Below are 72,089 nucleotides of genomic sequence, written 5' to 3' on the forward strand. Positions count from 1 at the left end.
ATGCTTACTGGTCCAAGTATCGGTGGTAAAATGCACCCGTTCACACACAGAGTTTCTCAAGGAAGCGGTGATGTTGTGTGCGACACGCTGGTGTAGCGCGGACACACCTTTCTTAGAGAAGTAGTGGCAACTGGGCATCTGGTACTGGGGCACAGAGACAGACATAAGGTCTCTAAAATCCTGTGTGTCCACCAGGCGGAAAGGCAGCATTTCGGTAGCCAAGAGCTTACAGAGGGATAAAGTCAACCTCTTAGCTTTGTCATTGGTCGCAGGAAATGGCCTTTTATTTGTCCACATCTGAGGGACAGAGATCTGGCTGCTGTGTGTAGACGGTGTTGAGTAGGGTGTCCCTGGAAAAATGCAGGTTTGTGAGGAAAGTACAGTCGGAGACATGATGTTGCCTTCATCCAACATTGGTGCTATTGATGTCTGAGAGAGCTGTACACACGCACTTGTTTCCCCTTCCAAACCAACTGACGACCTACCAAGCATACTGCCTGTTGCGGTTACAGTGGTGGAAGTTGTGCGTGGAAAACCAGGTGTGACAGCTGTCCCCACAGTCCTAGAAGATGAAGAGCGCGCAGATGCACTGGAAGGGGCAGGCCGTGGATAGTTCGCTCCGCTAGGCCGCATTACAGCACGGTGAGCTTCCCACTGGGACCTATGATATTTATTCATGTGACGATTCATGGAAGAAGTTGTCAAACTGCTGAGGTTTTGACCTCTACTAACAGAATCACGACAAATTTTACACATCACATAATTTGGGCGATCTTTTTCTATGTCAAAAAAGGACCAGGCTAGGCAAGGCTTAGAGGGCATGCGACCTGCTGAGCCCCCCCGACTAGTGCTCAGAGGCAGAGTGGTGGCTGATGATGCAATTGTAGACGTGCTACCAGTGCTCCGACTCTGTCCTGGAAGGCGCAAGGTAACTTCATCGTCGGTTGCATCCTCCTCCACCTCCTCTGTTGACCTCCTCGAGTGCCTGACTGTGGGTTGACAGTAGGTGGGATCTAGAACTTCCTCATCAATTGTTGTGTTTGCACTCCCCTCCCCCTCAGACCGAGCCTCTTCTTGCCCTGACCGAATATTTAAGTGTTCATCCCAATCTGGTATCTGCGTCTCATCGTCATCAGTATGTTCCTCATTGTCTATAACCACAGGTGTTACAGTTTGTGACAAAGGGTCAACATTATGCTCAGAAACTTGGTCCTCACGGCCTGAATCTGAGTCACAAAGGTTCTGGGCATCACTGCAGACCATTTCCTGGTCTGTACTCACTGTAGCTTGGGAGCAGACCTCTGATTCCCAGGCTATATTGTGACTGAACAGCTCTGCAGACTCAGCCATCTCACTTCCACCATACTGTGCAGGGCTGATGGAGACTTCAGAGCTGGGAGAAAGCAAGTTTGATTGGGATGACAACTCAGAGGACTGGTGTTTTTTGGATGCGGTAGTTGAGGTGGCTGAGAGGGCACTTGTTGGACCACTTGAGATCCATTCAAGCATTTTCCTTTTTTAGCCATCATCTACCTTTGTTCCTGTTGTTCGTGTCCGTAAAAAAGGGAGAACATCGGATTGTCCACGGTAAGTAGTAGACATCTTACTTTTGCTGGTAGATGGTCTATCTTCAGCAGATGTTAATGGAGCTTTGCCACCTTCCCCACGGACAAACCCTTTTTTTCCTTTTCCAACACACCTCTTCCCCTTTCCACCAGCATCTGTCATTTTGCCACTCATGTTGATTGCGACAAGATTGTGCACTTAAAATGTGGTAGTAAAAATTGAGAGGTGGTGTAGATTGCAGCGGTGGTCTAGCTTTATTAACAGCAGAATAATAAAGAATAATTATCCCTGACAATGCAACTACGGCCCTTAAACTGGCAGCATAAATTGCTAGTATAATGGCTAAGTAACAATGAGTTGGAGTGTGCAATGCAGGCAGACGTGCTGCAAATATCTTTGCACTAGTGGGACTATACAGAAGTCCAATAGCCACGTTTAGGATGCCACTAAGTTCACTCAGTGTTTGCTAGTATAATGGCTTAGTAACAATGAGTTGGAGTGTGAAAAGCAGGCAGACGTGCTGCAAATATCTTTGCACTAGTGGGACTATACAGAAGTCCAATAGCCACGTTTAGGATGCCACTAAGTTCACTCAGTGTTTGCTAGTATAATGGCTTAGTAACAATGAGTTGGAGTGTGCAATGCAGGCAGACGTGCTGCAAATATCTTTGCACTAGTGGTACTATACAGAAGTCCAATAGCCACGTTTAGGATGCCACTAAGTTCACTCAGTGTTTGCTAGTATAATGGCTTAGTAACAATGAGTTGGAGTGTGCAATGAGGCAAACGTGCTGCAAATATCTTTGCACTACTGGGGCAATACACAAGTCCAACAGCCACGTTTAGGATGCCACTAAGTTCACTCAGTGTTTGCTAGTATAATGGCTTAGTAACAATGAGTTGGAGTGTGCAATGCAAGCAGACGTGCTGCAAATATCTTTGCACTACTGGGGCAATACAGCAGTCCAACAGCCACGTTTAGGATGCCACTAAGTTCACTCAGTGTTTGCTAGTATAATGGCTTAGTACAATGAGTTGGAGTGTGCAATGCAGGCAGACGTGCTGCAAATATCTTTGCATTAGTGGGACTATACAGAAGTCCAATAGCCACGTTTAGGATGCCACTAAGTTCACTTAGTGTTTGCTAGTATAATGGCTTAGTAACAATGAGTTGGAGTGTGCAATGCAGGCAGACGTGCTGCAAATATCTTTGCACTAGTGGGACTATACAGAAGTCCAATAGCCACGTTTAGGATGCCACTAAGTTCAATCAGTGTTTGCTAGTATAATGGCTTAGTAACAATGAGTTGGAGTGTGCAATGCAGGCAGACGTGCTGCAAATATCTTTGCACTACTGGGGCAATACAGCAGTCCAACAGCCACATTTAGGATGCCACTAAGTTCACTCAGTCTTTGCTAGTATAATGGCTTAGTAACAATGAGTTTTAGTGTGCAATGCAGGCAGACGTGCTGCAAATATCTTTGCACTACTAGGGCAATACAGCAGTCCAACAGCCACGTTTAGGATGCCACTAGGTTCACTCAGTGTTTGCTAGTATAATGGCTTAGTAACAATGAGTTTGAGTGTGCAAAGGGCAGGAGGGTACAGTGGCAGGGTTGTGGGTCTTTGGGTAGAGGAAAGGAAGCCTGCTTTTCTATCCCTCCTAATGGGGAAATGCAGCGAGGAAATCCCTGACCTTAGCTACACAGACGCTGTCATCTTGTGTAGCTGTTAAACTCTGTTTTAAACTCTGTCACCTATGGCTCTGACCCTGCCGGTATGAGCCCTTAAAAGGACTGATAGAAAGTGCTATCCCTAAGCTGTCCAGCGCTGTGTATGGAGCGTATACAGCAGTATCGGCGATAGGAGCTGCGCCAGTGATGTCTGACACCAAGGATGCAGAAGAGATAATGGCGTGCTGAAGGAAAATGTCCGGTTTTATAATGCAGGGACATGTGACATGGACATCCTATCACATGATGCCATTGCTTCTCTTGCTAAAAGTCCACTTAGCTGTGTGTGTGTCTGGGATTGGCTGACATGCTGGCCCGCCCCACTACACGCGCGCGCTTAGGGAAGGAAGATAAGGGAAAAAAAAAATGGCGATCGCCATTATCTATATAGCATTGATCTGAATGCGCTGTTCCCGCACACTATACACTGAAATGTCATAGAAAAAAAAAAAAAAGGAACCAGCACGATTTTTTTTTTTTTTTTTTTTTATTGTAGTACAGTTGGAATAAATCTGTGAATTTTCACTTTTTATATGATGCATGCCAATTTCAGATCGTGCTGGCTACCCTCTCTCTCTGTTTGGTCATAGTTATGCTACAAATTCTGGTGGCCGGTCACCACCATGCCATGCACGCCTGATTTTGGTTTGCTATGTATTCCTCCTGTTGGTAGCTGTTCAGATTCAGTTACCTCACCCCTTTCCACAGGCAATGCTAATTAAGCACCATCTTGGATCTGGTCCGCCTTTATCAATGGTTGCTGTTTGGCACTGGGAGGATCAGTTCTGATATAGTCCTGGTATGGTGCAGAGCTTGCTCCACATGCTGGGACCTGGGCTGGTCTCTATCCACAAGTGCCTTTTTTGCAACATAGAAGCGGTTATATACAGGTTACAGGTATGTGTGCTCTATTATGGTTCTGCTTTTAACTTTATCTAGGAGGCCGCATGGCACATGAAATACAGAATGTAGAGTAGGACCCCCCTATTGAGATTTGCCGTGACGTTGGCAGGGGTGGCTCAAAAAATTGATCAATTATTTGCTAAAAATCTCCCTTTTTTTATTGTAGTACAGTTGGAATAAATCTGTGAATTTTCACTTTTTATATGATGCATGCCAATTTCAGATCGTGCTGGCTCCCCTCTCTCTCTGTTTGGTCGTAGTTATGCTACAAATTCTGGTGGCCGGTCACCACCATGCCATGCACGCCTGATTTTGGTTTGCTATGTATTCCTCCTGTTGGTAGCTGTTCAGATTCAGTTACCTCACCCCTTTCCACAGGCAATGCTAATTAAGCACCATCTTGGATCTGGTCCGCCTTTATCAATGGTTGCTGTTTGGCACTGGGAGGATCAGTTCTGATATAGTCCTGGTATGGTGCAGAGCTTGCTCCACATGCTGGGACCTGGGCTGGTCTCTATCCACAAGTGCCTTTTTTGCAACATAGAAGCGGTTATATACAGGTTACAGGTATGTGTGCTCTAGTATGGTTCTGCTTTTAACTTTATCTAGGAGGCCGCATGGCACATGAAATACAGAATGTAGAGTAGGACCCCCCTATTCAGATTTGCCGTGACGTTGGCAGGGGTGGCTCAAAAAATTGATCAATTATTTGCTAAAAATCTCACTTTTTTTTTATTGTAGTACAGTTGGAATAAATCTGTGAATTTTCACTTTTTATATGATGCATGCCAATTTCAGATCGTGCTGGCTCCCCTCTCTCACTGAAATGTCATAATAGTGTGAGTCAGAGTGACTTAAGGCCCTGTCACACACAGAAATAAATCTGCGGCATATCTGTGGTTGCAGTGAAATTGTGGACAATCAGTGCCAGGTTTGTGGCTGTGTACAAATGGAACAATATGTCCATGATTTCACTGCAACCACAGATCTGCCAAAGATTTATCTCTGTGTGTGACAGGGCCTTTACACTATTACAGCGGAAAGCCAGCTAGCAATTAGCTGTTTTTTTTGCTGCTAGAACCGTTCTCGAACGTATCTAGAACTATCGAGCTTTAGCAAAAAAAGCTCGAGTTCTAGTTCGATCTAGAACAGCCCCAAAATCACTCGAGCCGCGAACTGGAGAACCTCGAACCGCGAACCGCGCTCAACTCTAGTAAAGAGTATTAAAGACAATATTAAGCAAACAATATGCTGATAAATACCATCCCTGCAGATATCACAAAAACAATAATCGCCAGAAACTGGGCCCACAAGAGTGTTGGCAAACTGCCATATATGCTAATAAGGTCCAAGCCAGAATGGTGACCTCCTCATCCAGCACATTCATAGTATCATAGTATCATAGTTTTTAAGGTTGAAGGGAGACTCTAAGTCCATCTAGTTCAACCTGTAGCCTAACATGTTGATCCAGAGGAAGGCAAAAAAAACCCCCAATGTGGCAAACAAGTTCCAATGGGGAAAAAATTTCCTTCCTGACTCCACATCCGGCAATCAGACTAGTTCCCTGGATCAATACCCTGTCATAAAATCTAATATACATAACTGGTAATATTACATTTTTCAAGAAAGGCGTCCAGGCTCTGCTTAAATGTTAGTAGTGAATCACTCATTACAACATCATGTGGCAGAGAGTTCCATAGTCTCACTGCTCGTACAGTAAAGAATCCTCGTCTGTGATTTTATTGATTGATACATCTGACATTGATACATCTGACTGGTACCTTCCCATCGTTCACTACTGTCTTGACAGATGATGCCTCCCCGGGTACGGGTTCAAGCAGTAGCTCTACTCCATTCAGCCTCTGGCCAGCTCCCACTGGGAGCATCAGGAGTTGCTCACATCTTGGTGCTAGTATTACCGGACCACTGGAGGGCACTCTGACAATGTCCATTTCATGTCCCGGGACAGCGTTTCTCTGGAGAGCACAGTTTCTCACCAACTGATGCTGTATTCTTTGCATGGGTCAGTGTATACTGGCACATTGCAAGTACCATGGTCCCTCTCTAGCATATAAGCGATGATCTAAGTCCTTCAAGACATTCATTCCGAGCTTCGCTTCCAAACCCCTTCAAGGAGGGTTTGTCTACCAGCACCACTCTTTTCCGACCAATGTCTTGGCCAAATAGTTTCAGCCTCATCCAAACGATATCCTTCACCGACAGTTGCACATTGTTAGAGGCCTTAAGGTGAAACACTCAACCATCTTCTGGAATCATCATCTGATCAAAATAGCATTCAAACACTTCCCAGGGCATGATGGTGCATTCTGATCCTGTCTCTAATAGGCACTTCACCCTTCGAATTCTGCCTCCAGGATAGGACTGCCAGAGTAAAGATCACTTTTTTTCCCCTCAAGGGCATTGTGAGGAGGACACCACTGCAGTTTGCCTTGCTACGGCAGCGGCTGGTAGTTTAACGCCGACGAGCCATCCTCCGGGGTGACCAGGGACTGACAGTGGTGAGCGAGGTGACCCATCCAGCAGACAGGTCTCGCGCGGTTGCGGTTTCCATGCACAACTTCCCCACGTGACTCTCGTGCCTGGACAGGCATGGAACTGACAGGCCCTTCCTCAACTCTGGATCCTAGAGACCTCCAACCGCAGATTGCTCAGCTCCTTCCTCAGTGCTAGAACTACTTCAGTTAAAGTTCCAGTGTCGGGACCCGTGCTTCCAACTGCTTCAGCACTATCTATGGTCCTCTCAGCCACAGGCATAGACTTCTACTCCATCTGAATGGCAACTTGATATACATCCCAGAATGACAATTCAGGTGTGGACCGGACCATTTCCTACAATTTATCCTGGAGGAATCAGTTGGTCAGTTCAGTAATGTAGGGATCCTGTAATAGCCGGTCCACATCCCGGAACGTCCCCATGCCCTCAGGGTCCAAACGCCACACATCATTCAGAGTTTTCTGCAGGGCGGTGGAGTACTGCATCAGGGACTCGTGCTCTCTCTGAGGACAATTGAAAAAGATGACATGCAACTGTGCCACTCTGGTGCCGCCTACCAGGTTCCCTTCTAACAATTTAAAAAAATTCTCCAACATGTCCCTCTCTGACTCTTAGCATTCCACTACAGTCTGCATTCAACGCTACCTCAGCCTTCAGTTCGGGAGCTAAATTACACATTTTCAAGACACTCCACACCCATTCTGTCCAGTCTGGTAACGTCATGTTTTTCCCATCATACTTGGGCAGATATTGTAAAAGTGTCCCCACCGGGACAGATCCCCAAGGAGCCATAGTCCCAACTGGTGGGTTTGCTACCACCAGGGGTGTTGCAGATACAGAGGGACTATTGCCCTTCCTTTGCAGGTTGAAATTCTGCCGACCACACCAAAATGTGAGACCAAGAGGTTACTTTCAGGATACAGTGGGCCATGAATGAGGAACGAGACCAGACTAGGTTTAAATGCAAACTCTTTATAACCTAGTAAGGGAAACGGGAAGTGGAACTCAATATGAAAAGAAAATATCAACATTTCTAAATGTACAAACAGCAGGTTACTAAACCAGGATCAGCGTGCTGGTCTAGGGATCAATTCCAGTAGGACAAGAACCACCAGAACATAATTTACCTAAGCAGGAAGTAGAGGAACTAAAAGGTGTATATCACTGGGTGTATTAAGGAGCTGTCTCTGGACTAGCACACCAATTAACAATCTTAGCTAAATCTCTATTCCCCCACCCTTCACCCACACATATGAACAAGCAGGAAAGTGCACCAGAGTTAAACACCTGCTAGGAGGAATACACAATATGTAAGATTCAGTATTGCAGTGGTGACTGCTGCGTATTATGTATTATACCTGTTTTTGCGCCAAAACCACTAATGCATAAGTGTGCACACTTGCCCGAAAAAACAGAAAGATATAGGCGGGGCCTGAGCTCAGGACTTACAGTACCAACTGATTTATCCAGGAAGGTATCTGGTACAAAGGGGTATTCACTCCGCTTCCAGCTCTGCAGCAGTTCTCTATGGCACCGGCAATCATGGGGACAGTTCACCTCAGCCTAGAATTCAAAGTCTGATAGGTAGGTTTCAAATGCGGATCACCTCAGAGCAGGAGTCAGGTCCGGTAGAAAGGCCTCAGGTATAGATCACCAGGACAACCACTCCGCTCACAGTTCTCTCTCTGGCAGGCATTTATATTCACTGACACGCAGCTCCATGGCCTCTATTCACACAGCAATCGGCAAGCTCTCTCTCACACTCCTGGTATGCTTGCACAGCAGTCCACAGGCTGTCTCTAACACTCCAGGTATCCAAATCAGACCAAGAAATAGACAGCCACTTTACCTCAGAATCTTCTCGCTTTCTCTCTTTTCCTCTTTCTCTATCCTCCTCCCAGGCTGTGCTGCAGACATCCCTCTGGTGGCTGGGAGGAGACATTGCAGCTGGCTCATCAGGACATGCTACAGCTGGCTCATCAGCCCTCTCACAGTTGTAGCTCTCATAGATATAATTTCTACTATAATAAGGTATTGTGGGTGGCATTACATTGAGGCTATCATAGGCAGCTCTATGACTGGAAGGGGCACCGTGGCTACCTTGGGGCATTCTAGAGAGCTTGTATTTTTAATAGAAGCTTTGTACCGTAAACGTTGTCTGGGAAGTAAACTCTGGAGAGGCTTCTAATAGTTGGAAATTTGGTATGGGTAAGGGCCACTTTACACGCTACGACATCGCTAGCAATTGCTAGCGATGTCGAGTGCGATAGCACCCGCCCCCGTCGTTGTAACGATATGTGGTGATCGCTGCCGTAGCGAACATTATCGCTATGGCAGCGTCACACGCACATACCTGCTCTGCGACGTCGCTGTGACTGCCGAACAATCCCTCCCTCAAGGGGGAGGTGCGTTCGGCGTCACCGCGGCGTGACATCGACGTCACTAAGCGGCTGCCCAATCAAAGCGGAGGGGTGGAGATGAGCAGGACGAACATCCCGCCCATTTCCTTCCTTCCTCATTGCTGGCGGGATGCAGTTAAGGAGAGGTTCCTTGCTTTACCAATGTCGTAGCGTGTAAAGCCATCTTAAATCGAAGCAGTATCTGTGACATTATAACTATAGCTTTAGTACCAGTGCTTCAATGCAGATCATAAAATCCAGTTTCCTCCACCCATGGACCCTGGGCCTGTAAAATAATCACCATTGTGAACAAATAGACAACCATCCTGAGTCACGTGAGAGTTTTTCCTGTGGTGTTTAATCTTCGATATTGAGCGCTGATTGATTGGCCTTGTGTGCCGTGGAAAAAACATTTCACAATCTGCTTTCAGGAAGTGCGGTGAGACAGAGCTGAACATTCAAGACAGGCTTGCATAACTCATGATGCCTGGATGAAACTTTTCTAACATTTGCTATCTCCAGGAGACTGTGTTAACAATATTTTATTGTTTTTTATTGTATTGTTTTTGAAACTGTTATTTGTAGATGTTCAAAGGCAAAGGCTAGAAAATCCCTCTCTCGGACCATCTCAGCAAATTTCCAATGTTTTGCTTATCTGAGGTGCATTTTCATTGCCTTAATTCAATTCACCACAAATCAATAGTACATCAAAGCTGCCAAATGCCCTGCAAATACAACATTATTCTCTTTTTCTCAAAGTGTAATCTTCTTCACTGCTAAGCCACCACACTCAATCTGCACAGTTTCTTCAGGTTTATATAGCTGTCTTTCCCTAACTCTATAGCTAAGCTGTGATGGACTCTTACTATCCAGTTTCACCAAAAAATGTCTGCTGCATTTCCTGCCTCTGATTTTATACAGCCTATTACAATCTTTTCTAATTAATTGGGCTATACCAAGTAATATAGCAGCAAGACATTATGAGGAAGTCCACCTGAGGTTATTTGATCCTTATTTGACTGATGGGTAAAGTGTCAAGGCCAAGTTATGCAATTTGCGTAAAACAAATCATATTGTTCGGATTCGCTGGGCTCCGTGAATTTCTAAAAAGTCAACATAAATTCAATTTGGATCAAACCTAATTGGTCATCATTACCATCATCATCATAACAGAAGAATAAAAAATATTATAAATATTAAAGTTTTGCACAAACATTAGTATCTGCATCTTTGTTTTTTTATGACTCAGTGTCCAGCACTGAACTGCAGGTTCAAGAAGTTTCTGCACCTAATTTGTAAACTTTTTACTTTTTTAATATGCGAGTGTGTGTGTGTGTGTGTGTGTGTGTTTTTCCATGCATTTTCATCGCCGCGTTTTTTGTCTCTTGTTAATGTCATGTTTTAAGCAAAGCTCCTTTATTTTTTATACTTCTTGGTGTTTGCCTTTGACAAAACGTTACTGATGTATGTGTGGATTACATGCCTTTTTCATGCACTTTCGCAGCTGAAATGCCCTTAAAACCTTCATGTGTTTCTTACCTGCAGATTTTCGTCAACTAATACAAGTCTATGGGGAAAATCTGCACCTAAATCTCAGCGTTCCCACCAGAGAAGTTGACATCTGCAAATTTGCAATACGCACTGCAAGTCAGTTTACGCTGAGTAAAAAAGAAACATCGTGGGCATGAGATTTGCTGGAACAGTAAGGCGAAAATTCAAAGAACCAGAAACACACAAAAAATTCATCGTAAGCACATAACCTTAAAAACACATCAGTACCCTGTTGCCTTAAAAGTAGATATTTGGCACTGCACATTGGTATTGTATTTAGTTTCTGGTCCGTAATTGCGCTTAGATTCCTTTCTATTTGCAGTAACCTCATTGATGGTAAATAAATAATGGAAGCAAATTATTCAAGTACCTTCTTTGTGTTAAAAATATAAGTGTGTACTATGTACATTGGAGAGGCATCTGAACATTAATCTATATTTGATGCAATAGTCAGTAGGGGGTGCTGTAGGCCTAAATTAGGATGCACATCGCCTAAGGGCTATAAAAGCTAACCTACAAATGTAAATAGTTGGCAAAAAATTAAGCTACCATATCCTGCATGTAAAGAATTATCATAGAGTTGAGCAAGCTACGAAATAATATTTGAGCAAAATTCATCAGGTTTATTTGAAGAGCATTAGTCAGCTACACGAGGCATGGATTGATTGTCGAGATATTGGAACATTTTAGGTGCTCCATCATTAGTCATCTTATGCATTAGAGTAAAACAGGGTGGGTGGGGTAGAAAGCAATGTGTTGGAGTCTGATTGCGAGATATCAAAGGCAGACATGGGAGAGCAGCGTTTGACAACAAGGATACCTTCTGACACTACAACACATGGGCAAATTACAGTAAAAGTGAGTATTTCTGTAATGTTCTTCTGTACTTTCAGTTCCTATGCGTGGATAACTGACCGTTATTTCAGTAATTGAGTGTTTTGTAATGATTTCTTGAGTAACTAGTTACACTTTTTTATTTCCGTAGGTTTCGTAATTTGTTTTGTAATTTATTTATGTTGCCTGCTACTGCTCAGTATCAGGTAGAAACCAAAACATATGTACAAAATCGTCAAAGCACAGACTATATAGCTAGGTGTTATTCTTATGAAAATATTCATATCTTATATTTGTCAGAAAGAGAACTATACAAAGAGACCCTTATATGGTGTGAACGAACTTCTTTCATTTTTATCAAGCTACAAAATCTGATAGATGTGTTTTCCTCTATCTTATTCCATTGATGTTTCAGGCCAAAGAACACCACAAGCAAATTATTCACTGAACATGACATGAAACGACATCCTTTATTCTTTGTTTTCTATCAGGGGTCATATTGTGCCACTGGTCAGTTCATGTAAATGGACACTTAATGACAAAATAACAATTTTAAAGTTCACTTTCCTTTAGTACAAAAAAACCCATAAAAATGTATTTAGTCTTCTTGAGAAGAAATTAAGTTGACAAAGTATGTATATATATATATATATATATATATATATATATATATATATATATATATATATATATATATGATCCATGCTAAAAGTTTAGTAAAAAAAAAAAAAATGTTTTATACTACAAAGACAAAAGGGCACTCCCCCCATCTGGAGAAAAAAAAAATAAACTCCATAGGACCTAAGGCTTCTCCTTTATGAGAAATATTGCTCAGTGGATCATCCAAGCTCAGGAGAAGGTCACCTAAGGTCACCGCCGATAGTTTCAAAACAGGTTTAGATGATTTTGTAGAACAAAAAAACATTTATGTTTATATAAAATTCTTGTTCTTCATCCTGATCTGGTCTATTGATACTTGGGATTGGAAGAAAAAACTTGTTCCTTAGAGCATATTGGATCATGAATTATAGTAGTACCTTATCTGATTCTTTTTATCCTTTCCCATCCCTTGGTTAAACTTGATAGACATGCCTTTGTTAGAGATGAGTAGACCCATGGATGTTCGGGTTCGGCTGGACTTCAACAAAAAGTTGAGTTCAGGAACCGGACTTGACTCAAACTTGACCCCGGACGCTGAGCCATACAAATCAATGGGGACGTGAACGTTTGTGTTGATAAATGGCTGTAAAATACAGTGAAGGAAATAATTATTTGATCACTTGCTAATTTTGAAAGTTCACTGTAGTAGTAATAGTAATGGCTTGGTGGCTGCAAAAGGAAGCAAACTGGAAGTAAAGGCATTACAATTTTACATACCATGTTTTCCAAAAGATAACATAGCAGTTAGACTCTTTTCTGTCCCGCACATTAAAGTACATGAATATACATTGCTTCCATCGTCCACCTTCTGTGCCAGCATCTGTGATTGGTTGCACTCAGACTGCTATACATGTTCCCTGATGCTCACCCATTGTGACGGTGTTTGTGACTGTTTGTAGTCGGTCTGCTGTATTGTAGTGTAAAAATAAACAGATGGGATTTATCAAAAAAGCACAACCATCATCAAGTCCTGGGTTAGTGGGTTAGTAGTGGAGAGGTGTCTATGTGACACCCCCATTATAACCCTGTAAGTTAAACGAAATATACACAAACTTAGAAAAATCCTTTATTTGAAATAAAAATACAGAAACCCTCTTTCACCCATTTTTTAACCCCCAAAACAGCCCCATAGGTCTGACATAATGCACAATGAGGTCCCATAAAGATCCTCGGCTCTACTACATCTGGAATGCGTGGTGCGCAGTGACATTAGAAAACGGGATTCCTCACTGCAGCCTCCGGAACACACTGAGGGCAGCGAGGGAGCCACTGGCTGTGAGAAGCGATGAAGTCAGTTAAGTCACCGGAGTTCACAGCTGGCAGTTCTCATGGTACCCTCTGTGTGGGCTACCAACTGTGACTTCAGGTGAACTCAGTGCTGCACTGTGTGACATGGCTTCAGAGCAATCCTGCAGTGAGTTCACCTGTGGTCATACGTGGTGAGAACCACTAGCTCTGACCGCAGAGGAACTTGCTACTGGACTGCTCTGCCACTGTGTCACACATTACGTGGCTTCATTCTGCCACTTAATGTATTGGAGAATGGGGAAAAAAAATCCTAATGTGTCGAAATTGCAAAAAGTGTAATTACACAATGCTTTTTGAATTTTTTATTTTTATGGTAAAAGTGACTTTGCAATATGATTATTCATGTCAGTGTGAGTTTGCAGATACCAAACATGTATAGATAGGTTTTTTAATTAAGTGGTGAAAACAAATTCTGAAATTTGCAAAAAAGAAAAGTTTTGCTTATGTCACCATTTTTTGAGATAACTTACTCTTACTTACTCTTAAAGTTACTCTGCTTTGCAGTTCTAAACGCAAATGGCAAAAACAATTGACATGTCAATTGTCTTTGCCATTTGCGTTTAGAACTGCAAAGCAGAGTTTTTGCTCAAGTTTCTGCCACAAAAAGGCTGCAGTTTGAACTGCATAGTGGGGTTTAGAAACCCAAATTCCCATAGACTAAACTTGAAAAGCAGAACACATCCATTTTGGCATTAAACGCTGCAGTTGAAAAAGCAGGTAAAAAGCAGGTAAAAAGCAAAGTGGGGCCCTAGCCTTAAGCAGCTTTTCTCCAGATCTCAGCTGTGTAACTGTGATCTGGAGAAATGGAAGAGTGATTAGACAGTTGATCCTTATATCCCCCTAGGGGTACTAGTAAAATAAAAAAAAAGTTGAAAAAAAGTTTTAAAAATGTAAAAAAAAATTAAAAGTAAAGGGTTAAAAAAATTAAAAATATACACATACTTGGTATCTACTCTCAGAAATGCCCCATCTATCAAAATATAAAATCAATTAATCTGATCAGTAAATGGCATAGTGGCGAAAAAATTCCAAACACCAAAATTAAGTTTTTTGGTTGGCACAAATTTTGCGCAAAATGCAATAACAGGAGATTAAAACGTAGCATCTGCGCAAAAATGCTACCATTAAAAATTGTCAGCTCGAGACATAAACATAAGCAGACAATGAGCCATAGATCATGAAAAATGAGAACGCTATGGGTTTCGGAAAATGGCGCAAAACGTGTGTGACTTTTTATGAATAAACTTGTGAATTTTTTTAACCCCATAGATAAAAGTAAACCTATGTTTGGTGTCTACGAAATCGTACTGACCTGAGACATCCCACCAATACATCAGTTTTACCATATAGTGAACACGATGAATAAAAAATCCAAAAAACTATTGAGCGATCACACTTTTTTTGCAGTTTTTCCGCACTTGAAATTTTTTTTGCTGTTTTCCAGTACACTATATGGTAAAACCTATGGTTTTATTTAAAAGTACAGCTTGTTCAGCAAAAAACAAGCTTGTATATGGCAAGATTGATGGAAAAATAAAAAGGTTACGGCTCTCGGAAGAAGGGAAGCAAAAAAAAAACCAAAATGAAAAAAACGAAAAATTGCCCTGGGGTGAAGGGGTTAAATTAATTAATTTACATTTTATTGCATGAAATAAGTATTTGATACAATAGAAAAACATAACAATATTTGGTACAGAAACCTTTGCAATTATAGAGGTCAGACATTTCCTGTAGTTTTTGACAAACTTTGCACACACTGCACCAGCAATTTTGACCCACTTCTTCATACAAATCTTCTCCAAATCTTTCAGGTTTAAAGGCTGTCACTGGTCACTGTCACATTGAGTTTCAGCTCTCTCCAAAGATTTTCTATTGGCTAGGCTACTCCAGGAACTTTAAATGCTTTTTATGGAGCCACTCCTTAGTTGACCTGTTTGTGTGTTTTGGGTCATTGTCATGCTGGAAGACGCAGCCAAGACCCATCTTCAATACTCTTACTGATATAAGGCCGGTCTTTAAAAAAAACTCTGGTTCAAGACTTGAACCTGAACATGAGCCCGGAAGCCGAACTCCATATAAGTCTTTGGTGACCCAAACATTGTGCTGTAAAATGGTGGTAGTAAGTGCTAGGGTGCTGCAAAGCAGCAGAATTAGACTTCCTGAGTCTCCCACATGGCTGTCACACTGCTTCCGGGTTTACTCATTAGCTCTAATGCATATTCACTGCTTCCACCGCCCACCCTCTGTGACAGCATCTGTGATTGGTTGCAGTAAGACTGCCAGGGTGCCGGTGTCTATTATTGGTTGTGGAGTGTAAAAATACATAAATAATGGGGAAAAATGGTGTAGGGTCCTCCGTATTTTGATACCCAGTGCAAATAAAGCAGATGGCTACAGCTTGCAGCCCCCAGCTGTGCGCTTTATCTTGGCTATGTATCAAAATATGCAGGACCCCATGCGGCTTTTTTAAAATTATTAAAAAAAAATATTTTTAAAAAATGGAGTGCTGTCCACCCTGAATTTTGATATCCAGTCAAGATAAAGCGGACAGTTGGGGCAGGTATTCTCAGGCTGGGGAAGCCCATGGTTATTGGGCCTCGCAGCCTAAAAATAGCAGCCTGTAGCTGGCCTGCAATTGTTGAATCCATTAGATGCGACAATTCCATGGTGTACCCAGCTCATAGCTCTGGCATGGTGGCAATCAGGGTAATATAATGGGTTAATGACACTGTCAAAAAATGACAGCTGTCATCAAGCCCAAGGTTAGTAATGGGGAGGGGTCTATGTGACACCCCCCTCCTCGCCATTACTAACCTTTTAGGTAAAAAATTAACACAAAACACAGAAAAAATCCTTTATTTAAAAAAAAAAATAAAAAATGCCCTCTTTCTCCAATTTATTAACCCCTTCAAATACTGAGACTTACATCCAGTGTACAGAACAGGATATAAGGTACTGTGCAGTTTATATTTACAAAATATTACAGATACTGAGAATTACACCCATCGGATAGGAAAGGTGCAGGTTTGCCGACCTAAACTCTCCGTGCACAGTCCAACTAATGGTCTCACAGGAACAGGTGAGTGAGTTAACGCTTTTGTTTTTTGAGAATTACACCCAGTATACAGGACGTGATAAGTGGTATTCAGCTGGTGACAGTGGTCTGAGTCTGCTATACTGTGCCCAGTGGTGGGCTGGATGGAGAGCTAATAGAGGGTCTGTAGCTGAGTATATTATTATATGGGGCTGGGGGGCCTGAGCTGTGTATATATTATTATATGGGGCTTGGGAGTCTGAGCTGTGTATATTATTATATGGGGCTAGGGGAGTCTGAGCTGTGTATACTATTATATGGGGCTTGGGGAGTCTGAGCTGTGTATATTATTATATGGGGTTGGGGGAGTCTGAGCTGTGTATATTATTATATGGGGCTGGGGGAGTCCAAGCTGTGTATATTATTATATGGGGCTGGGGGAGTCTGAGCTGTGTATATCATTATATGGGGCTGGGGGAGTCTGAGCTGTGTATATTATATGGGGCTGAGGGACCTGAGCTGTGTATAATATTTTTTGGGGCTGGGGGGGGTCTGAGCTGTGTATCTTACATGTGGGGTCTCAGCTGTGTATATTATTATAAGGGATGGGGGAGTCTGAGCTGTGTATATTATTATAAGGGGCTAGGAGGATCTGAGTTGTGTATATTATTATATACATACAATGCAGGCCAAAAGTTTGGACACACCTGAGTTTTCTTTATGTTCATGACTCTGAAAATTGTAGATTCACATTGAAGGCATCAAAACTATGAATTAACACATGTGGAATGAAATACTTAACAAAAAAGTGTGAAACAACTGAAAATATGTCTTATATTCTAGGTTCTTCAATGTAGCCACCTTTTGCTTGATTACTGCTTTGCATACTCGTCATTCTCTTGATGAGACTCAAGAGGTAGTCACCAGAAATGGTTTTCACTTCACAGGTGTGCCTTGTCAGGTTTAATAAGTGGGATTTCTTGCCTCATAAATGGGGTTGGGACCATCAGTTGTGTTGTGCAGAAGTCTGGTGGATACACAGCTGATAGTCCTACTGAATAGACTGTTAGAATTTGTATTATGGCAAGAAAAAAGCAGCTAAGTAAAGAAAAACGAGTGGCCATCATTACTTTAAGAAATGAAGGTCAGTCAGACGGAAAAATTGGGCAAACTTTGAAAGTGTCCCCAAGTGCAGTGGCAAAAACCATCAAACCCTACAAAGAAACTGGCTCACATGAGGACCGCCCCAGGAAAGGAAGACCAAGAGTCACCTCTGCTGCGGAGGATAAGTTTATCCGAGTCACCAGTCTCAGAAATCGCAGGTTAACAGCAGCTCAGATTAGAGACCAGGTCAATGCCACACAGAGTTCTAGCATCAGACACATCTCTAGAACAACTGTTAAGAGGAGACTTTGAGCAGCAGGCCTTCATGGTAACATAGCTGCTAGGAAACCACTGCTAAGGATAGGCAACAAGCAGAAGAGACTTTTTTGGGCTAAAGAAAACAAGGAATGGACATTAGACCAGTGGAAATCTGTGCTTTGGTCTGATGAGTCCAAATTTGAGATCTTTGGATCCAACCACCATGTTTTTGTGCGGCGCATAAAAGATGAACGGATGGACGCTACATGCCTGGTTCCCACCGTAAAGCATAGAGGAGGAGGTGTGATGATGTTGGGGTGCTTTGCTGGTGACACTGTTGGGGATTTATTCAAAATTGAAGGCATACTGAACCAGTATGGCTACTACAGCATCTTGCAGCGGCATGCTATTCCATCCAGTTGGCGTTTAGTTGGACCATCATTTATTTTTCAACAGGAAAATGACCCCAAACACACCTCCAGGCTGTGTAAGGGCTATTTGGCTACTTGACTAAAAAGGAGATGATGGGGTACTATGCTAGATGACCTGGCCTCCACAGTCACTAAACTTGATGCAATCGAGATGGGGTGAGCTGGACCGCAGAGTGAAGGCAAAAGGGCCAACAAGTGCTAGGCATCTCTGGGAACTCCTTCAAGACTGTTGGAAGATCATTTCTGGTGCCTACCTCTTGAAGCTCATCAAAAGAATGCAAAGCAGTAATCAAAGCAAAAGGTGGCTACTTTGAAGAACCTAGAATATAAGACATATTTTCAGTTGTTTCACACTTTTTTGTTACGTATTTCATTTTACATGTGTCAATTCATAGTTTTAATGCCTTCAATGTGAATCTACAATTTTCAGAGTCATGAAAATAAAGAAAACTCTTTGAATGAGAAGGTGTGTCCAAACTTTTTCTGAGGTTAATACTTCATTTTCTGGAACAACTTGAAGGGTGCTAATACTTTTGACTTTGTGTGTAAGGCCGCTCCAATGAGCGATTTTTTTTCTGAACTCTAATCGGACCGAGAAAATACTCGCAGCATGCTGCGGGTGGAATCCGATTCATTTTCACTCTCACCTATACAAGTGTATGGGTGCAAGAGAAACATCGCATTGCACTCGCAATACACCGGTGTAACGCAAGTGCAGTGTGAGAATTGGATCAGCTGACAGTGGAGGAGATAGGGAGTTTAGTCCTTCCCTCTCCTCCGCAGAGCCCACCCTGTCTTCCGTGACTGTGCTGTGACCCCAGGATCGCATCACAGTGGCATGACACTTGCATAACACTCAGCTTGCACTCCAGCAGAGTGGGAGCCAAGTGTTATGCGATTGACTTGCAATAAAACCCATGTGTCCCCAGCCTAAATGTATGTATATGTATATCCCCCATCACATCGCAATACGATGCATCACATATTATTTGTCCAGATACAGTAAATATGATGATTCCATTCAGAGGGTTATTGTTTCTCAATTTCTTTTAAGCCACAACTATTTTTCGTTTGACGAGAGATACTTCCTCCAGACACATGGCGTGAGCATGGGCGCCAAGTTTTCACCTTCCCTAGCTAACCTGGTTATGTCTGTGTGGGAAGAAAACTATATTTTCAATATTAATAACCCATATAGAGATAATATTGTTTGGCTGGGGAGATTTATTGACGATTTGGTATTTGTCTGGAGGGGTAAGTCTCTCGTCTGCAAAATAATTTTTCTCTTATTTGGATTTGAATGATTTCAATCTAAAATTTACTAGTAGTGGTGATGATGTATCAATAAACTTCCTGGATTTAAAATTGACTGCAGATTTGGACAATAATAAGGTTTTGATCTCTCCCTATAAAAAATCCATTGCATGCAATAGTATTTTAATGGCTTCCTCTAATCACCCCAAACATGTCATTCAGAATATTCCTGTGGGGGAGCTTATCAGACTAAAAAGGAATGCTACATCTAGTGATAAATTGGAGGAAGAAATTGAAATGACTTGTAATAATCTAAAAAAAAGGGGGTATCCTAATTGGTCTTTGGAGAGAGCCAAGGAAATAGTGGCAGGCATGGATAGGGTTAAGTTGTTGGAATCTACTAAGAAAAAAAGACAATTTGACTCCAAAAAACTAAGCTGATTTTCAGTACCAATTATAGTCCTCAGTTTAATTCTATTGTCAAAATCATCAGAAAATATCTCAATTTGTTGTCCCAGAATGATATTCTGAAAAATATTGTGGAAAATAATGATATTGCCTTTGTGGCAAGAAGAGCCCCGACTTTAGCTACATTGTTATCACCTAGATTGTTTAAAGATCCTGATAAAATTTCCCCTAATAACTGGTTAAAAACGATAGGATTTTTTAAATGCGGTGCCAACATTTGTAAGTCCTGCGGTTTTGCTAATAAATCTAAGACATTTACATCTAATTCCAATAAAAAACAGTTTAATGTCTGTTCGTTTATAAACTGTAACACGGAGAATGTAGTGTAACTAATTAATTGCAATATATGCCGCATGCAATATGTGGGTTGCACAATGAACCCCATTAAAACTAGAATCCGCAAACACCTATCAGACGCTAGTAATTTGCCTATGGTTGGTGCATCAGTAGTATCCCGACATTTTTCTAAAAAACACAATGGGGACTTACGCGGTTTCTCTTTTATGGGCATAGAGAATGTAAAAAAACCATTGAGAGGGAGAGATTTTCATAAAAAAGTGCTTGCCAGAGAGAGTAGGTGGATATTTGAGCTAGGGACTCGTATTTCACAGGGTTTTAATAACCGCTTGGATATTATTATGCATTATTGATATATTTATACTATGTAATGCTGGTAAACATCCTATTTCCATGTTTTTGTATTTTTTTAGATTTTACGGTCAGGTTATTGGTAGAGTTGAGCGCGGTTCGCGGTTCGTGGTTCTCCAGTTCGCGGCTCGAGTGATTTTGGGGGCTGTTCTAGATCGAACTAGAACTCGAGCTTTTTTGCAAAAGCTCGATAGTTATAGATACGTTCGAGAACGGTTCTAGCAGCAAAAAACCCAGCTAATTCCCAGCTGGCTTTCCGCTGTAATAGTGTAAGTCACTCTGTGACTCACACTATTATGACATTTCAGTGTATAGTGTGCGGGAACAGCGCATTCAGATCACTGCTGTATGGATAATGACGATCGCCATTTTTTTTTTTTTTCCTTGTCTTCCTTCCCTAAGCGCGCGCGTGTAGTGGGGCGGGCCAGCATGTCAGCCAATCCCAGACACACACACAGCTAAGTGGACTTTTAGCCAGAGAAGCAACGGCATGTGTGATAGGATGTCCATGTCACATGTCCCTGCATTATAAAACCGGACATTTTCCTCCAGCACGCCATTATCTGCCTTCTGCGTCCTTGGTGTCAGACATCACTGGCGCAGCTCCTATCGCCGATACTGCTGTATACGCTCCATACACAGCGCTGGACAGCATAGGGATAGCACTTTCTATCAGTCCTTTTAAGGGCTCATACCGGCAGGGTCAGAGCCATAGGTGACAGGTCCTGAAAACAGAGTTTAACAGCTACACAAGATGACAGCGTCTGTGTAGCTAAGGTCAGGGATTTCCTCGCTGCATTTCCCCATTAGGAGGGATAGAAAGGCAGGCTTCCTTTCCTCTACCCAGAGACCCACAACCCTGCCACTGTACCCTCCTGTCCTCTGCACACTCAAACTCATTGTTACTAAGCCATTATACTAGCAAACACTGAGTGAACTTAGTGGCATCCTAAACGTGGCTATTGGACTTCTGTATAGTCCCAGTAGTGCAAAGATATTTGCAGCACGTCTGCCTGCATTGCACACTCAAACTCATTGTTACTAAGCCATTATACTAGCAAACACTGAGTGAACTTAGTGGCATCCTAAACGTGGCTATTGGACTTCTGTATAGTCCCACTAGTGCAAAGATATTTGCAGCACGTCTGCCTGCATTGCACACTCAAACTCATTATAACTAAGCCATTATACTAGCAAACACTGAGTGAACTTAGTGGCATCCTAAACGTGGCTGTTGGACTTCTGTATCGTCCCACAAGTGCAAAGATATTTGCAGCACCTCTGCCTGCATTGCACACTCAAACTCATTATAACTAAGCTATTATACTAGCAAACACTGAGTGAACTTAGTGGCATCCTAAACGTGGCTGTTGGACTTCTGTATCGTCCCACAAGTGCAAAGATATTTGCAGCACGTCTGCCTGCATTGCACACTCAAACTCATTATAACTAAGCCATTATACTGACAAACACTGAGTGAACTTAGTGGCATCCTAAACGTGGCTGTTGGACTTCTGTATAGTCCCAGTAGTGCAAAGATATTTGCAGCACGTCTGCCTGCATTGCACAATCAAACTCATTGTTACTAAGCCATTATACTAGCAAACACTGAGTGAACTTAGTGGCATCCTAAAAGTGGCTGTTGTACTCCATTCGTGCCCCACTGGTGCAAATCTATGTGCAGCACCTCTGCATGACACCCACCTGCCCTGTTTTTAATAAGCTATAATGATAGCAAAAAATGCTGCCATTTAGTGGCATACAAGAAGTGGCTGTTGTACTCCATTCGTGCCCCACTGGTGCAAATCTATGTGCAGCACCTCTGCATGACACCCTCATGCACATTGTGCTACGCTAATTTTATAGCAAACTCAGGGAATTCTTTGCTGCATTTGATCATTCGGAAGGATAGAAAGTGAGGCTTCCTTTAGCTTTTCCTTCTGTTCATAGACAGCATCTCCAAGTCCACACCCGAAGAGCAATTTCTCTTCCACGTGTAAGTGTGGAGAGGCAGCTAGTGCGCATGTGTGTGCCGATTTACCCCAGCTGCAGCCTAACTACAGTGTTTCGCCTAGTGAGTATGCTCAGCCTGACTGTGCCATTCCTGAGGCTAACTCTTCATTTCGGGATACAGCGCATGCTCCCACACTTAGTGCCAAAAGCCTCTTTGCACAGGTACTTGCACTCCGTGCCGGGTCTAAGTCCTGTTTTGTGCCTAGACACCATGCTAAAGCTGATAGTCTTTTTTCAGAGACTGTATTTCATGCTACTGAGCATGCTCAGGCACTTACTGCATCAGAGACTAGGTCCGGTAATGAACTCTTTGGCCCTGCCCCTGATGTGGGGGGCCCATATAGACCACAGGGCATCAGGTGTCCTGACAATGTGGCCAGGCCACTCCCAAATGGCTTGCAGAGGCCCGCCCCTATGACTTGTCACCTCATTATTGATGGTCAGACGATGACTGGTGAGGTGTTTGTGTCGTGGCAGCCATGAGGTCATTATTGAAGTTGCGGTTCCAAATAGGACGCTAGTTATGCCACTCATGACGTGTCACTCTGCTTTTGTCTCCAGGAGGTGCATTGTGGTCCACCCTGGTTTGGGGTGGACCCAGGTTATAAAACGGGCTGGAGCCAACAAGGAGGTGCGCAGTCTTCTATTATGCTCCGAAAGAGCACACCTCCATGTGTTGAACCCATTGCGGCTTTAGGCCAGAGGTAGGCAGGGATAGGGCGCCACCACAGTTGGTAACGCAGAACGGTTAAGACCAGCTCCTGTCCTACAAGTCCTGCTTGTGCAGCCCAGTGGCATTAACAGGCCTGCTGCTGCTGATGCGCCTGCTGTCCACAGGTGTGGCCCCAATGCACACGGTCAGCGTACTGAATGGCCCCTGTGATGTTAACAGGGAGTTCCTGGGCTGGGTGGGCGTGTGGACCCTGTGACGCTAACAGGGCTCCCAGTCTCCAGATCCGAGTGGCGTCTAACTCGGTTCAGGCTACTATTAGTTTCATAGCCACACAGCTCTGTATCCTCCACCTAACCTTCCAGTTGCCAACCTCTCCTTTTCCATCTGGGAGCACGGTGGACACTGACTGCTGATGGGGATATATACCTTTCTCTTTCTTTTCTTATTAATTTTCGTTATATAGCGGTAACATAGTATATACCACCTTATCCAAATCTGCCAGTCCCACCATAACAGATGGTGTTTCTTCATCAAATGTTACTTTTGCTTAACCAACAAACCCACGGACAAAAACTTTTTTCCCCTTTCCAACACACCTGTTCCCCTTTCCACCAGCATTTGTCCTTTTTCAACTCATTTGGTATATGACCAAAAGTGCAACTCTGCAGGGACACCGTACTCAATGCCATTTCAGCACAGCAGCCAGCCCTCGGTCCCTCAGATGTGGACAAGTAAAAGACCATTTCCTCCTATCCATGACAAAGCATTGAGATTCACTCTGTGCAGCATTGGTGTTTACTGGAAAAGCAAATCTAAGAATCCGTACCACCTTCTGCAGATACTCCTGTATACGTGCGTCCCTTTCTATGGCAGGAATTATTTCGCCAAATTTTGTCTTGTACCGGGGATCTAACAGTGTGGCAACCCAGTAGTTAGCATTACTTCGAATTCGTACAATCCGAGGGTCATGTTGTAGGTAGTGCAGCAAGAAGGCGCTCATGTGTCTTGTGCATCCAGGAGGACCAAGTGCCTGGTGTGTTGGTGGCAGAAAGGTGAGAATCGTGCCTCCTTCCTCTGCCCTCTCCCCCCAACCTCGCACAACCGAAATGTGAGCAAGCTCTCACTCATCAGCTGAGTCTTCCATGCCCATCGCAAGTTCGTCCTCCATTTCTTCATGGGCTCCTGCACCTTCCTCAACAATTTTTGCTGATACTATGCGCCCTTGTTAATCCCTATCCCCCACCATGACTGCCGCCTAGGTGCCGCTCACCGTATGGACCTCGTACATCTTATTATCCCTTCTGCATATGACTCCTCCTGTACTTCCTCCCCTTCCTCTTGGACCAACACCTGACTCCGAATAATGCATACAGTGTGCTCCATTTTGTAGATGACCAGAATTGTCACGCTGAGAATGGCATCGCCAGTGCTAAACATCTTCGTCGACATTTGTAAACTGTGTAGAAGGGTGCATAGGTCCTTGATCTGACACCACTCCAGCAGCGTGATCTGCACCACCTCTGGATCAAGTTAGCCCAGGGTATACGTCATACCGTATTTCAGCAGGGCTCTGCGGTGCTGCCACACACGCTGCAACATGTGCAGATTCCAATTCCTGCGTGTCGGAACATGGCATTTCCGGCGTTTAACCGCCAGACCCTAAGACTTCAGAAGCAATGAAAGTTGTTGAGCTGCTGGGTGCGAAGGATGAAAGTGAGCACATAGCAGCGTGCCCGCTGCACAAGGCCATGTAGGCCAGGATGGTATTTTAAAAATTGCTGGAGAATCAGATTCAACACGTGAGCCATACAAGGCACGTGTGTCACATTGCCCTGACGAAGGGCCGCAGACAGGTTTGCATCATTGCCGCACACGGCTGTTAAGTCACCAACGTAGTCCACTCAATCAATTTGTACTCCGGTCGCCAGGTGACAACGTGTTCCTTTCGTGCATAGTGCTGATGATGGGAAAGGAGTCGATGCCTGTGGCGCAGGTGGACGCAGGTTATGGTCACCCACTGGGTTGCGTTACCTTGACAGATACAGAACCACACGCTGAATGTAGGTGGTGGGTATCTCACAGATGAAGTACCATCATTCAGCTACCACCAATGGGAAGACACCACACCCTTTTTTAGGCCCCTCCTGTCTGCAGACCACTGCCAGACAAAGCTATGAACCTCTTGTTACTGTTACCCCCAGTTCAGTTTTATGAGTTTGTGTGCTTGTTACCTGACTACTTTTCCTGCTTGCTGTTTATGTACCTCGTTGGCCGATCCACATTTCACCTCTGCTTGTTTTCTGATTAAGTCCTGGCCATCCCTTTCTGTTCCTCTTCCTCAATTAATGTTTTTGACCCTGCATGACTACTATTCTCTGGAACTGCAGCCTTCCACAGGTATTGATCAACTTGGACCCTGTGTAATTCCAAATCACTGTATAGGGGTTAAAGGGTTTCAGGGTTCTGGGTGTCCAGCTTGGTGAGTGGCTTGCCTCTAGCCTATCATTTACAGCCCATCTGAGTGTGTCGATCCAGGCAGGCGTTACACAGTGCCCTCTGCAGAAGGCCATGTAGGCTGGGATAGTGTTTTAAAAATTGCTGGACAACCAGGTTCAACACGTGAGACATACAAGGCACGTGTGTCACATTGCCCTGAAGAAGGGTCGCAGACTGGTTTGCATCATTGTCGCACCCGACCTTCCCTGACTGCTGGTTGAGTGTAGGCAACCATTGATGAAACTCGGTCTCACTCTCCAGAGCTAACCGTCCACAATTCCTCAGCGGTGTCTCACATCTACATTTCAAAGTAAACATTTGACCGCCTGATGGCCTTGAGCTATGCTGCCAGCATAGTAAGGAGGTGTGTGGGATTCCTTGGGCGCAGTTACAAGGAAGGGTGGCCTGACCACACATGGTTTGGGCCAAGGTGGAGGACCCACACGAGGTTAAGGAGGCAGAAGCAGTGGAGGAACTTGTACATACAGAGGAAGGATTGACACACAAGTCGTGGGGACGGCAAGACTTGTACAGCAAACCCTTCTCCATCTCTCACCATACTTACCCAGTGCCCAGTCAGCAACATGTAACTCTCCTGTCCATGCTTACTGGTCCAAGTATCTGTGGTGAAATGCACCCTGTCACACACAGAGTTTCTCAAGGAATCGGTGAGGTTGTGTGCGACCTGCTGTGGTAGCGCGGGCACGCCTTTCTTGGAGAAGGAGTGACGACTGGCCATCGGCTCTTGGGGCACTGCAATGGGCATAAGGTCTCGAAAATCCTCGGTCTCAAAAGGGTGTAAAGGCAGCCTTTCTGTTGCCAACAAGTTGCAGATGATGAAAGTCAACCTCTTAGGCATGTCATGCCCTTCGAAAATCATGTAAAACACAGCGAGGGGACTCCAACCACAGTCTCCCTCGTTGCCACTAATTGGACCACACACATTCCACTTGACTGGCATCACTTGACCCCCCTTTTCAAAATGAAAAAGATGCTTTGCATGAAGCACTCTCAAAAATGCGCGTGCCTTTCCCGTCCCCTGGATGACCCAGGGGAAGAAAAGTCCTCTGAGAGCCATGACTTGTTCATCTTGGTTCTTTTAGAAACACAGCGAGGGGAGGGGACTCCAACCACAGTCTCCCTCGTTGCCACTAATTGGGCCACACACACCCCACTTGACTGGCATCAGTTGACCCCCCTTTTGAAAAAGAAAAAGATGCTTGGCATGAAGCACTCTCAAAAATACTCGTGCCTTTCCCGTCCCCTGGATGACCCAGGGGAAGAAAAGTCCTCTGAGAGCCATGACTTGTTCATCTTGGTTCTTTTAGAAACACAGCGAGGGGACTCCAACCACAGTCTCCCTCATTGCCACTAATTGGGCCACACACACCCCACTTGACTGGCATCAGTTGACCCCCCTTTTGAAAAAGAAAAAGATGCTTGGCATGAAGCACTCTCAAAAATACTCGTGCCTTTCCCGTCCCCTGGATGATCCAGGGGAAGAAAAGTCCTCTGAGAACCATGTCCACATTGTCAGTGGACAGACACGTGTGCTTATCTGCCAGCAGACCCCCAGCAGCACTGAAGACAGGTTCCGAGAGAACGCTGGCTGCAGGACACGACAAGATCCCCAAGGCGTACGTAGCAAGCTCAGGCAATTTATCCAGATTGGAAGCCTAAAATGAGCAGGGCTCAATGGCATCAATGTTTCCTTGCATACTCTCATATATCTGTGTCTCCTCCTCTTTTTCCTTGTCCAGCTCTTTTGTTTTCGCATGAGTATATGTCCTTGTCACTTTCCCATGTGTTTGTGTTGTGTTGTGAGTTGTTTATCACCTTTTGGACACCTTTGAGGGTGTTTTCTAGGTGTTTTTATGTGTTTGTGATTGCCTGCCATTGTTTCCTATGCAGTTCGAGTTCGGTTCGTCGAACGTTCGACGAACCGAACTCGAACGGGAGTTCCGTTCGGCGAACCGACCTCGAGCCGAACCGCGACCGGTTCGCTCATCTCTAGTTATTGGGTCATTCCGATTGTATTATCTCCAAAATATTGAATCCTTTCCTTCTAATTCTCATGTATGTTGTATATTGATCAATATGCAGATAGTTTATATGTTTGATCTGCTTGTCATGTTCATGTTTTTAAGTCTCTCACATATGTCTATAATTACCCTGATGGGAGTGAGATGTATATAAGGTTCCATGTTTGGAAAGCAGATTAGATTCTGGACCGTGCAGAAGGCTGGTTTTATCGCTGAAACGCGTAGTCCTATCTGCGCTACTTTCCTGCGTTAATGCTGTTTTGAACTGCTTGGACCATTGCCTTTTTTATGGATTTACGAATAAAGTGAAAGAAATTTTTTAACAGCATCCTGGATTGCTCACGTTATTGCTGGACATTGCTCTGCCGTTGTTCACATATGTATATACATATACTGTATATATACACACATGCGTTTTTCCAAGAGTGGCGGTGATGCTGGGGAAGGTTTGAGGGGTGGATCCTGGGCAGAGTCTCAATGGGGCCCCAAAATTTTGCCAGTATGGAGCCCTGAAATTCCTAGTGGCAGACCTGATACTGAGAATTACACCCAGTATTAAAGACAGGAGAAGTAGTAACATGCAGTGTATATATACAGAATAATACAGATAATGAGAATTACACCCAGTACACAGGACAGGAGAAGTGGTATTTTGCAGTGTATGTATACAAAATAATACAGATACTGAGAATTACATCCAAGTGGTGAAGAGATCCAGCATCATGTCCCAAGGTAAATAAAAACCTTTTTTTTATGGACTCAAGTTAAAATAAAAAGCATGTTTAACCATAAAGTGAATCGAATAAAGAAGATTTTCATTTACCTTGGGACCTGATGCTGCACCTCTTCACCACTTGTATTTTCCTGTTGCTGTTGGACATGGAGCTACATACCATGCACCACCTGTGATTGAAAAGTCCAGCAGGTATTTGAAAATGGTGAGCTGAAAAAAAATCCTTTTCCTTTTGATGAGAATGTACACCTGGTATACAGTTCAGGAGAAGTGGTACTGTGCAGTGTATATATACAGAATAATACAGATATTGAGAATTACATCTAGTATATAGGACAGGAGAAGCGGTACTGTGCAGTATGTATATACAGAATAATACAGATATTGAGAATTACACCCAGTAAATAGGACAGGAGAAGCGGTACTGTGCAGTATGAATATACAGAATAATATAGATACTGAGGCTAACACCCAGTGTTAGGCTTGAAACACACATCCATGAAACACGTGCGTGTTTGGTCCGTTTCCGTGTATACTGGAGACACGGCCAAACGTGCACCAATGTTACTATATCTCAGCGGTTACACTTGCGTTTTTGGTTATGTCCGTTAGTCCGTCTCCGTGATGCGTTTTGTGGGCCGTGTCTCACGCCAGCATGTCCGTTTTGTTCACGCAACACGCAGCACGGACCCAATGAAAGTCAATGGGTCTGTGCGCACGTCCGAGTGACACGGACGCATCTCTGTTTGTTCCCTGTATGTTTTGTGCTTTTTTCATGTCATGTCAGTCTTTTTTCTTTTTATGTTTCGTTCTCTCCCTCAGTCCGTCGGTCGGTCTCTATGTCTGTCTGTCCCTCTAGCTGTCTGTCGGTCAGTTCCCCCCTCTCTCATACTTACCATTCCCCGATCTCCAGTGCGGCGCTGCACGGCTGTTATAAAAACTCCGGCGGCTTTTCCTCTTTTGAAAAAGCCGGCCGCCCATTAATCAATCTCGTATTCCCTGCTTTACCCATCCACCGGCGGCTGTGATTGGTTGCAGTGAGACACGCCCACCACGCTGAGTGACAGGTGTCACACTGCACCCAATCACAGCAGCCGGTGGGCGTGTCTATACTGTGCAGTAAAATAAATAAATAAATAATTTAAAAAACCGGCGTGCGGTCCCCCCCCATTTTAATACCAGCCAGATAAAGCCATACGGCTGAAGGCTGGTATTCTCAGGATGGGGAGCTCCACGTTATGGGGGGCCCCCCACCCTAACAATATCAGTCAGCAGCCGCCCAGAATTGCCGCATACATTATATGCGACAGTTCTGGGGCTGTACCCGGCTCTTCCCGATTTACCCTGGTGCGTTGGCAAATCGGGGTAATAAGGAGTTATTGGCAGCCCATAGCTGCCAATAAGTCCTAGATTAATCATGTCAGGCGTCTATGAGACACCCTCCATGATTAATCTGTAAATTACAGTAAAAAAACACACACACGCCCGAAAAAATCCTTTATTATAAATAAAAAACACAAACACATTCCCTCATTACCAATTTATTAACCCCGACAAACCCTCCATGTCCGGCGTACTCCACGGTCCTCCAGCGTCGCGTCCAGCTCTGCTGCATGCAGGTGACAGGAGCAGCAGAAGACACCGCCGCTCCGGTCACCTCCACGCAGCTAATGAGGTGAGTAGCGCGATCAGCTGCTGTCACTGAGGTTATCCGCGGCCACCGCTGGATCCAGCGGTGACCGCGAGTTACCTGACTGACAGCTGCTGATCGCGCTACTCATCTCATTAGCTGCGTGGAGGTGACCGGAGCGGCGATGTCTTCTGCTGCTCCTGTCACCTGCATGCAGCAGAGCTGGATGCGACGCTGGAGGTCCGTGGAGTACGCCGGACATGGAGGGTTTGTCGGGGTTAATAAATTGGTAATGAGGGAATGTGTTTGTGTTTTTTATTTCTAATAAAGGATTTTTTCGGGTGTGTGTGTTTTTTTACTGTAATTTACAGATTAATCATGGAGGGTGTCTCATAGACGCCTGACATGATTAATCTAGGACTTATTGGCAGCTATGGGCTGCCATTAACTCCTTATTACCCCGATTTGCCAACGCACCAGGGTAAATCGGGAAGAGCCGGGTACAGCCCCAGAACTGTCGCATATAATGTATGCGGCAATTCTGGGCGGCTGCTGACTGATATTGTTAGGGTGGGGGGCCCCCCATAACGTGGAGCTCCCCATCCTGAGAATACCAGCCTTCAGCCGTATGGCTTTATCTGGCTGGTATTAAAATGGGGGGGGACCGCACGCCGGTTTTTTTAATTATTTATTTATTTATTTTACTGCACAGTATAGACACGCCCACCGGCTGCTGTGATTGGGTGCAGTGTGACACCTGTCACTCAGCGTGGTGGGCGTGTCTCACTGCAACCAATCACAGCCGCCGGTGGGCAGGTAAAGCAGGGAATACGAGATTGATTAATGGGCGGCCGGCTTTTTCAAATTAGAAAAAGCCACCAGAGCAGTGTGAACGCCGTGCAGCGCCGGGGATCGGGGAACGGTGAGTATGAGAGAGGGGGGGACACTTCAGTCACTCGGGGGATTAGTGGTCACCGGTGAATCCTTCACAGGTGACCGCTAATCAGTACACGGCACAAAGACAGAGCCGCGGCATGACAATAAAGTCGGGTGAAGTTCACCCGAGTTCATTCTCATCCCGCTACTCTGTCTTCCGACATGTAGTAACGACATTTTGCATCACACACGTACATTTCACACGGACAACACATACACATGTCAGTTATTTCACTCACGCACACACGGACATTCCACACGCACATACGGCTAGCATACGGGATACACACGCAGGCCACACATACCATAAAAACGGACATAAAAAACGGAAAACGGACCCGAAAAACGGCCCGTTTTACACGGACGTGGTTTTCACGGATGTGTGGCGGAGACCTTAAAGACAGGAGAAGTGGTACCATGCAGTGTATATATACAGAATCATACAAATACTGAGAATTACACCCAGCAAACAGGACAGGAGAAGTGGTATTGTGCAGTGTATATACTGTATACAGAATAATGCAGATACTGAGAATTACATACAGTATACAGGACAAGCGGTAGTGGTACTGTGCAGTATATCTATACAGAATAATACAGATACTGAGCAGTCCACCCAGTACACAATACAGGAGAATTGGTACTGTGCAGTATGTATATACAGAATAATACAAATACTGAGGATAACACGCATTGTTCCAGACAGGAGAAGTTGTACCATGCAGTGTATATATAAAGAATAATACAGATAATGAGAATTACTCCCAGCATACAGGACAGGAGAAGTGGTATTGTGCTGTGTATAATATACAGCATAATACGGATACTGAGGTGCATACGAGGGCAAATCCAACGGTGATCTCCAAAAAACAGATAATATAGATAAAACGTGTAGTCTTTATTAAAGCAAATTTAAAAATCTAGCCATAGTAGCAGTGACATCCAAGAGGATCTGGTTGATCCTCCGGGATCTTACTGCTACTATGGCTGGATTTTTAAATTTGCTTTAATAAAGACTACACGTTTTATCTATATTATCTAGTTTTTGGAGATAACCGCTGGATTTGCCCTCGTATGCTTTTCATGTTTTTGGAGTGCTTCCTCCTTGAATCACGAACCGGTCCCACCAGATGAAGATTGCAATCCAGCAGCTGACATAGGGTAAGCAGGCTCCTCCATATTATATGTTTTTTTCACAGATACTGAGGATTACACCCAGTATACAGAACAGGAGAAGTGGTACTGTGCAGTGTAAATATACAAAATAATACAGATACTGAGGATTACAACCAGCATACAGGACAGGAGAAGTGGTATTGTGCAGTGTACAGTATATATACAAAATAATACAGATACTGAGGATTAAACCCAGTATACAGAATAGGAGAAGTTATATTGTGTAGTGTATATACAGAATAATACAGATACTGAGGATTACACCCAGTATACAGGACAGGAGAAGAGGTATTGTGCAGTGTATATATACAGAATAATATAGATACTGAGGATTACACCCAGTATACAGAACAGGAAAAGTGGTACTGTGCAGTGTATATATACAGAATAATACAGGTAATGAGAATTACACCCAGTATGCAACACAGGAGAAGTGGTACTGTGCAGTATGTATATACAGAATAATACAGGTAATGAGAATTACACCCAGTATGCAGCACAGGAGAAGCGGTACTTTGTAGTGTATGAGTATATGCAAGAATTAGTGCACAGGTGAGAAGATTGAGAACTTTTCCATTGTTTGTATCTGCGTAAATCGGACTGTGTTGGGATGACATTCAAGTGCAGTCTAATGTTTTGCATGTACCCATAGACTTCAATGGGTGCACACCGCCTGATATTTGCTACCAAACACATTGTTTTGCGGGCCTAGAATGTTAAAGAGCCAGCGGCCTATGTTGTAGTTTAATCTGCAGCCCACTGGGCATTTGCCCGGTTTGGCAGATTGCCAATCTGAGCCTGGAATAAGTGAATGGCTGTCATTTTGTCCATCTCATTTACTTAGTAGTGATAGGAGCTAGTGACAAATGAGTGAATTTCTTCCGAAGACTTTTTAAAAATTCCTCCATTGTTTGTTTTTTCTTTCCTGCAATTATTGTACCCAAAACAATCATAAAAAATACCAAAATGAAATAACTTCTTAGATGGTGTTTCTTAGAACAGTTTAAGCACATGATACTGTTCATATGACAGAGACTCATCAGTAACAGCTGCCATCTCCTATCTCAGTAATGGGAAAGTCTTCACTGAATACAGATTTTACCTCAGAATAATGACTGACCAATTCTGGCAGAGATCTGAGAAGATATATTACAAAGTTGCTTATTTTCATGTTTACTATTGATTTGTGAAATAAAAATGAACACAACAGTTACACTTTCAGTTTTAGGCTGCTGCAGCTTGTAGTAGAGGAGTCATCTTACCACAGACAAATGATAAAAGAAAGAATTGTGTGAGGGGTTGAGCTTATGCCACGACCTTCACAGTGACTAATTGTGGGTACAGTTCCTTAGGATGAAATAATGCATATTATTTGTGATACCGCATGACAGGCAAAAAGTTTATTGTAGCTTCCTCATTCTCCAAATCTAAGAGAAGCATAATTCATAATGAGTAAACTATATACAGTTAGGTCCAGAAATATTTGGACAGTGACACAAGTTTTGTTATTTTAGCTGTTTACAAAAACATGTTCAGAAATACAATTATATATATAATATGGGCTGAAAGTGCACACTCCCAGCTGCAATATGAGAGTTTTCACATCCAAATCGGAGAAAGGGTTTAGGAATCATAGCTCTGCAATGCATAGCCTCCTCTTTTTCAAGGGACCAAAAGTAATTGGACAAGGGACTCTAAGGGCTGCAATTAACTCTGAAGGCGTCTCCCTCGTAAACCTGTAATCAATAAAGTAGTTAAAAGGTCTGGGGTTGATTACAGATGTGTGGTTTTGCATTTGGAAGCTGTTGCTGTGACCAGACAACATGTGGTCTAAGGAACTCTCAATTGAGGTGAAGCAGAACATCCTGAGGCTGAAAAAAAAGAAAAAATCCATCAGAGAGATAGCAGACATGCTTGGAGTAGCAAAATCAACAGTCGGGTACATTCTGAGAAAAAAGGAATTGACTGGTGAGCTTGGGAACTCAAAAAGGCCTGGGTGTCCACGGATGACAACAGTGGTGGATGATCTCCGCATACTTTCTTTGGTGAAGAAGAACCCGTTCACAACATCAACTGAAGTCCAGAACACTCTCAGTGAAGTAGGTGTATCTGTCTCTAAGTCAACAGTAAAGAGAAGACTCCATGAAAGTAAATACAAAGGGTTTACATCTAGATGCAAACCATTCATCAATTCCAAAAATAGACAGGCCAGAGTTAAATTTGCTGAAAAACACCTCATGAAGCCAGCTCAGTTCTGGAAAAGTATTCTATGGACAGATGAGACAAAGATCAACCTGTACCAGAATGATGGGAAGAAAAAAGTTTGGAGAAGAAAGGGAATGGCACATGATCCAAGGCACACCATATCCTCTGTAAAACATGGTGGAGGCAACGTGATGGCATTGGCATGCATGGCTTTCAATGGCACTGGGTCACTTGTGTTTATTGATGACATAACAGCAGACAAGAGTAGCCGGATGAATTCTGAAGTGTACCGGGATATACTTTCAGCCCAGATTAAGCCAAATGCCACAAAGTTGATCGGACGGCGCTTCATAGTACAGATGGACAATGACCCCAAGCATACAGCCAAAGCTACCCAGGAGTTCATGAGTGCAAAAAAGTGGAACATTCTGCAATGGCCAAGTCAATCACCAGATCTTAACCCAATTGAGCATGCATTTCACTTGCTCAAATCCAGACTTAAGACGGAAAGGCCCACAAACAAGCAAGCCCTGAAGGCTGCGGCTGTAAAGGCCTGGCAAAGCATTAAGAAGGAGGAAACCCAGCGTTTGGTGATGTCCATAGGTTCCAGACTTAAGGCAGTGATTTCCTCCAAAGGATTCGCAACAAAATATTGAAAATAAAAATATTTTGTTTGGGTTTGGTTTATTTGTCCAATTACTTTTGACCTCCTAAAATGTGGAGTGTTTGTAAAGAAATGTGTACAATTCCTACAATTTCTATCAGATATTTTTGTTCAAACCTTCAAATTAAACGTTACAATCTGCACTTGAATTCTGTTGTAGAGGTTTCATTTCAAATCCAATGTGGTGGCATGCAGAGCCCAACTCGCGAAAATTGTGTCACTGTCCAAATATTTCTGGACCTAACTGTACATAGATTACACAGGTAGTAACAGTGGGTAACTAGAGTTCAATGGGCCCTGATACAAAATTTGGACCTGGCACCGGACCCCATAGCGGTCACATGGCCTGCCGCCATTGGCGGTAGGAAACTGGGTGAGGTCCTCGGGCCCCCTGAACCCCCAGGCCCGATCGCAATGGTGACCCCTGCGACCATGATCTTTCCGCCCCAGGGTAGTAAATAGTAAGGATATGTATGTGGCTGTTCCATATATCTAAATGGGACAATCATTAAACATGTTACACAATCAATACCTTTTTGGATTTCAAAGCCATTAATCTGACTAATTTGATATTTTACAATAAATACTGTATGTTCTGATTAGATAAATATGAAAATTGCCTCTTCAGAGTGGAAAAGGACTTGAACTTTAGTACCACGTTTTTATGGTAGCAATCCTAAAAGTCAATATTGACCCATTAACGAGCATTTCCACATGACTTAAAAGTCAAACCAGATACTCTTATTAGCAGATATGTTTTTTCTGTATTTGTTTCTCATCAGTTCAAAGCAAGGGTTTGGATAAGTGAGAGGCATCTGACAATTAGATAAAACCAGACTTCTTATTTTAATATGAAGTTCCAACCCCAAGAGTTGTTTAATTTTATTTCTGCTTAAAAGGGAATCTGTCACCAGGTTTTTCCCATATATACTGCGGCCACCATCAATAAGCCCTGATATACAGCATTCTAGAATACTGTATATAAGTGCCCTGGCCAATCTGCATTAGTTAAAAAAGAGCTTTTATTATACTCCCCTGCGGGGCGGTCTGGTCGGATGGGCATCGCTGATCTTGATCCTACTCTTTTCTTGTGATCACAGTCCTCTTTAACTGCTTCGAGTGGATGACGTGTCCTGTGATCCTGCACACTTGCATTTCTCTCTGCCCTGTTGAGGGTATAGAAAATTACTGTACTAGGCAGTTGCGGGAATAGGTCATGTGCACTACAATACTTTGCCTGCCATTGGCAGGGTAGAGAAAAGTTCACAGGAGCCCAAAGGAGGATACTGTGTGGATAATGTAGGATGTGTCATCCACATGGATCAGGGAAAAAGGACAGTGATCGTAGGCAGAGAGGAGGCGCCGATAAACATCAGTGATATCCATTAGACCTGACCACCCTGCAGGTGAATATAGCAAAAGGTCTTTTTTATGTTATACAAAGCAGCCTGGGCTCTTTTATACAGTTTTCTAGAATACTGTATATAAGGGCTCACTGCTGGTGACCGCAGCTTATAGGGGAAAAACCTGGTGGCCGGTTCCCTTTAATGGTGACCATGATCTTATTAGTTAATCTGAACATACAACATAATTTCATTGATCCGCTAAGTGACTGCAAAGAGAGTACACATATTGTGTTGCAGTAAAATATTATGCTGCCTTATTAGCATTTGTAATTGGCATCCGAGGCATTAGGGTGCAGTCAGACGACCATGTAACTAGGCCAAGGATCTTCTGGCAATGCTTGGATTGGCTCTCCTGACCCAAGTGTGACATCTTCATGTATTTGTATGCAGCTGTCACGCTCAGCCAGGAGAGCCACCAGGCAGTCCAAGCATTGCGATGTGCTCCTTGGCCGAGTTACATGCCCCTCTTCCTGAGGACTTAAATAAAAGTCTCCCCTTCTTCACAACTGTTTGTTGAAGGATTGTTTTTAATGCTGAAAGTAATGAGCCTGACACTCCCCTATATTTTTTTCAAGAATAGTTAGGCTTCTAACATTCAGCTGCTGGGTAAACAGCCCTGCCTAACCGTCTACAGTAGACTATACATGTTTTTTGTAGCGTATATCATTGGAGTCATTACTGGATATTTACCAACAGTTTAATATTGTAAAATTGTCAGAGTAAATCAGCTTACCGGAATGTTTCCTCCTAGCAATCCTGAGCACGGAAGGTGTCTCTGCCAAGATGTGATAAATGAAGAAAATAAATGGTATTCAGCTTGACAAACTGGTAATCTTCTTTATTTAAGTAGTTCTAGATGAACACCATAAATTAAACTAATCATGCTACCAGTATGTACTGTATGTTTTTCAGGTGCCATGACACTGTTAAAGAGGTGGATCACTACAGAGCATAAGTGGCCACATTGCTGTAAAACTCATAGGGAAGGCTATTCTCAAATACCTTGTGTAGTACATTCTGACTCTGAGCGGCACTATTATGGTCCGCTCATCCCCATCAAGTGACCCCCGGACTCCGTGACCTCTGAGATCCGGTGATGTCACGTCAACTTCCAGTTGACCCGTCATCACCGAGGCCGGCCCCAGTTTTCCTGAAGGACTTAGCTGTACGCAGAATTCCACCGCTCATCACAGCCCAGCATCGCTCCTGCTTGAAATATTCTGCAGCGAAGGAGAGAGTGCGTGAGATGCTGGGCTGTGATGCTGGGCTGTGATGAGGGGTGAAAGTTCGACCACAGCCCAGTCACTCAGAGAATGGGACCAGACTCTGTGATGTCGGGGCAGCTGGAAGTTGACATGACATCACCGGATCTCAGAGATCCCTGAGCCCGGTGGACACTAGATGGAGATGAGCGGACCGCAGTGGCGCCACTCAGAGGCAGAATGTATTACAGAAGGTATTTGAGAAAAGCCTTCTCTGTGAGTTTTACAGTCATGTGGCCATTAAAGCTGAGCAGTGAACCACCTCTTTAATTATGATTAATGGTGCTATGGTACCTGAAACACATAGATGTCGTAGCATGTATGTTTTTGCTAGGTCATCATGTTTGTGAAGCTGGATACCATTTCTTTTCCTTGTAAAATAGTGCATTGTGTTCTGCATCCTTTGGGCACAGTTCAGGAACTCATAACAATCATGCACATGCAGCTATTTATAGGTTTAAAGGGAACTTTACAGAGTTTCGCATATCAATCTCACCACAGGTCCTGTTGGCAATATAAAGCCCATAATAAAGATTTCTTAGCATTTTGCTTTTGTTCAGATATTAAGTTATAAATTCATGTTTGGGTACTCTGTACTTATGAGCATTTTCACATTCGGATGGGCTCAACACGTTTACTGGAAGTCAATGGGAAACATGAGCATTTTTCCAGAAGATTTTCGTCAAAATGCTCATTACGAGTACTGACCACCCAACCATGGTAATGCTGCTCATCACTAGTCTTGGTATAAAAATCTGTTGCTCCAAGTCATCAGGACATTACAGCATCACTTGCAAGTCCCATATTCATCCTGTTGAATCCACCTATGAACAAAATTAAAATTCTAAAACATCTTAAAAAATGGACATTACATTGACAACAGGACTCTGGGGTCAGGTTAATAAGTGAAACTCTGATGTTAGGTCCCCTTTAATTCTTTGTTCATTATCATAGTACTCCCTCTGTCCCAGAACAGCTTATGGTACATTATTCTGACATGTCACTCTGTTGAGTTATTTAGGAGCATCACCTTGATATCATCAATTCAAGGGAGCTCATGACACTATGCCAGTGTATATTAATGGTATATTTACATCAATAAATATATATTTCAAAGACATTTTCGAAAAAATCAACATAGTGACTTGAAAGCATAATGCCCAATACACATTTATCAATACATGACGTAGGTGTGACTGTATGGGGTAAATCTAGCTCATGTCAATCAATCCTCCACTTACCTTCTACTCAGGCTTAAAAATGGGCACAAATCATACCCAAACACAGTCCACATACTACAGAGTCAAAACACTCTGCCACCACTCACCAAATAGGGTATCAAAATACACTCCAACAGTCACAAGGCCAAAGACTCCCAGAGGCTGTCACTTGTGGCCCACAGGGGACCGGAGCTCCTGGGACTTCCTTAGGACAGCACACAAAAAAATTGAATAAAAAGTTATCAAAATGTCTTATAGGAAAAACTGGTATCACTGAAAATGCCATCTTATCCCACACGAAATGCAGCCTGTAAACTTTATTAATTTTTTATGTGCAGTCAATTTATCGGGCTCAGGTTGAGACTCATGCTTTAGACTGTAGAAACTTATTAAAGTTTTAAGCTTTAATATAAATGTATATTTATAGATGTTGTTCTGTTTCTCCAAGGTTAAGAGAACAATGAAACACAAATACACTTAGCTCAGCATGTGAGCCCCTCTCAATTGTCCAAATCATCTTTTTCTATCCCTGTATAACTGGACCATGAGTTTATAAGGAGAATGCAAATGAAATAGTTCATGTTTATCTATCCCCTTCTCCTAATATAAAGGATGTGGGATGGTCATTTGGATAATCTCATGTCCACATTTCCATTTTTTTTTAAGCTTGTACCTACCAGGCATGTATAGGTTACAACAATAACACTGGCTACTCTAAGAAATAACCCCCTTCAGCACTTGTTCCAGCTATCCCCTAGTAAACTAGCCATGAGCAGGAGTAGTACACCCACTAGACCACAGGAGGAACCTGGGCTTACCCTTTAGTGGGAGGGGCTGAACTAAGATCCTACCATGAGGTGGATGCCAGGTACCACTCCCGGGGCAGTGACCGAGACTATGGCACCTGACCCACAGGGCAGGTGTGAACAGTGGTATTTACACAAGTCTAGACAGGTACAGTCTCTACTGCGAGGCAAGTACAGCCAGGATTCCTGAGGCAGGAAGGACAATGGGTACTGACAAGAATGGTGGGCAGAGTTGGGACAGACTGGAATGGGAATGCGGACACAGGTACAAGTATACTTAATCGATGTGGGGCAGGAGCACAAGACCTGACAACTAGCTAAACAGACAGGACACTGACTAACTGAATGTGGTGCACAGGCACCTCCCCTAGTGGGAGGGTGCCTTAAATACATAGTGCCTCTCAATCATAGGCTGAGAGGCACTTCCTGGAAATACTGTAGCATAGCTGCCCTTTAAGAGAAAGGCTGGTGTGCGCCCATACATTATATTAAATGCACTATCGGAGATCCTGTGCAGTGTGCACAAGACTTGGGAGGAGTAGGAAGCAGGAGAGCACATGGCCACCGTAGGGCTGCAAGGAAAAATGGTACCTGGCCACAGCGATAAGCAAGTCTGCGTCCCTGAAGGTCAGCGCTATAACAATGCAATACAAGTCTATCATTTTCATGTTCCTTTTTGACAAAAGTAACTATTTGGATGTCACACATTCATTAATATTATATTTTTTAGTACACATAGGCTGGTATCAGGGGCAGACGCAAGCAGAAGAGGGCCCCTGTGCGAAATCAATATTTGCTTATCATAATGCATCACTTTACATGTCTGTTATAGAAGCTGTTTGTTGCTTTGGAAGTGGAAGTGGGCTTCTTACCTTTTCAGCCCTTGAGCGACCACACCAATAGTATGTCCGATCCTAGTGGGCATCTCAGAATCACTGTGATATACAATTTAATATACACATGCACTGTGAACTTTTAACTTACACTTAGGTTATATTTGTTGTACCAGGCTCTCTATATATTCAGGGTGTTTTTCCACACATATGAATAATCAATTTAAACAATCTTTTCCCTTTAATTTTAATATTTGGCTATATTTGTTTAATGTGGATGAAATAAAGTTACCTACCAATTTCGTGAGCCCGGTTCCAGTCATCTGGTATTTGTCTACTATGTTCACAGCAGAAGATGGAGGCATTCATACGTGATCAGAGGCAATAATTCATATTCTGACCCAATTAGTAGCTAACTTGATGGCCCGAAATGCCTTGAGATCTTGAGCTGTTCCTTTCCAAGAAGCTTGATAAATATCTGCACTTCCCACTCACTGGGAGTTTCTGAGCTACGGTATCTAATTTATACACTTTTGACAGCACAGCCTGGAAGTTTCTAAAAAATAACTGAAAGTTCTTCACTTTCTAAGTACCCTAGGACATAGTCAAAGCTAATCTGGGGCAATGGTTCAGGTCTCCAGCCTGGTTTTTGGGTATATATACTACTGCAGGTGAGGTTAAGTGTTTTCTGTCTCGTCCTTGGTTCAAAGCCCCACAGAGGGCAGGATTGTGATATTTTTTAGATCTATGTAAGTCATGTTATCTATATAAAGTCATACTATGTATCTAAAGAAATAGTATTTAATATCTTTTAATGCTACATTTTATGGAATGAACAGAACAAACGCACGTCGGTTTCTGATCATGTTTTCTCACCTTTATTCTTCAGTTTATGACTACCTGACAGAAGACCACATCATCATGCCGGAGACAGTAAGTAATAATATAATAACTGTATAAGCTTATTTGCTGATTTCACAACGTATCCTTACAATCCTCACAAATGACTGACTTACTGTCATCAGTAACCTTAGTAATAAAAAGGGAGATTTCAATCCAACATTGCCAAATAGTTGGAATTCCTGTGAAATAATGACTGGATGAAAAGTTGTGCAATTTGTGTGAGCAGTTTGTTGCTCAGTGTTTGTTAGCTTCAATGCGTATTGCAATATAGTAGCAGAGACCTTGATAACCCCCGCCTACAAGCATTATTAGGGCATTTGGACTCCTTAGAGTTGTGTATAATAGCCAAGGAAAAACTGCTTAGAGGGGCTTATACCCAAGGATGGCCTAACCCCTTCACCACCCAGCGATTTTCCGTTTTTCCTCCCCTTCTTCCACGAGCCATAACTGTTATACTTTACAGTCAATATATAGCCATATGAAGGCTTGCTTTTTGCAGAAGAAGTTGCACTTTTGGATGACATTATTCATTCTGCCCCATACTGTACTGGAAAACGGGAAAAGAATTCCAAGTGTGGTAAAATTACAAAAAAAGGTGCAATTACACTATGTATTTTGGGGGTTTTATTTACCATGTTCACTACATGATAAAACTAAGCTCGCATTATGATTCCCCAGATCTGTATGAGTTTGTCGATACAAAACAAGTATACTTTTACTTTTATCTAGGTGGTGAAAAAAAATTCATAAATTTGTCAAAAAAAAAAGAATTTCACTTTTGTTGCCAGTTTCCGAGACGTGCAACGCTCTCATTTTTCGGTATCTGGGGCTGTGTGATGGCTTATTTTTGTGTCTTCAGCTGACATTTTTAATCACACCATTTTTGTATACATATGCTGTTTTGATCGTCTGTCATTGCATTTTAATGCAATGTTGCAGGATCAAAAAATGTAATTCTGGAGTTTTTTTCTCACTACGCCCTTTACTGAACAAATTATGTATTACCGTATGTATTTATTATTTTGATAGATCTGGATATGACAATATCAAATATGTGAATTTTTATTTTATTTTCATTTGGGCAAAATGGGGGTGATTTGAACATATACATTTCTTTTTATTTTTCAGAGTTTTAAAAACTTTTTTTTTCAATGATTTTACTAGTACTCTTGGGGGACTTGAAGACTGCACTATTCGATCATGACTTTGATCAGCAGAAATGCTTCTCTCCTGCAAGTGCTGGCGCTGAGCCGGCATTCACAGGAACTTCTTTGCAACATAGGTCATTAGCTGACCCCCAGCTGTCAAGACAACCTATCAGTGCCTCGTGATCATGTCACAAGGCCACTGATGGTGGAGGTAAATGGCACAATCACCGCCTGAGCAGATTAAATCCTGCTATCAGAGACTGACAGTAGGATTTAAGTAATGCGCACCTATTAGCTGCATATGTCATCTTCAGATCAGCCGACTTGTGAGGGAAAAAATGCCGAATCGTGCAGACACAGCCTTGGACTTACCGGTATGTCCAAGATCACAAAGGGGTTAAAGGGAATCTGTCAGCAAATTTTGCTATGTATCTGAAGACAGCATGTTGTAGGGGTTAAAACACAGATTTCAGTGATGAATCTATTAACAAGCTGCCTGCTGATTGTTTTAGCAGCAGGACCTTATCATTGCTGAACTAAATTGCCTCATGCCTGTTAGTCCAAACCCCTCTGATAAGTAGACACTGTACATAGAGAGCTGTGGTGTGGATGTGGTTAGCTTTTACAGCTCTGCTGCATGCCAAATATAAAAATGCTGACTGTGTCACAATCACTGCACCAAGTAAACTAAGTATATTGTTGGATTCAATTGGATTCTATTTATCTACCTTATACTGCTCTCAGATGAGGTAGCAAAAACCTGTTGACAGATTCCCTTTAACGGGAAACTGGCACCTCGGAAAATGTGTTTTACCTGCAGATATAGGGTTGGTTTTCCGGTAAAATGGCGTTACAGTGCTGCCTGGCCACCTTAATGAAAGTGTGACTACCAGGAGACAATGAACTTGTTTCCTTCCAGAAACCACCGCCTTTCATGAGGGTGTGTACAAAGTAGCAACAGACAATGCTCACAGCACTGCTCCTGTAGCACCCAGGGATATGGGGTACTCGGTTCCGGGCAGTGTCTTTCTTGGGAATGTCACGGTAGTGGCCGTTACCCGACTCCGTGCCCTGGACCCTTTTTGTAATGGGGATAATTATAAGGGAGAATATGATAATGTTCACATGTGACACCACTTGCGGCCGCCGCTGCAGAATGTCTCTACGGGGGCTGGTGGTATTGGCAGCTAGAATGGTAGTCCCTCCGCAAGTAGGGTTTTGCCCCAGAGGGTGTATGGTGCAGTGGGCGTCGGAAGAAGGTAGTCCACACAGATGTTCAGTGCAACTGGTTTACTCACTTCTGATGATGTTAACTGGTTGCCCGAAGCCAGCTGGTTTCGCCTCCAGGTCCCCTTCGTCCCAGTGCCAGTTTGGTTCTTTGGTACCTTCTTCCCCTACACCCGTCTCTGGTAAGTGGGTCCCCGTGGTATAGAAAAACTGGGGGTCCCCATTCTGTGGTTTGTCCACTTCTCTCCACCTGACGGTAACGTGAACACTGGAGTCTTTGGTCCTGTCCCTGGTTCTCCCTTTGCTACTGAATCTTCGGATTCTTTAGGGTCAGCGATGTCCTTGATGGTTCCCTTTGCTGTGCAGGTATTAACAGGTCAGCCTGAAGCTCTTTCCTGTCCTAGGGTCCTGTACCCCGTCGGTGCATAGTTCCGGGAATACTCCACCGTACTCCACCGGCAACCACTTCTCCTGGGTACCAGGTCACTGTTAACCCAAGTCAGGACGACACTTTGATTCTAACTTCACTCCTCTGCTGTCAACTTTCAACTGACTACTCTCCACAGTCTGCCCTCCCACCTGGAACTAGTGGACTGGAGTGGCTCTACCTCTAGGCGGCCATCCATTGGTCACACCCTAGCTGGGTACCATTGTATGGGGGGATTGTTAAGGAAAACTGGGATTACCTGGGTTTTTGGTGTTACCAGCACTGGGGTTCTGGGTTCTTAAGGGGGTAGGCGCTGCATCCTGGTGGGGATGCAGAACCTTGTAGCACCCTGATGGTTTCAGGGGTGCTACACTCCTATACTGTGAGAAGCAGCAGTAAGTACACCCTGGCACTGTGACTGGCAGATCACTATTCCGCACATCTGTGTACTTATAGATGCCGCTCATAGTTTAGGGAGTGGTGACTGAAGCAGCACCATGCATGCCACCATCACTGAAAGCCAGCAGTTTCTGGGAGTAAATAATTTCATTTTCAGACGTTCAGTAAGGCAGTTGGGCAGCATTGTAATGGCATTTATGTGTAGATTAACCTTATATCTACAAGTAAATAGCATTTTCCAATTCGACAGCTACCCATTATCATGTTTTACAATGTTTTACCTTTTTATCAGCACCACCATGTAATACCAGCACAGGTGAAGCCTCTGGAGGCTCCAACTGCCTATTAGCATCCCATTCAAGGGATTATTCAAAAAGGACAAATTTGTTAGAACTCATAGAACATCTATAATCTTGTAAAGCTATTTGCAATTTTTGTCAATTATAGTTAGCCGCTCACAATATTTAAAATATACTGAAAATCATGTATGAATAATAGAAATCTCTATCATATCTTGTGAAAAACCAGACTACAAAGAACAATTTATGATGTACCGTATTTTTCAGACTATAAGGCCCTGTGCGCACTAGTGCGTTTTACCCGCGGATTTACCCGCGGATTTGCCGCGGAAATTTCTTGAGAAATGTCTGCAATCTTTGTGCAGACATTTCCCAGCAAATTCTATGTGAAAAAAAAATAGCTGTGCGCACGCTGCAGATTTTTCTCAAGAAATTTTCTTGAGAAGAATTTCTTGAGAAAATTTCTTGAGAAAATGAGCATGTCCATTATTTTCCGCAGGTACCTGCGGTATACCCCCGGAATTTCACTCCATTCACTGTAATGTAATCGTGAAATACCGGGTGTATACCGCAGGTAGCAAATGATGTGCGGTATACCCCCGGTATAGCCGCGATTTACCTGCGGTAATGCTCATCGCTGCCTGCGGTTTTGCAGGAAGCGATGTCATTATGCCAGGAAGAGGAAGCGGAGCAGAGTAAACACAGACGTCACACTCCCTGGACGCCGGACAGAAGCGCTTCCGTGCGACCTCCAGGTGCCCATGCAGTGTGTGTCCCGCTCCAGCCTCGCGGCTGCCTGCCCTGCAGTGTGTCAATGTGTGCCCGCAGTGTCAGCAGCTTGTCACCCTACAGCGCAGGCAGACACTGACACAGGCAGACACTGACACTGCACTGCAGCGTGTCAGTGTGTGCCCGCAGTGTCAGCAGCTTGTCACGCTGCAGCGCAGGCAGACACTGACACAGGCAGACACTGACACTGCACTGCAGGGTGTCAGTGTCTGCCCGCAGTGTCAGCAGCCTGTCACGCGGCAGCGCAGGCAGACACTGATACCCTGCAGTGCTGGCAGCCGTGGGGATGATGATCACTGCTGTCAGGAGGTGAGATCATTACCTGCTGTGACGATCTCCTGCCTCCTGACGTTACCGCGGTCACTGCTCTGTCTCGCGAGCGGCCCGAGACTGTCACTAGTGGTGACGTCACGGGCTCTCGCGATACTTCTGACAACGCGGCGGGCATAGAAGTCAGTGACAGCGCTGACGTCAGCAGTACAGGAGATGATCACAGCATGTAATGATCTCATCTAACCTCCTGACAGCAGCGCTCGGCATCCCATGCAGTGACCTGGGCTATTGATGTTAGCTCAGGTCACTGCATTGCTCTCCCAGCCAATGGGGAACATTCTGTTCTTCATTGACTGGGACAGCGACTATGGTATGGATCGCCGTGGGACCCCCCCCCCCTTATTGGATTACACCGGACGTGTTCTTTTCAATAAATTGGTGAGAGAGGGAATGTTTTGGGGAGTGTTTTTTCAAATAAAACTTTTTTTGTTGTCTATTTTTTATTTCTTACTGACTGGGTTGGTGATGTCGGGTATCTGATAGACACCTGACCTCACCAACCCCAGGGCTTGATGCCAGGTGACATTAAACATCTGGCATCAACCCCATATATTACCTCGTTTGCCAACGCACCAGGGCAACGGGATGAGTTGGGGCGAAGCGCCAGGATTGGCACGTCTAATGGATGCGCCACTTCTGGGGCGGCTGCGGCCTGCTATTTTTAGGCTGGGGAGTGTCCAATAACAGTGGACCTCCCTAATCTGAGAATACCAGACCACAGCTGTCCGCTTTACCTCGGCTGGTGATGCAATTTGGGTGGGACCCCACGTTTTTTGTTTTAAATTATTTATTTAATGTAAAATAACAGCGTGGGGTGCCCTCTGTTTTGGATTACCAGCCAAGGTGAAGCTGTCAGCTGTGGTTTGCAGGCTGCAGCCGTCTGCTTTACTCTAGCTGGCTACAAAAGATGGGGGGACCTCACGTCGGTTTTTTTTTAAAATTATTTATTTATTTATTTTATGGCTAAATACAAGGCTAGACACCCTTTAGTGCTACATGAAAGTCACTAAAGGGTGCCAGCTTAGAAAATGCAGGGAGGTGGGACATTATATAGGTCTTTCTCATCTATCTATCTATTCATCTATCCATCTTTCCCTCTATCCATTATCTGCCTATTGATTATCTATATTATTTATTGCAAAACCGCAGGGACCAACCTGCGGTAAATCCGCGGCAAATCCGCAGCAAATCCGCGGCAAATCCGCATGCGTTTTTCCCCCGGATTTTTCCGCAGGTGCGGAAATCTTCAACTCCCAGAAGTTTCTCAAGAAATTTTCTTGAGAAAAATCACTTTTCTAGTGCGCACATAGCCTTAGACGCACTTTTCTCTCCACTTTTAGAGGAAAATGGGGGGTGCATATTATAGTCTGGTTGTACACTGTCAAGCAAAAGGGTAACAATGTTTTAAACTTTTAACCTTCAGGCTCCATATCTCACCATCCACTACAGCATTGAATGTGAGATGACCTTCATTCTATACTATTCTATACTATTCTTGACTATTTGATACATAAATTTGACTTGCAACTATTTAGCATATGATTAGTTATGCAGATTCTTGTCATGTCACTGCATTGTTACTGTTTTGCTCCTGATGGTGGAAAATCTTTTTCTTCCTGTATACTACAAATTACAACCTGTTCTCACATTCCCTAATAGCTCAGTGTGTTATTAGGTCGATTCCCAAGCGAAAGGTCACTGAATCAAATTGAGGAACAGCCATGAAGAAGATTTCCCAAGTAAAGAAAAACAGCATCGACCAGCTCAACGATATGGTCGTGAAAATTGCTAAACTGCATCACGTGAGTGCCATGACAGTTGGAAAAATACAACATGAAGTCCGTCCAGCCATTCAAAATCCAAGAGGTTGATGCCCAAGCAAAATATCAGAGTCAACAAGTAGGCTCATCACAAGTTCTTTCAGTTCTGCAGATACAAACAAAGCAGTCGAGGTAGCTCGTATGCTTCATAATAGTGAGATAACAGATGTCCATGCAAGTACTGCACAATACACATTACACAAGTCTGGAATGGTGGCCCAAAAAAAGGTGAAGAAACCTCGACTTCAATATCATCTTAAGAATCGTTAGCTCAAGTTTGCAAAAAAGTACAAAAATTGCACAGTAGAAGATTTGAAATGGGTAACTTGGAGCGATGAGATGAACGTCAATAGACTTGGCTCTGATGGGTGCCAATGGATTTGAAAGAAAGAAGGGAAAAGGGGGCTAACGGATTGAGAAATTGAAGGAATTGTTAAGTTCTGTGGAAGAAGCCTAGTGATATGGGGTTGTTTCACAGCCAAATGCGTTGGATACTTTACCAGGATCAATGGTGGTCTCAATATTGAGCTATATGTGAGTATTCTACAAGACAAGTTACTTCGCACACTCAAGTACTATGGGTATAAAATTGTGTTCAGCAGGACAATGACCCAAATCATACCTTGAGACTGGCAAAGAAATGTGTTCAATGATAATAAATTATAGGTTCTGGATTGACCCCCACAGTCCCCAGACCTCAACCCATTTGAACACTTGTGAGTAGAGTTGAATAAAAAGCTGTATACATACCCAAATGAGTTGCTCAGTATGCACCAATGTTGGTAACGTGTAGAAGAGACCTGGGATCAGGTTTCGGTTGAGACTTGCTTAAATCTGATTTAGAGCATGCACAGAAAGATTCAGGCAGTGTTGAAAACCAAACTTGGATTTACAAAATACTAAGGCGGGCTTTGCACGTTGCGACATCGCAAGCCGATGCTGCAATGTCGCACGCGATAGTCCCCGCCCCCATCGCAGGTACGATATTGTGTGATAGCTGGCGTAGCGAAAATTATCGCTACGCCAGCTTCACATGCACTCACCTGCCCTGCGACCGTCGCTCTGGCCGGCAACCCGCCTCCTTCCTAAGGGGGCGGGTCGAGCAGCGTCATAGCGACGTCACACGGCAGGCGGCCAATAGCAGCGGAGGGGCGGAGATGAGCAGGATGTAAACATCCCACCCACCTCCTTCCTTCCGCATATCCTAAGGAAGCCGCGGTGACGCCGGTAGGAGATGTTCCTCGCTCCTGCGACTTCACACACAGCGATGTGTGCTGCCGCAGGAGCGAGGAACAACATCGGACCGTCGCGTCAGCGTAATTATGGATTACGCCGACGCTGCACCGATGATACGATTACGACGATTTTGCACTCGTTAATCGTATCATCTAGGCTTTACACACTACGATGTCGCATGCGATGCCGGATGTGCGTCACTTTCAATTTGACCCCACTGACATCGCACCTGCGATGTCGTAGTGTGCAAAGCCGGCCTAACAGTAATAAAAATTGACATTTTGATTTTCAGGAGCAAAACTTTAACAATGCAGTGAAATGACAGGAATCTTCATAACTAAACATACAGTTAGGTCCAGAAATATTTGGACAGTGACACAATTTTCGCGAGTTGGGCTCTGCATGCCACCACATTGGATTTGAAATGAAACCTCTACAACAGAATTCAAGTGCAGATTGTAACGTTTAATTTGAAGGTTTGAACAAAAATATCTGATAGAAATTGTAGGAATTGTACACATTTCTTTACAAACACTCCACATTTTAGGAGGTCAAAAGTAATTGGACAAATAAACCAAACCCAAATAAAATATTTTTATTTTCAATATTTTGTTGCGAATCCTTTGGAGGCAATCACTGCCTTAAGTCTGGAACCCATGGACATCACCAAACGCTGGGTTTCCTCCTTCTTAATGCTTTGCTAGGCCTTTACAGCCGCAGCCTTCAGGTCTTGCTTGTTTGTGGGTCTTTCCGTCTTAAGTCTGGATTTGAGCAAGTGAAATGCATGCTCAATTGGGTTAAGATCTGGTGATTGACTTGGCCATTGCAGAATGTGCAATGCAGAGGATGTGGTGTGCCTTGAATCATGTGCCGTTCCCTTTCTTCTCCAAACTTTTTTCTTCCCATCATTCTGGTACAGGTTGATCTTTGTCTCATCTGTCCATAGAATACTTTTCCAGAACTGAACTGGCTTCATGAGGTGTTTTTCAGCAAATTTAACTTTGGCCTCTCTATTTTTGGAATTGATGAATGGTTTGCATCTAGATGTGTACCCTTTGTATTTACTTTCATGGAGTCTTCTCTTTACTGTTGACTTAGAGACAGATACACCTACTTCACTGAGAGTGTTCTGGACTTCAGTTGATGTTGTGAACGGGTTCTTCTTCACCAAAGAAAGTATGCGGCGATCATCCACCACTGTTGTCATCCGTGGACGCCCAGGCCTTTTTGAGTTCCCAAGCTCACCAGTCAATTCCTTTTTTCTCAGAATGTACCCGACTGTTGATTTTGCTACTCCAAGCATGTCTGCTATCTCTCTGATGGATTTTTTCTTTTTTTTCAGCCTCAGGATGTTCTGCTTCACCTCAATTGAGAGTTCCTTAGACCGCATGTTGTCTGGTCACAGCAACAGCTTCCAAATGCAAAACCACACACCTGTAATCAACCCCAGACCTTTTAACTACTTCATTGATTACAGGTTAACGAGGGAGACGCCTTCAGAGTTAATTGCAGCCCTTAGAGTCCCTTGTCCAATTACTTTTGGTCCCTTGAAAAAGAGGAGGCTATGCATTACAGAGCTATGATTCCTAAACCCTTTCTCCGATTTGGATGTGAAAACTCTCATATTGCAGCTGGGAGTGTGCACTTTCAGCCCATATTATATATATAATTGTATTTCTGAACATGTTTTTGTAAACAGCTAAAATAACAAAACTTGTGTCACTGTCCAAATATTTCTGGACCTAACTGTATGCTAAATAGTTGCAAGTGAAATTTATGTATGAGATAGCCAAGGTGATTGTCAATAAAATGAAGGTAGTCTCATACTTAAAGATGTAGTGGATGGTGAGATATGGAGCCTGAAATTCGAAAGTTCAAAACTTTGTTATCCTTTTATCCTTGTACCTAGCATGCTGTGGGCAGAGGGGTGGCAGTAGCAGCAGTGGTGCAGGTCACAGGATGCAGGAGCAGGATCGCCAGTGCAGGAAGTCGGTGGCAGGGGCAAGCATGTGTCCGCTATTAAAAAAAATAAACATTCACTGCTCCCCACGCCCATAATCCCACCCACCTCTCGGCACTAAAGCCGACTCCGAGGTCGGCAGGATTATGAGTGTAAGGAGCAGTGAATATTAATTTCGGATTGGCCGGCAGCTGACAACGGCATGTAACTGGAAGCACATGGCAGTGGCGTCATGGTCTGCCAGTCAATTACATACTGAAGTCAGTTTCCGGCATGAGAAGAGGGCACCGTGCAAGTGAAAAATGTAGGGAAGAGGAGTAAAATTGTTCATTTAAAAAAAAACAAAACAAAACAAAAAAAAAACTTGAGCTAAGCATGACAGCCTTATAGAAATATGTGAAGCTGGTTGGGAGAGCCGTGGTCAGTCTGTGCATTGCGGTCTGTGCGTGGACTTGCCATGGATCTACTGTACCAAGCGTGACAGCCTCATAAAAATATATGAAGCTATCTTGCTATGGTTGTGAGAGCCATAGCCAGTCCGTGCATTCTGGTCTATGCATGGACTGGTCACGGATCTACTGTGCCGAATATGACAGCCTCGTAAAAATATATGAAACTATCTTGCTAGGGTTGTGAGAGCCGGAGCCAGTCCGTACATTCTGGTCTGTGCATGGACTGGTCATGGATCTACTGTGCCGAGCATGACAGCCTCGTAAGAATATATGAAGCTATTTTGCTCTGGTCAGGAGAGCTGCGGCCAGTCCATGCATTTTGGTCTGTGCATAGACTGGCTACAAGTCTACTGTGCATAACATGACAGCCTCCTAGAAATATATGAAGCTGTCAGGCTGTGGTCGGGAGAGCCACAGCCAGTCCATGTGACACGCCCGCAGCGGGGCAGTGGGGCACTCCTTACTTGTCCGCAGTTCTGTTCTGAGATGGGATGTAAGTCACAGTAGCAAGGCCCAGTTCCGTGACCCCGGCGGTGTCGTTTAAGAGAAAGGGGGTATTTACAGGGGATAATAGTTTGTGACGCCACCTGTGGTACTCGGCCAAAGATAGCCAAAGCTGCGGGATGGAACCTCTGGGGAAGATGGTGACACAGCTTGGTTGATATAGCTCTCCACAGGTAGAGCTGGGGCCCAGGGCCGATGGGGGTAGTAGTCGGTGATGGCGGGGGTACAGGGTCGGAGGTGCAGGCGAATAACGAAGTGACACAGGGATGCAGTCTCAAGGTTTTTACTCACTTTAGCAGGTTCCAATGTAACACAACTAGTTCATGACCGCCTTTGGAGTGCTGGGTTCCACTGTGATGAGCGCCAGTCGATCCCAGATAGTTCGGAGGTCAAGACTGGTGCGCCCCTCTAATGTTCCTTCCCTGGTCATCTTTCTGCACTGACTTCTCGCCCTCCTGTCCTGCGCCTATGCACACAGTGCCCTGAGTCAGTGTCAGCGGACCCTGTCAGGTGGCTTGAAGCTATATTCCTTGGCCCTATGTGGTCACCTTCCAGCAAATTCGTGTTCGGAGTTGGCTTTGGTACTAGATGTGTTCTCAGCCTCTGGTTTTACTAGATGAGCACGTTGGTTCTTCTCCTCTAATCTAGGGACTGGATCCCCATCTGCAGCCAAGTTCTTCCACTCCAATATGTCGTATGTGGAACGAGGCCACGGGAGTATGGCGCACTTGCCGTGGGCTTTAGCACCCCTTCTCACTTGTGCCTGGGCCAAGCTGCACCAGCTCCAGACTACAGGTCTTCACTCCTCTACTGCTCCTTCCAACTAATCCACTTTCTACAGGCTGCTCCCATTAACTAGACTCAACCCCCCAGCCCGGCCTTGGACTGTCACTAGGCCTTTTCCATGGTCTGATGAGGTGTTGCTGAGTGAGAGGGTTGTGTGTTTGTGACTACTGGTGGATGACCTCTTCCTTACCCAGGGATGGGGCACCACACCTCTGGTTGAGATGCAGTACCTCTGTGGTGACTGAAGCCTCAGGGGCGCCACACATACATGCTGGTCTGTGCACGGACTGGCCGTGGGAAAACTGTGCCAAGCGTGACAGCCTCTTAGAAATATATGAAGCTATCAAGCTCTGGTTGGGAGAACCACAACCAGTCAGTGCATTGTGGTCTGTGCATGGACGGTTTAATGTGTCAAACGTGACAGCCTCATAGAAACATATGAAGCTGTCACTCTCTAGTCGACACAGCCACAGCCAGTCAATGCATTCTGGTCTGTCCACAGACAGTGTTGCACAGACATCTGAGAGAGCCCTAACAAACAGCATGGTAACTGAGTAGTTAGAACAGTAAACTTACAGTCCTGGCTTGGTTCAAAAACCACTAAGGACAACATCTACAAAGAATTTCTCCTTATGTTTGTATCGTGTCCTCCTACACTCCAAAGACATACTGATAGGGAACGTAGATTGCAATTCCCAATGGGGACAATGATTGTATAGAGCTGTGGAATATTATGGCACTATGTAAGTGAGTAAAATAATAACTGACATTTAATTTTATTAACAGAATGTAAATCTCGGACTGATGGTAACTGGCAATATGACTCCTACAAACGTCACTAAGGAACTCGCCACTGGATCTAGTCTCGGCATTACTATCCTCTCAATTGCATTTATCATTGGATTTCCGGGAAATGTCTTTGTCATCTGGACTGTGCTGACCTGTATGAAGAAGCGGACTGTCACCTGCAATCTTATTTTCCATTTAGCTATTGCAGACCTCTTTGTCATCCTCACAGCACCAGTGTTTATCCATTTACTAGCTACTGGTAGCTGGGCATTTGGGAATTTGATCTGTAAGTTGTGTCATTACATCAGCTGTTTGAGTATGTATGCCAGCATCCTCCTCATCACGTCAATGAGTATAGACCGATTTTTTGCTGTTGCCAAACCATTAGCTTCTCTAACCATAAGAAGTAAATCAACTTTTAACCATATGGTTTTTGCAATATGGTTGTTAGCATCTCTCTTGGCCATTCCCATGCCATTTTATCGGGAAGTAATGCCTTATAACAATAAGCAGCTGTGTATACCATTTCATAGTTCTACAGGACATGTGATCTTTCAATATCTTTTTGAGTTTATTACAGGTTTTGCATTTCCATTCTCCATCATAATATCCTGCTATGTCTACATTGGACTAAGGTTACGTACTGCAAAGTTTCAGACAAAACATAGGACAAGCCGTTTGGTCATCATGATCGTAGTAACGTTTGCCTTCTTCTGGCTTCCATATCAAGTTATCAATTTAATGCAAGTATCAGGGGAATTATTTGCATCTGAAAAACTTCTAAAATCGGCCAAAGCTGCAAGACCGATTGCTACAGCTTTTGCATTTTTTAGTAGCAGTGTTAACCCTATTTTATATGTATTTGCGGCTGGCAACTTCATAAAGACTGCAGGAGCAGAATTTATGGCCAAGCTCTTTGAAGGTATTGGCGCTGATTCCCAGAGTTTACGCAAAGTCTCCCACATGTTTCAGCAGAAGAGTCGGGATCAGGATGAATCTGTGGATTTGGATGATATGAAGAACTGAAGTTTTTATTTTGCTTGGAAAAGTCGTTAGATTTATTTCATACATAATTGCAGAAAACATATGCATCAAATGTAACGTGGCAGAGTGAAACACATTTTAGTTATTACTAAATATAAAATAACAGTCTTTTTATGAAGTAATACTGCACAATGTAAACATTAGGGATGAGATGATCTTTTGAAGTTCAAAACTGGACGAATTTTGCTAAATAATTTGATTTGCTGTGAATCTCAATAATACAAACCCTCTAACTCCACTGAGGTCTCCTAGAACTGAATTAAACCCTTTTTGAGCGTTTCAATGAAAACTCAGTCTTATTAATGTCAAAGTGACCTAAACCTATCTGGCGAAAGAAAATGAATGGTGACTGGTAATAACCAACAGCCCATTTACCAACACACTGCAATATCAGACTTGTTAGGCATGTACAGGTCTAATATTGGACTATTACAAGAACAAAATGTACAAAGAAATTATATTTTTTTTATAACTTTTAAACATTGTGAGATACGCATATGCATTTAAATAGTAGAATATGGAGATTTTACTTCTGACTTGTAAAGAAAAAAAATGTCTTGTCCATCTCACAAGTCAGGAAGCACACTTTGACAAAAGCCTTGGTTTCATAATTTTTCTTCAGTAGCAAAATCAGGACAGAAAGTTATTAAACTGTTCTCCTTGTGTTGCAGCATATTATAATAAAAATTATTCTTATTAAGGTGCTGATAATGCAGTATATCACAGATCAGTCAATTCACAGTCATACTGACTCTGCAGGTGCAGCACCTCCCTATCACTGTTCAGCACTAGATAATAAACCACAATCAAATTTCGATCTTCTTCTATCCCTATGTGTAATGAGGTGTGTGCTCTGACACAAAGGACTAAAATAGTCAGACATCATTAGTTCCCTGGCTTCTACATTCTTCAGCAGAGTGTTAAAATGTTACTGGGCATTAAACTGCAAAGTGTTTGAATTTGCAGGAACCTGCGGGTTTGATCTGCTCGTCTCTAGTGAATGTGCTATGTTGTGAATGCCTCAATATAAAATCTATGAAGCATGCAATGTAAATAATTTTTTTCTAGGGTGTTTCCTAAAATAAAATTTGATGTGAATTCTGTTTAAACATGTATTTCTTATTGTTATTATGCTTAAATACTACAACATTTTTTGAATTCATAGTTTTTCTGTCTCTTACTACTCTACAGCATATTTATAAGTTAGTTCTGATGAGATTTTTCACTATGGCACATTGAGCCTCTAAGGTTTTGTATTATATATTGTATTTTTATTCCATAGGCACATCATGTGCTGCTGTATGCGGTGCTGTGGTTTTAGGCACATTATTTTCCTATAGAAGCAATGTTACTACTATATCACTATATTATAATTTGCTATGCAATATTTTTGGAATGTAATTATTTTAGAAACCTATAAGATCGTACTATCCAATTGTGTGCCTTTAGAATTGCATGCTAGAGCTGTGTTTGCAGGGATAGATTTATGTCCTCACCTATTGTACCATCACCCATTCCCTGTAGACTGTGAGCCCTCGCAGGCAGGGTCCTCTCTCCTCCTGTACCAGTCTGTTTTGTACTGTTAATGATTGTTGTATGTATACCCTCTTTCACTTGTAAAGCGCCATGGAATAAATGGCGCTATAATAATAAATAATAATAATGTCCATAATGAGCATTGATGTACAATATATTAAGATGATTGGTGCTGGTTTATTTCTCTTTACACTGGTTAATGAAAACTGTGGCGACTAAGCGATCGTTGGTATGACTGTTAGCGCGGTCGTTTTGTCTTCATACAATTTGTATATTATTGGTAGCACATCCTCTGTTTATATGGGAAGCTGTCCTGCCTACAAGAGTGATTTTGTGTATAAATAATGCCCAGTCCATGCGAAGCCTGTATCAGATGCTGGCTGTAGGATTTCAGTCATATGTGTTTAACTGTAAAAATGCTTCTGTATCTTAGAAAGAGCATAGACTAAAAGCCTCAGAGGATCAAGTTGCATGGTAGACTAGTCTGACAGGTAAATCCCTGGCGGCCTCTCTACATTCGCTCCCCTTGATCTTTACCTGTACATGCAGACAGGAAGAGACTTGTCAGTCCAGGGCAGCAGGAAAGGAAAAGTCACCGGGGATCGTCCTGCTAGAGTACTCTCACAAGCAACTCAATATCCGGCAGCTATTAAACTGTCTTTTAAACATATATGGCTGAAATCATACAGCCATACAACATGTATTAGTTGTCAGGTTCTGTTTAAGGATTCATATGCGATCTGTAATATGATTATATGAATAAGTATTACTTATTTATACATTTTTGTAAAATATAGATTATGTGATTTAAAATGTGCACAAATCGTACAGATCAGTTTTTCCGGTACACTCATATTTTATGTCTAAATGAAGACTAATACAGTAATTCACTAAAAAAATCCTCTAAAGAACTTGATCTGGATTGCAGTAGTTAAAAAAATCTAAATGTTTAAACACAGCAGTTCTTAGGCAATGATATTGAAGTTTTCCAGTGTAATTATCCATAATATCACTGGAAACATCAAGAAGTAATAAAAGCAGAGTTTTTAAAGGGGTTGTTCAATACTCAGACAAGCCATTTTCAATCAACATGTTTGCTCCCAGTAAAATAACACTTATATACTCACCTCCACATCGTTCTGGCCATGTCAGCACTCGCTTTTAGTGGGCTCACATGACGTTATTACATCACATGAACCCTGTGCCCAATTAGCGCTTACTTCTCTTTCCCCGCGTTCGGACGAATTGAGCATTAAGAAGAAGTCAGAGCTGCAGCCGGCCACTCACTTCCTTTTGATATCTGATTCCAGTTGTTATTTTATCAGGGTCAAACATGCTGATTGAGAAGGGGTTGTCCAAGTAGTGGACAGCACCTTTAATATTCATTATATAGCTACAAAGTGACTACAGATTTGTTACCTGTAGTAAGTGAATATTAACCTAGACAGATCACTAAATCTAGAATTTATGGAAGAAAAGTGACAATCAGAGCAAATAGTTGACAATGTATCCACCTGCGAGCTCCTAAACAAAACGTCAAGGAGAAATCTAAACAAGGAGCAAGGTGTTTTCATATTTGGTCAGTTCTTTTTATAGATGATAAAATTCCTTCTGATAACATTTTGGCTCCAATGATGAAACCTCACTAGAAGAGGAAATTCTGGCCAACAAAATATTTATTTAATTTAAAAGGGTAGCCAACTATTGGGCAACTCCTTCTCTATGGTCACAGGGTGCCAGGAAAAAAACTCTATACTAACCTTCCAGATCTGCTTCACTTTCAGTCCTATGTCCCCTAACGGTCTCATGATAAAATCAATAGAACAAGACTGTTGTAGCCTGTCAGTGTCCCCTTGTCATTAACATAAACAATGTTGTGTGACCATGTACTAGTATTCTGCTCAGGCAGAACTGTGAAAGCTGCAGCCGATCAGCTGCAGTGGCGACATGATTGGCTGTAAAGGTCATGTCACAAAACCCACCAGAGATACAGGGCTGAGAATGTATCATGGACCATCACTATGGGGCCATCGATAAGGAATTGCCCTTATTGAGCTATTTTTCCTGGAAACAGGAAAGACACCATTACAAAACCCATTATAGTCAATAGAGATAGCCCAGAGTTGTGGATGCCTCTCATGTGAAGGATCCAGAATGTCATTTTCAGTTTTTTGCTTCTATGACGGAATGGAAACAGGAAATGTTTACCACAGATGAAAACTGACCTTCCTGGAAACTCTGAACCCTAAACATTCTGCTCCTGTCTCTGTGAGGAGAATCTGTCAGTGCTAATAAAAGAGCCGGATTGTCAGCTCCTGAGATGCTCATAGTTGGTGTGGTAGTTGTCTTGCTCTTCTAGAGGTCAGCTCATAAACATCTGATAACTAGAGAAGTAGTATGAAGAGGAGGCAAACCGCTGAAAAAAGGATCTGGCAATTGTCCGAAATATCAAATTTCACTTACATGAGACACATAGCTTAAAATATATTATAAAACTCATATATTGCACATTACATCTTTCCACTTTACTGTAATCCATGGACAGTCAATAATGGTATCTAGTATAAACCTGGCAATCCAACAATGGAACAACTTTGTGAAATGCTCAGTCAAAAAGAACTTTGGACCCATGGAGTTTACAATAAATGGAAATTGTCGGAGCACTCCTCAAAAATTACTGTGTGTTATTACTGTGTGTGCATGCCTTTATTCCAAGTCACGCTGTGGCTAAAATGCAAAGCACATATCTATTTGGGCCAGTCTCCAGCTATTTTACCTATCCTTGTCAGATATTTTGCATGAACAGACCTGTGATAGTTCCCTTTAATGCAGTTTTGCTGTATTTAGCTATTGTGTTACTATACATTTGGCTACATAATTTACAAATGATACAAAGGGCTGTTTTACAAAGAGCAGGAAAACATAATGAAACTCTAAGCAATGTTATGTCACAGTGAGTAACTTAACCCTTTAGTGACTAAGGCAATCTGGACCTTAAAGGCAACCTGTCAAGTCCAATATGCACCCAGAACCATGAGCAAATCCCTGCCTAACTGTTCTTGTAACTAGTAGCATAGATAAAGAGATCTTTAGAAAAAGTATTTCTAAAGATCTTTTATAGTATGCTAATGAGTACGGGGACTAGTCCCAAGGGCATTGCTTCCCTTGCTAGTCGGCTCCATTAGCATGTTAGTATGGCCTTTGGGCGTGCTAACATGCTAATGAATGTGAGGCGTCAGAGGATGATCTCACTCACCTCTCTGCTGTCATTGCCGCCCGACACTGGATTTCGGCTCAGTGTGCATGATGCCGAACTTTTGCACTACTTCAGTTTGAAGCTGGAACGTGTATACCCGGCTTCATAGTGCACATGACCAAAACTCTGGGGTCATGCACACTGAGACGAAATCCAGCATTGGGCGGCGATGGCAGCAGAGAGGTGAGTGAGATCTCCTCTGACGCTGCGCATAGGGGCGTACTAACATGCTTATGGAGCCGACTAGCAAGGGAAGCAACGCCCTTGGGACTAGTCTCCACTCTCATTAGCATATGATAAAAGATCTTTAGAAATATTTTTTCTAAAGTTCTCTTTATCTATGCTACTAGATACAGGGACGGTTAGGCAGGGAATAGCAATATGCACCAGAACTGCTCCTGGTTCTGGGTACATATTGGACCAGACAGGTTCCTTTTAAGGACCAGGCTAAATGTTAGAAATCTGGCCAGTATCACTTCATATGGTTATAACTCTGAAACGCATCAGCAGAGCTTCTGAGATTGGTTTATGTGACACATTGCACTTTATGTTAGTGGTAAATTTTGGTTGATATTTTTAGCGTTTATTTTTAAAAATATCGACATTTTTTAAAGTTCCCACTTTTCAAACTTTCAATTTTTACATCCATAAGCTAGTCAAAATAATGAATAAATAACATTTCCCATTAACTACTTTACATCTACATCATTTTTCAAATGTCATTTTATTTTTCTATGATGAAAGAAGGGTTAAAAGTTTAGCAGCAGCAATTTGTAATTTTTTCAAGAACTGAATAAAACCTGTTCTTTAGGGATCTATATAGATTTAAATTACTTTTGAGGGGCCTGTCTGTACATAGGAAACTCCTTTAAAGTGATATTAGTTGAAGATTCGCACCCCTCAAATACTTCAAAACTGCTGTTAGGAAAATGTTAAACCCTTTAGGTTCTACACAGTAATTAACGCAAAGTGAAATGGAAAAAAAAATGTACCCTAATTCTTCCTCTAAAAGTGTGAACCCACATGTGAACCCACAAGAGTGGTAAACCCACATGTTGTCAAAAAGTTCTGTTTGGACAAACTCCAGGGCTGGAGAATGGAAGGAGCAACATTTGAATTTTGAAACATGAATTTGTCTGAAATAGATTGCAGTCATCATGACGCATTTGCAGGACATTGGAACCCACAGGTACTACACGGAATTTGTTAGCATTAGGTCGTCATATTGAGAATTTTCATTTTATTCATGAAAATGTTGCTTTAGCCCCAAATTTTTCACTTTTGCAAGAGGTAATATGAAAAAGTGGACCCAAGGTTTGTTACACACTTTCTTCTGAGAACAGTGATACCTCAAATGTAGTCAATAAGTTCTTTTTGGAATTAGACCTAAATTGGGCCGGAAGGGACCTGAAGGTAACTGGATACATAGACTCTCTAAACAATATTTGTGTTTCTCTTCCCTTTCACACGTATATAGGTGGCTTTACACACTGCAACATCGCAAACGACATCGCTGTAACGTCACCGGTTTTGTGACGTAATAGCGACCTCCCCAGCGACATTGCAGTGTGTGAAACACATCAGCGACCTGGCCCCTGCTGTGAAGTTGCTGATCGCTACAAATCGTTCAGGACCATTCTTTGGTCCTTTGTTTCCCGCTGTGCAGCATGATCGCTAGGAAGTCTCAGTGTGTAAAGGGGACTTAAATGTGCAGGCAGCAGGAGCCGGCTTCTGCGGACACTGGTAACCACGGTAAACATTGGGTAACCAAGAAGCCCTGTCCTTTGTTACCCGATATTTACCTTCGTTACCAGCCTCCGCCGCTCTCACTGTCAGTGCCGGCTCCTGCTCCTTGCACGTGTAGCAGAGTACACATCGGGTAATTAACCCCATGTGTGCTGTAACTAGGAGAGCAGGGAGCCAGCGCTAAGCAGTGTGCGCTGCTCCCTGCTCTCTGCACGTGTAGCTACAGCACACATCGGGTAATTAACCCGATGTGTGCTGTAACTAGGCGAGCAGGGAGCCAGCGCTAAGCAGTGTGCGCTGCTCCCTGCTCTCTGCACGCATAGCTACAGCACACATCGGGTAATTAACCCGATGTGTGCTGTAACTAGGAGAGCAGGGAGCCAGCGCTAAGCAGTGTGCGCTGCTCCCTGCTCTCTGCACATGTAGCTACAGCACACATCGGGTAATTAACCCGATGTGTACTGTAGCTAAGAGAGCAGGGAGCCAGCGCTAAGCAGTGTGCGCGGCTCCTGCTCTGTGCACATGTAGCTGCAGCACACATTGGGTAATTAACCCGATGTGTACTGTAGCTAGGAGAGCAGGGAGCCAGCGCTAAGCAGTGTGCACTGCTCCCTGCTCTCTGCACGTGTAGCTGCGTGTGCTGGTAACCAAGGTAAATATCGGGTTGGTTACCCGATATTTACCTTAGTTACCAAGCGCAGCATCGCTTCAGTGCGTCGCTGCTGGCTGGGGGCTGGTCACTGGTTGCTGGTGACAGCTCACCAGCAACCCGTGTAGCGATGCTCCAGCGATCCCTGCCAGGTCAGGTTGCTGGTGGGATTGCTGGAGCGTCTGACTGTGTGACCTCTCACCAGCAACCTCCTAGCAACTTACCAGCGATCCCTATCAGGTTGTATCGTTGTTGGGATCGCTGGTAAGTTGTTTAGTGTGACAGTACCTTAACACTCCAATTCTTATTTATCCCTCTCATCCCTAAACCCAGTAATGAACTATTCATCTTTTCATCCATCCGCCCCACCCATCTCACCTTCTCAGATCTGTTCCTCCACATAACACCCTCTGTCTCCAGACACAAACAGCCATGTCATGGCCTCTTCTGCTCCCACCTACTAACACTCTCCCTGCTCCTTCTTATTTCTGGGGATATCTGTCCAAAATCCTGGCCCTCCGCACCAAATTCCCACTGCCACTCCTATTCCCCATCCACAATCTACTACAAATATTTGCAACTTATCAAACCTTATACCCATTCTCTCAGCCCCTGCTCCTCCAGTCCCCCTAACAGGAGCTCTAGGGAATGCTAGCTCTGTCTGCAATAAACTCTCCTACATCCATGACCTTTTCATCACTAACATACACTCCTTCCTCGGCATCACTGAAACCTGGCTCACCCCTTCTGACACACCCTTTCCTGCTGCACTTTCTTATGGTGGTCTCCATCAGTCTCACACCCGCCCCAGTAACAAGTACGTTGGAGGAGTTGGTTTGCTCCTGTCCGACAAATGCTCCTTTATCCCAATTCCACTGCCACCTTCCGTTACTCTCCTCTCTTTTGACGTGCACTCCGTCCGCATCTACCCCCCTCCAACCGGCTGTCATTTACCGCCGCCCAGGGATGGCCACCATCTTTTTTGACTATTTCACCACTTGGCTACTACATTTCCTTTCTCCCGATATCCCTACTATCATCATGGGCGATTTCATTATCTCCTTTGACACCTCCCACTCCTCTGTCTCTAAATTTCTGACACTCACTTCCTCCTTCGGCCTCATCCAATGGTCTTCTGCAGCCACTCACAAAGATGGCCACATGCTGGACCTCATCTTCATTAACCTCTGTTCCTTATCTAGCCTCGTTAACTCCCCTCTCCCCTTGTCTGACCACAACCTACTCATATTCTCTTCCCTCTCTTCTTCAAATACACAACCCCCTTTCCACAAACTTTCACACCCACATAGAAATCTCAAACAACTTGATTTACACTCACTTTCTCAGTCCCTTCTCCCTCTCACAGACATTGATTCCTTACACATCACAGATGCTGCTGCCACTCTATATAACACCACAATCTCTACAGCTCTCAAATCGCCTGCACCCCTCACGCATAACAAAATTTGCACAATCAACAGGCAATCTTGGCACACGATCCAAACTAAAGAACTGAGATGGGCTTCCATAATTTGTGAGCGGAGATGTAAGAGGTTTCATTCCAGTGAGCACTTCATTGCATACAAACAGTCCCTCACCAATTTCAAGACCACACTCACTGCTGCAAAACAAACTAACTTCTCATCTCTCATATCCTCCCTGTCTCACAACCCCAAATATCTATTAAACACTTTCAATTCTCTACTCCATCCCCCAGCGCCACCTCCTTCTCCATCTCATCTCAGACTTTGCCTCTTTCTTCAAGCAGAACATTGATAACAACAGAGCAAGCTTTGGCCCACAATCCCCACAGCCCCTCTTCACAACTACTCAGCCTTCTTCCTCCAATTCCATCTTCTCCACCATGAGAGACCATCTTTCCACTCTACTCTCACGATCACATCTCACCACCTGTGCACTTGATAAACTCCCGTTCCCTCTTCTTTCCAACCTCATTCCGATCCTAAGCCATCTCTTCAACCTATCACTAACAACTGGTGTATTCCCTTCATGCCTTAAACATGAACATGAAACAGAAGGACAGAGTAGTGTTGCTTGGCTTTGGCGGTTAGTTGGTAATTGGAGACTTTAGTTAGGGCAGTTTCAGTGGAGTGATGCAGTCAAAAGCCAGATTGTAACCAGTCAAAGAGGGAGCAGGAGGAGAGGTGGCAGGACAATTCAAAATGGATATGCTGTTCCAGTAGTTTTGAGGCATAGGGAAGAAGTGATATGGGGTGATAGTTAGACACAGAGGATGAGTCAAGGGAGTGTTTTTTTAGGATGAGTGTCATGGAGGCCCACATGAAACACAACAAGGGAGTAATTCATTCTATTTGGGAGGAGTGGGCATTTATAAACAGCTTGAGTGGGCAAGCTATTAAATAAACTATAACTCATTGCCCCTTATTAAACCTATGGACATAGGAATATCACTCTTAAAGGAGAAGTTATATTTATATAGAGGAGATTCCTCGTTTATTCCGCTCTTGTCTATAGGAGTAAAAACCTTCCTTTTGAACATTGGCTATTTACACTGGAGCTATTATATGTATATTTATTGATATATCGATATAATATTTATATATCTGTATATTTATTATTTATCAATTAATATATGTATTAGTGCTGTACTATGGATGTTGGTGAAGGGACAGGGGTGATATTTTTATGATATAGATTTTTTTATATGAAATGATCCTCTTCTTTTTTCACCAATAATCCTTTGGATCAGAGATCCCCTCTGTTTATGTGTTTATATGTTTTTTCTGGTGATGTTTTTTCTTGATCTTGTGATGATTTTACCAATTTGAAATAAAAAAGTGTTTTTATAAAAATATTTTGAAGAATATTATTAAAAAAAAAAAATGTTTTTGATATAATATACTCTGATTTCTGTCTCTTTGTCCTTAGAAGAAAAGATGTAACATTTGGTATTCAGAGTAATAATTTGGTTAGAATAGATTGAATACATAATGTCGCATTTGCAGAGCCATTGAGGTACAAAAACATCAGAAATTCTTACAAGTGACCATATTTTGGAAACAAGACCCATCAAGGAATTCATATTGAGGTGTGTTGAGCATGTTGAAGCATAACTGTAGATGCTTCACAGTACTTTTTAAAATGTGGATGTGAAAATGAACATTATGTATTTTCTTATAAAATGTTATTTTACCCCAAATTTAAAATTTTCACAATGCATAATAGGAGAAAATGGACCCCAAATTTGTTACACAATATCTCCCAAATGCAATCACACCTCATATGTGGTCAAAAAATGTTGTTTGGGCACATGGCAGGGCCTGGAAAGAAAAGAGCACTATTTGATTTTTGGCGCCTAAATTTCTCAGGAATAGATTGAGGCCCAATGTCGCATTTGTAGAACCCCTGACATACCAAAACAGCAAAGTGATACCATTTTAAACACTAGACCCCTCAATGAACTTCAAGGAACTCATCTACACTGGAGATCAAAATTAGAGAACAATGTCATTTCTACATTGATCAGCATTTGAAGGGTTTTTTTTGTAAGGGGAACACCATGCCGCTAGAACAGTGTTTTACAAAAGATTCAAAGTTTATCAACATGAAATCTTTATTTTGCCCAAAACGTGATGATCATAATTAGAGAACAGCAATGACTGTAGCACAGAGAAAGATTATAAGTAAATTTTCTGAAGGTAACAACAGTCGCGTAAGTGTACAGGCCTTTGCTTTGAATGACTTCAGCACATCTGTGGTCATAGGACATCACTAGTCTCTCACACTGCTCTGGTGTGATTTTGGTCCACTCTTCTTCCATTCTCTTCCACAGTTCTTTCACTGTTGTGGGTTTCTTGGCCATAATGTTATCACCAAGGATTTTCTAGAGGTTTTCTATTGGGTTTGGATCAGGATTCTGGGCTGGCCATTTTATTGTTTCAATGTTTTCTGTTTCAAGGAACTGCTTTACCCGTTTTGTTGTGTGACAGAGGGCATTGTCCTGCATGAAAATTGCTGGCTGATTGAGTGATGAACGGAAATAAGGAACCACGTGTTGTTGAAGAAGGTTCTGATACACACTTGCATTCACTCTGCCATGTAAGGCTATGTGCACACGCTGCGTTTTTTTGACACTGCGTTTTTGTGCGTTTTGGCCGCTAAAAATGCACAAAAACGCACCCGTGGCAAAAAAACGCAGCAAAAAAAAGCATGCATTTTTACCACAATTTGGTGCGTTTTTGGCTGCGTTTTTGATTTCTGCGTTTTTCTGCGTTTTTCCAATGCATTGCATGGGGGGAAAACGCAGAAAGCGCAGGAAAGAATTGACATGTCCATTTTTTTTTAGCTCAAAAACGCAGCTTAAAAAAAAGTTGAGTGCGGACAGCAAAAATGAAAACTCATAGACTTTGCTGGGGAAGCAAAGTCATGCAGTTTTGAGGCCAAAAACCCACCCAAAAAACGCGCAAAAACGCCGCGAAAGACGCACTGTGTGAACTTACCCTAGCTGTATGAGAGGGCCAACTCCTGCAGCAGAAAACATTCCACAAACCATGACACTTCCTCCAAACTTTGGGTTCCGTCTTTCCCCAGTTCGTTGACAAACATAATGTTTCTCGTCAGACCCAAATAAATTTAACTTGCTTTCATCACTAAAATGAACTGTGGACCACATCTCCTCTATCCACACAACATGCTTCTCACCAAAGGTGAGTCTAGCCTTTTGATTCATTCTGCAAATGAGAGGTTTGGTCACTGCAGAGTGGGCTTTCAGTATAAATGCTCTTAAACATCATAGCACTGTCTGATGAGACAGATCTTCCCCTGTTCAGTGCTGGACTGGCTAGCAATTTCAGCTGCATTGTTGAAATGATTATCCATGGAGCTTCTCCACATTATCTGTCCTCTCTTGCATTTGTCTTTCGAGGGTGACCAGCCTTCTTGGAGGACTTGAAAGAGTTTGTGATGTGCAGGTGCAATATACTCGAGATCATAGATTTGGAACTTCTCTTGCTATGGCTGATAGGGTCCCCCTTTGGCCTTCATCTGGATAACCTGCTGTGAGAGGATTTCAGTCATTTTGGAATGGCACACCATTTCTGCAAAGTGAGTGCAAACTTCAAAGTTAGGGGTACTTCTCACATAGCGAGATTGCTAGTGAGATCGCTGCTGAGTCACAGGTTTTGTAACGTACCAGTGACCTCATCAGCGATCTCGCTGTGTGTGACACTAAGCAGCGACCTGGCCCCTGCTGTGAAATCGCTGATCGCTACACACTGTTCTGGTTCATTTTTCCTCGTTGGTCTCCCGCAGCGCAGCACGCATTGGTGTGTTTTATGATGAGAGACCAACGAGCACCGACTCTGTGTAAGCAGCGTACGCTGGTAACCAGGGTAAATATCGGGTAACTAAGCAAAGCGCTTTGCTTAGTAAGACGATATGTACCCTGGCTACGTGTGCAGGGAGCCAGCACTAAGCAGTGTACACTGGAAACCAGGGTAGATATCGAGTAACCAAGCAAAGCGCTTTGCTTAGTTAGCCGATATTTACCCTGATTACCAAGCGCAGCATCATTACACGAGTCGCTGGTGGCTGGTGGCTGGTCGCTGGTGAGGTCTGCCTGATTGACAGCTCACCAGCGACCATGTAGCGATGTACCAGTGATCGTGACCAGGTCATATCGTGGTCAGAATCGCTGGTACGTTGTTTAGTGAGACGGTACCCTTAGGCTGCCAGTTAAATTGGGTTTGTCAGATAATTAAGGAAATTGGCAGCAGGTGCCAGATTAACACTAGTAACTTGCAGGCATCTGAAAGTGTTCTCTAATTTTAATCAGTGTTCATTTTAATTTACCTCATTTACATTTTTATTATGTGCTTTTGGAAAAAAAACAATTTATGAAATAAGCTTAAAATACTGCTAGTTAGGATATAATCACATAACTACACAATGACTTTTACATTTAGGAAATTGTGTGATGTTCTCTAATTTTGATCTCCAGTGTAGGTGATTCACAAAACTTTATACTATTTTGATGTGAAAACAAAAAATTGCATTTGGTTCCACTAAAATACTATTTTATCACCAAATTTATAATTTACACAAGGAGTAATAGAAAACTAAATGTATTCCATAAAGTGTTATGCAATTTTTCCTGAACACAGTAATACCCCATATGTGGTCAAAAACTAATATTTGGGAACATGGCAAAACTTGAAAAGCAGAGAGGACTATTTGTGAATTTTAAATGTATATGGTAATCCAAGGCTAAAAACCACAGGGTTAAAAAGGGCAATTACTTTATATGGCCCAATGAATCTAGGACCCAATTTCCAAGAAGGTACTTCAATCTAATATTTCTGGTGAATAGCTATGCATAATTATTTACACACAGGTCTGGACCTTACAGGCGTTTTTTTTATCAGCCTTTGATTTGTATCTGTCCCCATGATTAATAAAAATGATAGATTGTTCTTTACTCCTTGCCACACAAAAGAGCGACAAAGAAAATCATTCCTCAATAGGAACCTGAGAATACCCATCTCTACTGAAAGTACCAAACTGAGGGTGAAAACCATGTGCACCAAAAAATGGTGACTTACCAGTGGACTCATTACAATGACTGCTTAACGCAAACTCTGCTAAAGGTAAGTAAGCTGACCAATCTTCCTGATTCTCAGACACAAAACATCTAAAATACGCCCCTTAACTTTAATTTAAGTGTTTGGGGTGGCCGTTTGATTGAGGATGAAAAACTGAGGAAAAGGATAACTGCACCCCAGATGAGAATAAAACGCTTTCCAAAATTTAGATACAAACTGGATCTAGCGATCTGACACCACAACTGAGGGAATCCCGTGAAGCCTCACAATCTCACAGACAAATACTTGAGCCAAAGTTTTTGCATTAGGGAGCGCAGGTAATGCAATGAAGTGTGCCATTTTACTAAACCTATCCACCAACACTTAAGTCACCATTTGTCCAGTGGCTGAAGGCAGATCGGTAATGATATCTATCGGTAACTGTGTCCATGGTATAGTCAAAGTTGGAGAGACCTGGGTTGGCGAGTATGCAAGGTCTTAGACGGGCTTTGCACATTGCGACATCGCAAGCCGATGCTGCGATGTCGCACGCGATAGCCCCCGCTCCCGTCGCAGCAGCGATATCTTGTGATTCCTGGCATAGCGAACATTATCGCTATGCCAGCTTCACATGCACTCACCTGTCCTGCGACGTCGCTCTGGCCGGCGTCCCGCCTCCTTTCTAAGGGGGCGGGTCGTTCAACGTCAGAGCGACGTCACACGGCAGGCGGCCAATCAAAGCAGAGGGGCGGAGATGAGCAGGATGTAAACATTCCGCGCACCTTCTTCCTTCCGTATAGCCGCCGGCGGCAGGCAAGGTGATGTTCCTCGCTCCTGCGGCTTCATAACCAGCGATGTGTGCTGCTGCAGGAACGAGAAACAACATCGTACCTGTCGCGGCAGCTTAATTTTGAAAAAGTCGGAGCCTACACCGATGATACGATAACGACGCTTTTGCGCGCGTTAATCGTATCATCTAGGATTTACACACTATGATGTCGAAAGTGACGCCGGATGTGCACGTGTGATGTTGCAATGTGCAAAGCCGTCCTTAGAACTCACACATCAAACTTAGATAATAGTATAATGCCATAAGCATACTGAAAAATATTGAAGCATACAATGAAAAATGCCACTTGCTAATTTGAAAGTGTGAATAATGAAATGCATACCTGCCATGAATATTAGGAAAAAGGAGATATTTAGCAATTGCATTGATCAATCTAACTGAGCCCCAAAACCTCATCAAGGTATATCTCTATATTGGGGGTCCCTAGCTCTATGACCCTAACTGTGTCTCATCTCATTGCAATTAAAAATTGCTGTGTGTGGAGAGGGTAACCAAGGACTGGCTTATATGGGAGATGGAATATATATATATATATATATATATATATATATATATATTTTTTTTTTTTTATTTTTCTTTTTCATTATGCTAATGGCATTATACTATTATCTAAGTTTGATGTGCAGCCCTATCCTTATGTAGTATGTATTTTTTTGGCTTGCACTCATAATATATATTAGTGCTCACTTCAGTTATCCTATTTAGTGTTATGAAGTTTTTTCTGAATGTGAACTCAGCTCCGCCCCTTTCGGCCATGTTTTTTCCATCTCCTATATAAGCAAGTCCTTGGTTACCCCTCTCCACACACAGCAGTTTTAATTGCAATGAGATGACACACAGTTAGGGTCACAGAGCTAGGGACCCCAATATAGAGATATACCTTGACAAGGTTTTAGGGCTCAGTTACATTGATCAATGCGATTGCTAAATATCTTCTTTTTCCTAATATTCATAGCAGGTATGCATTTCATTATTCACACTTTCAAGTTAGCAAGTGGCATTTTTCATTGTATGCTTCAATATTTTTCGGTATGCTTATGGCATTATACTATTATCTAACTTTGATGTGCAGCCTTATCCTTATGTATTATGGATTTTTTTGGCTTTCACTCATAATAATATATATTAGTGCTCAGTTCAGTTATCCTATTTAGTAATTAGAACTCACACAAACATTACAGGTAGAACCAAACTCAACCACATTCTGATTTAACCTTGATGGCCACCAAAAATAATGAGACCGAAGGTCCAAGGTTGCTTTATTACCTGAGTGACCTGCCAGAACCAAGTTATGATGATCTCCTAAAATTTTGAGGTGTAAATACAGAGGCACAACATTTTTTCCTGAAGTACAATCAGCTGGGGCATCTCCCTCCGTGTTTTTGCAGCTGTGTTTGTCCTAAACCTGTACACGTACACTAAATGTTGATTTCATTGCTATTTTTAACTTCACCAACTAGATACAATATACAGTATCCCCAAATATATCCAACACTGAAAGGACCATTAATATCAATGAAGTAATATGAAGGAGATGGCATCTCCGTTAGGCTATGTGTGCACTTTGCGTTGAGGTAGTTGCAGTTCTAAACGCATCCTCCTCTATCCTATAAATACGCTTGTGTTTTTACCGCGATTTCCATGCTTATTCATTGCTTAAAGTCAGATGCATTTTGAAGACAAATACACTGCTAAATAAAGTTTAAACATTCAAACACTATGAAAAAAGGGAAAAAATTATAACAAATATCATGATTAAAATCATAAACAAAATAGCAGATTTTATAAAAATGATAACTGTGTTAATATTTATGTATAAAATAACGTTAAATTATTGACTTTCATAAATTTAATTGTCGGACTATGTGTGTGTGTGTATAGGGACATATCATGCCCTTAATATAATGTCAAAAACGCATGCATTTAATTTGTTAAAAAAAGCATGCTTTCTGCATCAAAAAAGCATGTTAAACGCAAGGATTTTGATTCAGGATGCGTTTTGAAATTTCTCATTGACTCTAATGTTAGCAAAACGCTGCCCAAATGGCAAAAACAATTGACATGTTGCTTCTTTAAACGCGGAGTTTTTGCCAAATTTTCTGCAACTAAAACGCTGCGTTTTTAACAGCATTGTGCGCACAAGAAAGCCTAATTTCCCATAGACTTTGCTTGAAAATCAAAACGCATGCATTTTGGCATTAAAATGCTGCAGTTCAAAACGCTGTGGAAAAGCAGGTAAAAAAGCAAAGTGCTCATATAGCCTAAGGCCTGTTTCACACGTCAGTGAAAAACACAGATGTTTTTCACTGACGGGTTAAAAAACGCCTATGTCCATCTGTGTGCCGTGATTCACGGCACACGTATATTCTCCATGTGCAATCCGTGATACGTACTCCGTGATTGCACCTGGACATATACTCACCTGTGTCCACTCCTGCTGTCTGTGGTGTTGAATCTCCGGTTCTGCTGCATCTGGCCGCCGCTGTGTCGCTCACCTCTGCAGCTACTTCCGGGTCAGCTCCGACTGCATAAATGAATATGCATGCCATAATGAACTGGCCAGGAAGAAGCAGAGAGCAGCTGCCAAACACAGCATCACTGGAGACGGGTGAGT

At 43.0% G+C, this 72,089-nt stretch overlaps 1 protein-coding gene across 2 annotated transcripts; it reads left to right on the forward strand.

The window, feature by feature from the left end:
- Positions 1-11,370: 11,370 nt before the first annotated feature.
- Positions 11,371-59,431, forward strand: LOC142246581 (leukotriene B4 receptor 1-like). 2 transcript variants are annotated; one of them, XM_075319652.1, is made up of 3 exons: positions 11,371-11,526; positions 41,652-41,695; positions 53,832-59,431. In XM_075319652.1, exons 2-3 carry the CDS (start codon positions 41,684-41,686, stop codon positions 54,858-54,860), a joined length of 1,041 nt encoding a protein of 346 aa, XP_075175767.1. In that variant the 5' UTR covers positions 11,371-11,526; positions 41,652-41,683; the 3' UTR covers positions 54,861-59,431. The 2 variants fall into 2 exon arrangements, with proteins under 2 accessions (XP_075175767.1, XP_075175775.1); XM_075319660.1 differs by lacking the exon at positions 11,371-11,526 and adding an exon at positions 41,362-41,433.
- Positions 59,432-72,089: the final 12,658 nt, after the last annotated feature.

Source organism: Anomaloglossus baeobatrachus, chromosome 1 (genome assembly GCF_048569485.1).
Source record: "Anomaloglossus baeobatrachus isolate aAnoBae1 chromosome 1, aAnoBae1.hap1, whole genome shotgun sequence".
Taxonomy (NCBI): Eukaryota; Metazoa; Chordata; class Amphibia; order Anura; family Aromobatidae; genus Anomaloglossus; species Anomaloglossus baeobatrachus.